At 34.6% G+C, this 72,089-nt stretch overlaps 4 protein-coding genes and 1 long non-coding RNA gene across 19 annotated transcripts; 2 read left to right on the forward strand and 3 right to left on the reverse strand.

Moving 5' to 3' along the window:
* The first annotated feature begins 10,740 nt into the window (after positions 1 to 10,740).
* On the forward strand, positions 10,741 to 21,093 carry CALS7 (glucan synthase-like 7). The gene is made up of 41 exons (XM_078989566.1): positions 10,741 to 11,191; positions 11,283 to 11,383; positions 11,466 to 11,578; positions 11,661 to 11,751; positions 11,852 to 11,962; positions 12,048 to 12,170; positions 12,254 to 12,343; positions 12,442 to 12,533; positions 12,615 to 12,738; positions 12,859 to 12,993; positions 13,077 to 13,153; positions 13,243 to 13,330; positions 13,415 to 13,537; positions 13,625 to 13,742; positions 13,981 to 14,312; positions 14,519 to 14,571; positions 14,652 to 14,712; positions 14,806 to 14,887; positions 14,965 to 15,014; positions 15,102 to 15,188; positions 15,277 to 15,381; positions 15,465 to 15,562; positions 15,632 to 15,713; positions 15,817 to 15,980; positions 16,087 to 16,210; positions 16,299 to 16,402; positions 16,488 to 16,590; positions 16,988 to 17,139; positions 17,256 to 17,365; positions 17,463 to 17,582; positions 17,668 to 17,736; positions 17,809 to 17,998; positions 18,088 to 18,199; positions 18,287 to 18,409; positions 18,486 to 18,604; positions 18,800 to 18,883; positions 18,983 to 19,325; positions 19,422 to 20,219; positions 20,302 to 20,352; positions 20,465 to 20,650; positions 20,728 to 21,093. Exons 1-41 carry the CDS (start codon positions 10,993 to 10,995, stop codon positions 20,965 to 20,967), a joined length of 5,727 nt encoding a protein of 1,908 aa, XP_078845692.1. The 5' UTR covers positions 10,741 to 10,992; the 3' UTR covers positions 20,968 to 21,093.
* An 8,749-nt stretch (positions 21,094 to 29,842) lies between these two features.
* LOC145041473 (transcription factor SRM1-like) lies at positions 29,843 to 31,893 on the reverse strand. 4 transcript variants are annotated; one of them, XM_078989570.1, is made up of 4 exons: positions 31,662 to 31,893; positions 31,294 to 31,347; positions 30,719 to 31,151; positions 29,843 to 30,421 (listed from the first exon to the last, which is right to left on the reverse strand). In XM_078989570.1, exons 3-4 carry the CDS (start codon positions 31,114 to 31,116, stop codon positions 30,040 to 30,042), a joined length of 780 nt encoding a protein of 259 aa, XP_078845696.1. In that variant the 5' UTR covers positions 31,117 to 31,151; positions 31,294 to 31,347; positions 31,662 to 31,893; the 3' UTR covers positions 29,843 to 30,039. The 4 variants fall into 4 exon arrangements, with proteins under 4 accessions (XP_078845696.1, XP_078845695.1, XP_078845693.1 ...); XM_078989569.1 differs by having other exon boundaries at positions 30,719 to 31,154; XM_078989567.1 differs by lacking the exon at positions 31,294 to 31,347.
* A 2,471-nt stretch (positions 31,894 to 34,364) lies between these two features.
* LOC145041474 (forkhead-associated domain protein) lies at positions 34,365 to 35,747 on the reverse strand. Of its 2 annotated transcripts, none has more exons than XM_078989572.1 (4): positions 35,553 to 35,747; positions 35,154 to 35,353; positions 34,632 to 35,044; positions 34,365 to 34,566 (listed from the first exon to the last, which is right to left on the reverse strand). In XM_078989572.1, the coding sequence occupies exons 1-4, from the start codon at positions 35,707 to 35,709 to the stop codon at positions 34,527 to 34,529; spliced, it is 810 nt and encodes a 269-aa protein (XP_078845698.1). In that variant the 5' UTR covers positions 35,710 to 35,747; the 3' UTR covers positions 34,365 to 34,526. The 2 variants fall into 2 exon arrangements, with proteins under 2 accessions (XP_078845698.1, XP_078845699.1); XM_078989573.1 differs by having other exon boundaries at positions 35,154 to 35,403; positions 35,547 to 35,747.
* A 1,313-nt stretch (positions 35,748 to 37,060) lies between these two features.
* LOC145038396 (uncharacterized) lies at positions 37,061 to 40,167 on the forward strand. 11 transcript variants are annotated; one of them, XR_013679350.1, is made up of 8 exons: positions 37,061 to 37,476; positions 37,570 to 37,688; positions 37,815 to 37,912; positions 38,053 to 38,310; positions 38,710 to 38,783; positions 38,896 to 39,148; positions 39,409 to 39,468; positions 39,794 to 40,167. It is a non-coding gene; the product is annotated as an uncharacterized LOC145038396 (long non-coding RNA). The 11 variants fall into 11 exon arrangements; XR_013679355.1 differs by lacking the exon at positions 39,409 to 39,468 and having other exon boundaries at positions 38,896 to 38,978; positions 39,057 to 39,148; XR_013679348.1 differs by lacking the exon at positions 39,794 to 40,167 and having other exon boundaries at positions 38,896 to 38,978; positions 39,057 to 39,148; positions 39,409 to 39,759.
* A 14,822-nt stretch (positions 40,168 to 54,989) lies between these two features.
* On the reverse strand, positions 54,990 to 59,448 carry LOC145041475 (polyamine oxidase 2-like). The gene is made up of 10 exons (XM_078989574.1): positions 58,852 to 59,448; positions 57,805 to 57,920; positions 57,570 to 57,658; positions 57,344 to 57,457; positions 56,871 to 56,958; positions 56,644 to 56,729; positions 56,410 to 56,512; positions 56,209 to 56,306; positions 55,664 to 56,093; positions 54,990 to 55,533 (listed from the first exon to the last, which is right to left on the reverse strand). The coding sequence occupies exons 1-10, from the start codon at positions 58,892 to 58,894 to the stop codon at positions 55,225 to 55,227; spliced, it is 1,476 nt and encodes a 491-aa protein (XP_078845700.1). The 5' UTR covers positions 58,895 to 59,448; the 3' UTR covers positions 54,990 to 55,224.
* Positions 59,449 to 72,089: the final 12,641 nt, after the last annotated feature.

The raw sequence follows: 72,089 nt of genomic DNA on the forward strand, positions 1-72,089 counted from the left end.
GTAGCACAGCTGTCCACCACGTCTTCCAAGTGGTTAAGCATCTCACCTTTTCCTATCAATGTACCTTTCATTGATCAAGGTGCCCTGCCTTTTATGCGTTCAAAATGAAAACTCATAGAACTCACATGCATAATTAACTCAATTGAAATAGCACAGAAACACGATAGGTTGTAAACCTCAACTCGTGTACTAGTGATGATCGATAAGGTTTATTTGATTTGTTCTTGAAACTTTTCAAGATTATAAAGACTCCCACTGACTCCTTGACATATAAGATTCTCTTGTCATTAACCATTTATTGACAAACAAATATTCAAGAGTTAGTGTAGCTTTTATCAAAACACTTCATAAATTGGTCCTAGTTGGTCTTTGTCTTATCCAAGACATCACAACTCTCCACATTTGATGAATGTTATAAACCTTTAATACTTTTTACTCATTGTCACAATCTTAACTTTAAGACTTGTTATTGGAACGAAGTATGATAGACTTCTTGATTTAACCATTTCTTAAATTTTTGATTCCTCCTCTCAAACATACAATTGTACTAAGACTTACTTAGAGGATCAATTGAAATATGGTTCTTAATCATTAAGACCTATCATAAAGCATAAAAGGTACTCTCCCTTCTTCTTAGAATGGAGAAACTTTTATCTTTCTGCCTACTTGATTCTTCTTATTCATTCTACTATTGATCTAAACCCTTTAATCAATTCAGAATTACACTTAATCTTGTAAGTATAATGATATTTACTAAACCTTTAGTAAATCATGACGAATATCTTTGTTACTCTTATTGTGAACTTGATCAACACACAACTTTGTGTACTTGATCTCCTAGTCCCTCACTTGACACTTTGTCAATGAATTAGTCTAATTTCCAAATACGAGATTTCTCATTCATCGTGCATCCACGTTGCATGATTCCAAGTTTCTGTCCAATTGAAACTTGGGCGATGAGAAACTCTCCCTATTTGGTAAATTCTTGACTTTCCATAACACAATAAGAACCAAATCCATTATTGCTACTAATAGAAACATTTTAACATCAATTTTTCATACACGCCATTTTAAGGATAAATAAATAAAATTTAAAATCAAAATTTATTTTATTGCGGAAAAATTTGTCCTTACAATGCAACTCATTGAAAAAATTATGCTAATACATCTTTCTTAGAAATCTAATTCTAACTCTAAGTAGTAGCTCAAGAATCTAATCTTCGAGAAAAGTGATCGAAATCCATTCCTTCACGGTTAGATTCTGCTCACTTCTTCCCTTAAGCTTCCTTTCTTTTCTTCGATCCTTCAAAACATCAATTGTAATCTTATCACATTATGTATTCAGAATCTAGAATGAAGCTTAAAAGTGTTAGTCAATGTATTTTACCTAAATTAGAGCCATACGTTTCGACTCTCCCATCTCTTAGATCTCTTAGGTAAATGGGGCAGCTTTGTCTCCAATGCCCTTTCTCTTGGCAATAAAAGCAAATTGACTATTTTGGAACAGGACATGGAACTACTTCAGACATCGCCTTTCTCTTATGATCAAAATTTTCGATCATAGCATGTCTTTCATTGCCATTATCTATATCCATAGAGGTCTCGAAGGCAGATTCACCAATCAACTTTGCTTTTCTATTGCGCCAAATCATTGCTGATTCAGCAACAATAAGCATATAGGTGAGATCTATAAGGGTCACGTCGTAGTTCATCATATAGTACTCTCTTACGAACTCACTATATGAGTTGGGAAGTGACTGATGAACCCAATCAACAGCCATTTCCTCACAGATAACGAATCCCAACATTCTTAACTTATCAATGTGTGACTTCATCCCTAGGACGTGTGCACACACGGACTTTCCTTCTTTATGTTTACTTGCCAAAAGGGCTTGAGTGAGCTTGAACTTTTCAAGCCTTCGAACTTGTGGGTTAGGGAGAATAATAGGAGGAGGAGGAGGAAGTGAAGCATGATTTCTTGTTCCTCGATCGAATCGTGGAATATCATCTTCATGTGGAATACTTGTTCCACGGGATTTGGGAAGATCATAGTTGTCGAACTTTGACATCTACAAAACGGTAGAAAACGAATTCAAGTTAGTTGATTGATTGAGTGCTTAGTAAATCACCCAAATGAGATACTAAGGCTAGGACCCAACACAATATTCTACAACTCGGGAGAGGGATGCCGTAACCCTAATTGCAGAATATTTGAAGGTAAGTGAATGACGATTCACTAATTTCCACCACGAAAAACGAAAAAGAAATTTAAGTTTTAAATCTATGAAAACTCCTAGATCCTTTGAGATTCATTGAACTTTCAATGGCATGTTTAAATCTCGATATGCCCCTCTTGTTTGTGACTGGGATGCCGAGGATCACAAAGCGGGTGTGAATAACCATGCAAACTTACATGGTGCCCTCACATGTTACAGTCACCTATTCGATGTGCCGGTAAACCACACACGCTCCACCGAACTATGACAAACATTGAGTCACCCTTTGCTACCTTTGCTTATAACCATTTAGTGTGCCGGTAAACCACACACGCTCCACTAACGTCTTCGCAAGGGCACAAAGTGTAATTTCATGGAATTGCATCAATTCACTTTTTCCTAAGTAACTAAGATTGGGAATTTGAAAAACATTTAGTTACTTTGTATTTCATTATACTTATAATGGAAGGTTTTGTCCTATCCTACCCGTTTGGCTAACGACCCTCCACTAGTCAAGAGTGCGGTGGGGAAGAGTGGATACCCATTCAATCGCCATTTTATAGGCAATTTCCTTAAACACCCCTTATAGACCAGCTTCGTGAATGAGGCCTACTAACGGTACGACTGACTTTTAGTTATACATATATAATGTTAGACTTTTAATGTTATATATAGTATAGGGTGTATTTTATAACTTTTAAAATACTATGTGGTTAACTTTAACTATTACACTTTTAATTCAATTAATTGATTAACCTACACGTTTATGAATTTATTAAATCTCTTTTAACTATACACCTTAATTAATTAATAAAACCATAAGGGTGTATTTGAACTTTTAGAAACTAGGGTTTTAGAATTTAACATTACATCAAAATTAAACTATTTAATCAAAATTTAAATCCCAAAACTTGAAGGCAAGTTTTGAAACCTTTTTTCAAAACATTAGGGTTTTAACTATTTAAATTTCAAAACAACAAAACTTTTAGAGTCAAATTTAAACTATAAAACCTAAAGGGGAAAATATGAAACTTTTCATAACAACAAGGATCAAATAACAAATAATTTTAAATTAATATTTAATCACATAATTATCCATATTTGATTTATTTAATGATTTCTTGCAAAACAATTTCTCAATTTACGCAAAATAATTAATCAATTATCTTATAAGGAAACAATTATCTTATTAATTGATAAATATCTTCATTTAGATCAAAAATATAGTCAAATATATCATATAATCGGATTAATATTGATCTAACATGATAAGGTAACTATCCATATGGAAAAACAGCAAGAAATCCCGAGATAAGCATTATCCGACGAGTTGACTCGTCGAGTCAAGCCTGGACTCGTCGAGTCACCCTGGACTCGGCGAGGTCAGCTATGGACTCGGCGAGTCCAACCTCTAAAACATCAAAAATCGAATTTTTTAGGTATACAATGCATCAATACAATTGAAACCATCCTAAGCTCTGATACCACTGATGGGTTTTAGTCATAAGACATCCTATGTGCTCATACAAACCCTAATGCTTGGATCTAGGTTTCTTTATTGTACATGCTTTGAATCCAAGACTTCAAACCCTAATTCTAGTATATGAAATCGATATTAACATATGAATGGGTTTAAGAACATACCTTGATTGTTATAGAGTAATAACAATCCTAATTCCTCCTTGAATTGACTTTGGAATGCTTAGAGTCACAAGTGTCACTCCTCTAATGGTTCACAAACACCATAAGCAAATGGAGAAGGTATAAAGAGAGAGGAGAGGTATGAGAATTCATCTCTAGGACCTCTTGGGAAGGGATACACGAATTCACGAGCCTTAGGGTCTTTATATAGGTGTAGAGATAGGGTTTCAGTCATTATCCTTATCTAGTTGCTTATCCACAAAGCAACCCATAAGATAATCCTTGAATCCTTATCATAGTCGAATTCTAAGGCCTTATCACCTTAAATTCGTCCAACCTAATAATAAGATAATCCTTACCTTATTTTGTAACTATCACATAATTACAAATCAGTTATCAGCCCCTCTAGTTTAATTAATTACACTTGATCACAAAATTAATTCCTAATTAATTATTGACCAATATTAATTAAACAAATATGATTTCTCCTTTAATATATTATTCTTATAACATATTAATAAATCATAATAACCTCTCTCTCTTTATTTATTTCTCCAATCAAGTTGCTTTGGTGAAGGCAACCCAAAAGGACCATGCACCATCGGGTCAAGTACATACCAAAATAGTTATGGACTTAGACACTAATCCAACAGAAAGGTCACGATATGATTTGGGTAATCATAAATCAATTAACAAAGAGTGGACATTTCATAGCAGCCAATGAGAAGTGGCCTATGTATAAGCTTGCAAATGTTTATGTGAAGGATAAAGTAAGACTTCATGGTGTCCCTTTAACAATTGTGTTAAATCGTAACGGTTATTTTACTTCTAGGTTTTAGAAAAACCTACAAAAAGGAATGGGTACGAAGTTTTGTTTGAGTACAACCTACCATTCACAAATTGATGGTCAGAGTGAAAGGACGATTCAAACACTAGAAGATATGCTAAGAGCATGTGCCTTAGCATAATATCTAACCCTAGCAGAGTTTTCTTATAACAATAGTTACCATTCAAGCATTAAGATGGAACCTTATAAAACCTTTTACATACAGAAGTATGGTACGCCGTCTTGTTGGCTAAAAGCTAGAGAAAAATAGTTTATGGGACCAGAGATAGTCCATCAGACTGCTGAGAAGCAAAAGGTGATTAGAGAAAGGATGTTAGAAACTCAAGATCGTCAGAAGATCTATACTGATAAGAAGCAAAAACCAATAAAAATCGGCGTTGGATATTTGGTGTTGCTTAAAGTCTCGCCGTGGAAGGGAGTTATAAGATTTGGTAAGAGAGGAAAACTAAGTCCAAGGTTTATCAGACCATTTAAAGTGTTTCAGAGAGTTGGAAATCAAGCTTACAAGTTGGAATTTCCAGCAGCACTTGATGGAATCCATAACACCTTCCATGTGTGTTATTTGAGGAAGTTATCAGGAGAAGTTCCCGATATAATTCTACTCTTGGAGTTAAGGATTGATGAGAGTAAGAGGTTTATTGAAGAGCCCAAGGAGATTGTTGACCATAAGATAAAGAAGTTATGACGGAAGATGGTCAAATTAGTGATAGTGCAATGGAAACATTCGGATGGGCCGAATCTCACCTGGGAGACAAATGAAGACATGAAGAGTCGTTATCCTCATATGTTTGAAGATTCCGGGACGAAATCATTCTAAGGGTAAGAGAATTGTAATGCCCGCGTTTCCCACTAGACATTAATAAAGATAATGAAGTGGTTAGGGTCAATAATTTTAATATTTTGAGGTTAATAAAAAAGGGTTATTTGATTATTACGTGGTATTTGTATGTATATATGTGTATACAATGTGTGATTATAGCTATATAATAAATTATGGATATAATTCGCATCTAAATAGATTTAAGATTAGGATGAATAGCCTATGAGTGAGACGAAGTAGTCGAAATAAGGCTTTCGGAGGTATAAGGAGCGCTCAAAACGAACATGTAACGAATAAGTTATGACCCGTTGAAGTTTCACTTTCAAACTAGCGCAACTAGGATATCGTAAATAGCAAATCGGAGTTAGGACAATCATTAGCTTTAGTAATATAAATGAAAGTCGCAGTAGTAGTTAAACCAGGAGTGTATATATATAGAAAACGCCCATATATGACTTCGTAAGAGGAAGTTAAGATTTTTAGAAGTTTCAACATAGTAGTATACGACTTAGAAACCGAAGTAGAAATCAATTGATTGTTAGGAAAAGCAATCTAAACAAGGGTTGAAATCTCTACCATATGGTTTTGTCGATATAGAAAGTCGATAACGAATATCATATGAGGAAGTTATAAATTTTTAACGAACTTTAACAGTCTAAACCTGTTAAAAATATAACTTTAAAAATAAAGTCAAAATTAGCCGACGAAGTCTAACGAAAGTTGATGATCTCTTTGAGAGCTTTCTGGAAATATAAAAACTTCGAAAACGGAGCTTGTAAGAAAAAAATATGATTTTTTGATGTTTTCCGAGAAGCGCCACGCGCAGGTGGGTTGCACGGTGCGCACCTTCCAATAGGTGGGTAGTATACCTTTCTGTGTATATAAAGAATGCCGAAAATGTAGTTGAAACGAAAAAGTTATGGTTGTTTGAAGTTGAATTGGAAATTATGATTTTTTCCCTACGCTGGGTGTAGGAAAGCCCATACATTGAGCGTAGGTGCTGAATTCTGGACATGAGTTTAATAACCTATGCTAAGCGTAAATTATGCTATGTTGAGCATAGCCGCTGCAGACCAAAACCCTAACCCTAAGGTTTTGAGCTATATTTATGGGCTCTACCTTCTTGAGCTCATTCCCATGACTAACCTCCATCACCTCGTATCGTTCCTTCAAAACTGGAGCCTCAAATTGTGACTTTTGGAGCTTTTAAAGAGTTTTATGTGCTATTTGAAGGAAGAAAATGTTTATAGAACCAAGTGGGGATCTTCAAGGTGTGTAGATTTGGTATTTCGAAGCTAACGTATATCTTTGGAAGGTGTAAAGCTTTCATCTTGATGCTTGTATATGTTAGGTCTAGTATGGTTGTGAGTTTTATGGTTGTGTCCCTATAATCTTGGTCCTTGTGAGTACGTGTTACTCCAGACCATTTAATGCTTCTTTTTGATGTTTTTGAGGTTTTAGAGTCATAAAAAGGAGAGTTTGGTCCCTCTTATCCATTTATGCATGAGTTCTTGAGAAAAAGGTGACAATATATACTTAGAGTTTGGGTTTGTGCTCTTCTTGGCCATGTAAAGGGATAAAATCAGACACTTACCGTTAAGACATTCATGTAGATCAGATTTAGAAGTTTGAGGTTTTGGCTTGCAGTATTAAGAGCTTAATAGAAGTTTTTGGGAAACAGCGGCTCTACACTGAGTGTAGCCTTCTGTATGCTCAGCGGTTGACCGTTGACTTTTTGGTCGATTTGACTTTTGGTCAACCATGTTAGACTTAGTATGGGAAGGGAAAAATAGTACTTTTCCTAAAGGAGGTTTAATTGTGATCCTAAACCTTTTGTGAGTTAGTTATTACCTTAATTGTTTAGGGTTTTATTATGGATATGTTTAGCAAGAGAAGACTTGATATCGTTAGCTCGAGTGTGTGGTTTATCTTGTCTTTAGGATTGATGTGAGTCTTCTCACTATATTGCGTAGGATGCTAGTTGTCTTTGTGACTTTTGCATTGGTATGACGGGCTGGGCCCATTGTATGTTGGGCTGGGCCCGTTGTATGTTGTGTTTTCCTTGTTTGTATGTTGAGTTGGGCCCGATATGAGGAGGGGACCCAATGTATGGTATATGGTATTTTGGGAAACTTACTAAGCTTTGTGCTTATGGTTTGTGGTTTAAACATTTTAGGCACTTCCGGTTTCAAAAAGAAGGGCCCGACTTGACTGTAGAACATCCCCTAATGACTTTTTCCGTACTGATTATTATTGTTTTACTTTGATGTTTGAAAGATATATTTTACTCTAATTGGTTTTAGAACAAATGGTTGTATGGTTTTGATGGTTTTAAATGAAAAATTTTATTTGTATTCTGAGGCGTTACATTTAATACTTAAATACCTTTGGAACATTAGTATGTACACAAGGTATTTACATAAATGCTAAAGTAAGGTTCAGTCTTGGGATTTCGGTTTTTGTTGTTTGGTATTTGTACATTTGAATGCTATGTACAAAATATGGTTTTAGACTTGTATTGATTTTGTCTTATGATACAACATTTTGTTCTTCTCTAGCTTGTATCATTACTAAACTTGGTTTAACATGTTTTATGTTTTATCTATTGAATCACTATTTGTTCCTTATTTTATCAACATTTTTTTGCCATCTACCATCATTTTTTTTTCCTGGCACAACACCTTGAGAAAAAGTATTATAAGCATCATTTGTTACCTTGAGAATATACATTGATCACATCTTTTTAATCATGTGAATGAAGACTTCTAGTTGGTCTAAAGACAAGATCTTGGTTGCTTTTATGGTTAATCTAAGGTGTATGATGAATTTACACCAGAAAATTAAAATGATAAAGTGATTGATTATCTTGTTAATAAGATGAGGTTGAGGCATCTATTATTTCAAAGAATTATGTTCTTATTTTATCGGGTATGGAAAATAGGATTGTTCCAAGAAGTTTGATTTACCAATATTGTTTGAACAATGAATCGATGAACGATCAAAATTACCGTGTTTGACCTTATGAATGCATTTTAATTGTTCTTGGGTGTTGGAATTTATAATTGGGAGAATTTCATATATATCCTTGCAAACTTTAAATATTACGTTAATATCCTTATAAAATTTAATATTACATATACGTCCCCTTAAAACTATAGAATTCACGTCTATATCCAAATTCATTTATTAATTAGGATTAAACCTATTTAATATTTAAAAACTTATCTAAAACTCAATATCTCATATAATATTACTAAAATATCCCTCCAAATTAAATATTAGAATGAAAACCAATTTATTAACGATTAAACGAATTAAATTAGGATTATCTTCCGTATCGTTTCTTCTTCTTTTAGGTTCCTAAATTTAAAGTATAATAATACAAGACAAGCTTGTATGGACACATATAGAACATATGGGTTCGAATGATTGTGAAAATATGAAGTATATTACTATATTATGTAGCAGTTTTACCTTTAACGCATCCATTTCCATTCTAGTTTTTGGAAAACTCATTTTGGAATTTGAGCCAATTGTTGAAGAAGAACACATAATTATCGATTTGAAGCACAAGACTTTAGATGTATGTAAAAAATTAAAGAATCCATACAGCAAAATTAATCGATCCATACAATCTTTTTGGAAAACTCATTTCTAATCAAGTGATCTATCATATTTTCTATTGTTTCCTATTCTATTTATCTCAACCAAAGCTTTTCATTTATTATCATATTTAGAATTCGAAAACCTAAACCTAAAAGGAGAAAAGCAACGCATGAGATTCTAATTAAATTGGTTCAACGTTAAATTTTATTTAGGAAGGACAGTTTAGTATTATCATATAATATTTTCTATTTTAGATCAATTTTTAAGTATTAAATTTGTTTAATCCTAATTAAAATATAAATTTGGATATAAACGTGAATTCTATAGTTTTAGAGGACATATATGTAATATCAAATTTTATAAGGATACTTACGTAATATTTAAAGTTTGTAAGGATATATATGAAATTCTCCCTTTATAATTTATGTTGTGTCATATATCATATGATGATATCTATGTATGCTAAAGACATTAACAGATAAGTATGAAAACATTTGAATTTTCTTGCTTGTGGTTGTTAATTTTGCAAAATGTTATAGTATGAATTGTTAAATTTATTTCTTTCGTATTGGTTTGTATAAATGATTTTAATTTATTTTTTTAAGTTTAGTTTAGTCTAGAAATAGCTATTTCAAGACGATGTAGTAAAATGAGAATATGTCGATCACCTCCAAGCTCTCGTTTGGTTTTGGTAAATAGAAGAGAAGAGTAAAATTATAATTTCCAGTATTCAACACAACCAATCAAATTCGTAATCAAACAATATGGTTTGGTTAGAAGCAAGTTCCATCAAAACTTCATACCCAGTCAAATACTCAATCAGATCTTTCGTAGCTATCAAAAACCCTCAATTTCCCCTTGAAAAAACCTATACATCTAAGGCTAATCATGTGGGATTAAGGCGCATTTTAGTGGAGCTTGCGAAATTGGTATTTATTTAGGAAAAAACCTTTCATCTACGCCTAAATCATGAAAAAATCGTACTACCTTTACTTCAATTTTCATTTCCTTTTTTAATTTATTTTTATCTTACTGTAGTTAAATGCTTCAAGCTCAAAGTTAGAAGATCCAAGATCCGCTTGTGCTTGCTGGACGAAGAGTTCCATTCCAAAAAATTATTGTTTAATAACAAAAAGACGAAAATAGTGTTTATAAAAAAATTGATAAATATCAACAGGAAAACAATTAAAAAAAAGTCAAATAATGATATTGAAAAAACATTAAAAATAAAATAAAAACTGAAATTATTAAAAAAAATTATATTTTTAAAACTATATTTAATTTATAAATAAAATTTCAAATTTGGTCAAAAACTTCTTAAACTTTGAGGTGTCGTTCTAAAATAAATAATTAAAAATTAAAAAGTTAATAAATAGAAAATAATGAAGAAAGGAATGCTCAATGCTGTGGTTTTTTGGTCTATCCGGTGTGGTCATGGATGTGTGAGTTCCAAAATAATATAGCCGTGAGCTTCAGAAAGGCGGGAAATGGCGGAAAGCGCGTTCATATCTTCTTGCCTTTTCCCCCAAAAGTCACCAGAGGTTCCTTAATCTCCTAAGCTACCTCTTCTTCGTGGGAGTCACTTTTCCCCCAATCGTATCGATCATTTATCTAATTTACAAAAAGTGCAGCCAAAAAGCAAAAGCAAAAGCAACATCACTACAAAACACAACAGCGATCAATCTCTCAAAAAGTTGAAATGCAAATTCAAAAGATCCCCATATATACCGACTTCATACGTCCGTACAAGAATGAATCTCGATTATACTTTTTCAGCAGAACATATGTTTCCGTTGCAAGAACATCCGTGTACAACAACAGATTCAGTTGGATATTAGTGCTGTTGCTGGAGCTGATTGGAGATGGCGAGCACGAGCGGGACGAAAGATGTTGGGCCACCGAGGTCGCTGTCAAGGAGGAGTTCCGCCATGATTGATCCATATGCGGACGACAACTCTATCGTTGACAGTGAGCTCGTGCCATCGTCACTTGCTTCTGTTGCTCCAATCCTTCGTGTTGCCAATGAAATCGAGAAGGCTAACCCCAGAGTTGCTTACTTGTGTATGTTTCAAATCCGACAATTAACCCTCTCCGCCTTTTTCTTTCATGTGTATTGTGATCATTGATGTTCATCGTCTCTTTGTGGAATTAGGCCGGTTTCATGCATTTGAGAAGGCACACAGGATGGACTCTAAATCTACAGGACGTGGTGTTCGCCAATTCAAGACCTACCTGCTACATAGACTTCAGAAGGTACACCTGACAAGTTTTATGTAGAGGTATCTTGCTTTACAGAAACTCATGGAAATTTGAAATACTCCCTTGTTTACTACAGGAAGAAAACGAGACAAAACCCCGATTAGCAAACAGTGATCCTAAGGAAATACAGAAATACTACCAAAACTTCTATGAGAAAAACATAAGAGATGGTCAAGATACAAAGAAACCGTGAGTTTTGTTGTTTAATTAACTATCTTCCAGAATCTTCTGTAAATGATTCCTTAGCTCATTACAATTTCAATCTTCAAAGTGAGGAGATGGCTAAGATTATTCAGATTGCAACCGTCTTGTATGATGTATTGAGGACAGTGGTTCTACCTTCTACAAAAATTGAAGATGAGGTAAACTGGTCTATGCTCTATCATGCAGATAATAGGTATTTTAATTACTGTGGACACCGACACACTGGATTATTCATGCCCTTATTTCTGTAACATGCAGACTCAAAGATATGCAAAAGATGTAGAAGAGAAAAAGGAACAATATGAACACTACAACATTCTTCCTTTATATGCTGTTGGGGTTAAACCTGCAATTATGGAGCTTCCTGAGGTTGTCCCACTGCTTAAATACATGCACATATAGCTCTGTATCTCTCTGCTTCTGTTTATTTATTTGTTCATTTTAATATTTTTAGATTAAAGCGGCTCTTCGAGCTCTTCGTAATGTGGATAATCTTCCACTTCTTAGAAAGCCTGGGGATAGGGACAAATCTGTTATTGATATACTCGAATGGCTATCTTTAATTTTTGGGTTTCAGGTAAATTGTGTCCCTATTTTGCTTCATATAAGTCATGGTTTCTTAATTACAGCTTTCTCTTGTTTATTTTTCTTGCAATGAAGAAAGGAAATGTTGCGAATCAGAGGGAACACTTAATCTTGCTGCTTGCAAATATCGATACAAGATCAAAGAATGTTGAAGATTATGATCAGGTACTTCTTTTCACATCTTCATTCATCTCAATTTTCTTATTTCAAGCATAGATTGTAGTTTTATATCAGATTTGTTACATTGTGTTTGAATTTGGCAGTTGGATGGCTACACTGTACAACAATTAATGGATAAAACATTCAAGAACTATAGTTCATGGTGTGATTATTTGCACTGCAAATCAAACCTCAAGTAAGTTATCATCAGTGAAAAGATATTAAGTGGCATTCTTGTTTGTTTAAAATCTAATTTTTATTTCATATATTTGCATAGGTTTGAACCTGATGCTGATAGGCAGCAATTAGAGCTTCTTTACATTGGACTCTATCTACTTATTTGGGGTGAAGCTTCAAATATCCGCTTCATGCCTGAATGTCTTTGCTATATTTTCCATAATGTATGTTGTGTTAGACATATGTATGAGTTGTTATTAAAAGCATTGTTCTTTCATCTTCATGATGTGGTTCTATTGACTTATGAGATGGTATTTACATGTTTTTTTTTTGGAATGATTAAGATGGCGAATGAAATTCATGGAATTTTATTTGGTAATGTTGAATCTGTAAGTGGGGCCAAATATCAACCAGAAGCAGTTGGAGAAGAATCGTTTCTGCAAGATGTTGTGTCTCCTATTTATGAAGTTATGCGTAAGGTAACAACATCTATCTCCACTTTCTACAGTGTTCCAATTTTAGTGTTTAGGGTATTGAAAATATTGTTATTAAATGGTGACAGGAAGCCAGGAGAAATCGAGGTGGAAAAGCAAGCCATTCTTCTTGGAGAAACTATGATGATCTCAATGAATACTTTTGGTAATGCACATGAGCCTGGACTTTTTCTTTTTCTTTTAACATATTTTAGTTTTTTTTTCTAGTGGAAACTTGAACTTTTCTCCTTTCAGGTCTGACAAATGCTTCAAATTAGGATGGCCAATGGACCCCACATCTGACTTTTTTGTCAACTCTAACGATGAATGGCTACAAAATGATGTATCCATTTCAACCCGAACACTTTCCAGTTTCTACTAATTAGATATTGTTAATTGGCATTAAGATTTCAACATGTCATTACAGGAACACTTTAAAGTCATATCTGGAAAGAAGAAGCCTAAAACAAATTTTGTTGAAGTGCGAACATTTTTGCACCTTTACAGGAGTTTTGATCGGATGTGGATGTTTCTTATATTATGTTTTCAGGTATATAATTAATAACATTCTAGAGTTTTCCATTCATAGTCTGCTTTTGGAATTAGTTTCATTAAACTTTTTATTTTTATTTTTCAGGCTATGGTAATTGTTGCATGGCATGGAGACGGATCAATATTTGGCATATTTGATGATGGTGTTTTTGAGAGTATTTTGAGCATGTTCATTACATCTGCTGTCCTCAACTTTTTCCAAGGTACTTTTATGCACTTGTATTTCCTTTCCATTAAGTCCATGTTTCTTTTTTTCCCCATAAAGTCACATATGTATAAAGTGGCTGAGTTTGTGATGATGTATACATAAAGTCTCTTTCTTTTTTGAACTGTCTGAATAAAGATCGTTTCTTTCTTTGGACTGAATGAACTGTATGAATCGAAGTAAATGACGATTTTACCCTAACATTTGTGTGTGTGTGTGTGTGTGTGTTTTGACAGCTGGTTTAGATATAATTCTTAGCTTCAATGCTTGGAGGAGTTTAAAACGTAGTCAGATACTTCGCTACCTTCTTAAATTTACAATTGCTGCCTTTTGGGTGGTGATATTACCCATTGGTTATTCAAGATCTGTTTCGAATCCAACTGGAGTTGTTAAGTTTTTCAGTACCCTTGGAGGAAATGGGAGGGATGAGTCACTTTATAACTATCTTGTTGCAATATATTTGGCACCCACCATTTTGTCTGCATTGCTATTTATGTTCCCACCCTTGCGGAGATCCATGGAGCGCTCCAACTGGCGTGTAGCTGTCCTTCTAATGTGGTGGGCCCAGGTTAGCTAATCTTCCCCATTGATTTGCTTCTTATAGCATCCTACTTTCATTTCCTAGCATTATACATTGAAAAATCTACCCAATTTTAGCAATGTCATCCAAATACAAAGAAAACAAGGTAGATCTTTTAAAGTGTAATAATGTCTTAATAAGAAATAAAAATGCTATTTCTTCCTATTGACTTCAAAGTTGTTGAATCTTCTCAGCCAAAGCTGTATGTTGGTAGAGGGATGCACGAGGGCATGTTTTCCCTTTTGAAGTAAGGGTGCACACTTTAATTGATTTTCAAATATTCTTTTTCTCATTTCTATTTCTATGTCTACAACACTTGGTCTTTAGGTATACACTATTTTGGATTCTTCTGCTACTAAGCAAGTTTGCATTCAGCTACTATGTGGAGGTTGTCTAATTTCTTATCATTCAGTTACAAAAAGTTCCAATTTTTATAAACCACATGTAGTTTTAAAGGTCATTTTTCGAATTTTCATGATAGATATTGCCTCTGGTTGCACCAACAAAAACAATCATGAACATGTCAGTTAGCAAATATGAATGGCATGAATTCTTTCCTAATGGTAAAGTAACTATTTTAATCTCCCTTCTTGTGCTTACATTTTAAATTAGAATCAAATTCCTTTTGAATAATTTGCAGTGACTCACAATATTGGTGTGGTTATTTCCATTTGGGGACCAATTGTCATGGTAAGTGTGGGTGTTTGTTTGTGTGTATATGTATATTCTGCTTTCATGCAACTCACTAAAAGTAGATATGTTAATAATGTTCTTTAGATTTATTTCATGGATGCACAAATTTGGTATGCAATATTTGCTACTATTATTGGTGGAATCTATGGAGCCTTTAGTCACTTGGGTGAGGTTAGTACTTAGTACACATATCTTCTTTAATCAAGATCTTTTATTTTGTAAATTATTTTATGATTATTTTCTACTATTTAATTTCAAGATTCGGACACTTGGAATGCTGCGTTCCCGATTTGATTCAGTTCCATCAGCTTTCTATGAACGCCTTGTACCAATGCAAAAAGAAGAACATAAAAGAGACCCTTTGGTAAGAAAAAAAATACTATATATATTTTTCTTTTTTATTCTAATTAAGTCTTATATTTTCTTTTAATGACAAATGGTCTGTAGGAGAATGATTCATTGGTGAGAAAAAACATAGCAAAATTTTCACAAGTGTGGAATGAGTTCATATTTTCGTTGCGGATGGAGGACTTGATCAGCAACAGGTTGAAACCACCTCATATCTTAAATATTGTATTTTGGGTGATTTTACTGATATACCCTTCATTATATAGGGAGAGAGATCTACTGCTTGTACCATATACAACAAGTGTTGTCCCAGTTATCCAATGGCCACCTTTCCTGCTTGCTAGCAAGGTTCAACTCCTTATACCTTGTTTGATCATAAATATTAATATTTTACATTGAATGTGGATCATGTATTGAGTTATGAGTATTGACCACTTTTTATTAATTTAAGATCCCAATTGCATTAGACATGGCCAAAGATTTTAAAGGAAAGGAAGATGCAGACCTCTTTAGAAAGATCAGTAATGATGACTATATGCATTCAGCAGTTATCGAGTGCTACCAAACATTAAAGGGAATATTATATGGTATTCTTGATGATGATGGGGATAAAATGTAAGTTCCATGCTTTTAACTTTTATGGAATTATTTCCTTTCATTTCATGAATATAATGACAATTTGTTTTTTTTCTTTTTTCTTTTTCCCTACTTAATATAATAGGATCATACGGCATATATGCAATGAAATTGATACTAGCATCCAAACAAGATTGTTCTTAAGTAAATTTCGGATGAGTGGATTGCCATCACTCAATGATAAGTTGGAGAAATTCTTAAGCCATCTGGTAAAACTATATACAGTATATATTATCATTGTTGTTATGCTTGTTATAAAAACTATTTTTTTTTAGTATTGTATTGGGTGTTTTTCAGCTAACAGAGTATGATAATGCTGAGAAATATACATCCCAAATTATTAACGTCCTTCAAGATCTTATGGAGGTTATTACACAAGATGTTATGATTAATGGACATGAGTAAGTTTTGACAAAAAATTATACTGTATTTACAGGATTTTTTTTTCTACAATTTTATAACATGAAATCTCTTGGATTACTGTAGAATACTTGAAAGTGTTCATTCTCATCTTCAGGACAATGACAAAAAGGAGAGATTTGTACGGATTAATCTCAGGCTCACTCGAGTTAAATCTTGGAAGGAGAAGGTATGCAGGAAATGCAATAATTACAGTTTTGGTCCCTGTAGTTTTGATTTATATTTTTGGTCCCTGTAAAATTTATGCATTAATTACAGTTTTGTCCCTGTAGTTTTTAATTTGTATTCATTACAGTTTTGGTCCATGTAGTTTTTAATTTAGGAAATGACTGAATTACACTTTTGGTCCCTGTAGTTTTTAATTTGCATTAGTTACAGTTTTGGTCCCTGCATTGTAAAATTTAGGAAAGAGTAACTTACAGTTTTGGTTCCTATGGTTTACACCCTTCTGCAGTTTTAGTCCAACTTTTCAATTTTTGGTATGGCTTGTTTTTCTTAATTTGTCCACTTCTTGTTAAATGCTATTTTACTAATTGTTTTATTTGTGCTTATTTGTTTATTTATAGGTAGTGAGACTCCATTTGCTTATGACTGTTAAGGAATCTGCAATTAACGTGCCTATGAATTTGGAGGCTCGTAGACGTATCACTTTCTTTACAAACTCCTTGTATATGAAGATGCCAAACGCCCCAAAAGTTCACAATATGCTGTCATTTAGGTCAGTGAATTTTAACACCATATTGTTTCACTTGCTTAAAAATACATACATGTCCTAAATGCAATTAAATTACATAAACATGCTTGTTAATGAAAACAAATATTGTTTAAAAACAGTGTGTTGACTCCTTACTATAAAGAAGATGTTCTGTATTCCGAGGAGGAGCTTCATTTGGAAAACGAAGATGGAATTTCAATCTTATTTTATCTTCAAAAGATATATCCAGGTGACTCTTAGTCTTTACCTCAATTATAATAAAATCCTTTTTTTATCTTCAATGACCCTAGCCTCATACTTATTGATTTCACATGTATATAAATCAGATGAATGGAAGAACTTTGAAGAGCGAATTAGAAATCCAAAACTAAATGCCACTGAAAAAGACAGAACAGAAGCAACACGTCAATGGGTTTCTTACAGGGGGCAAACACTTTCAAGGACAGGTGTTATTTCCTTTAATTTACTATTCATATTTATAAAAAAAAAACCCTATAATAACCAAACATTTTTTTGTTTTTTTTTTTTCAGTGAGAGGGATGATGTACTACAAAGAAGCTCTTGAACTTCAATGCTTCCTAGACTCTGCTGATGACAGTGGTTAGTGTAATCTTTTGCAGATTCTTATATATAAAATAATTTTGTTAGTTATTAAAGTAAATTTTTTTGCAGAGATTTTTAGTGGCTACAGAACAGTTGATATGAATAAAGACCACAGGGTTCTTCTCAAAGAACGTGCACAAGCATTGGCAGATCTGAAGTTCACCTATGTTGTTTCTTGCCAGATTTATGGTGCTCAAAAGAAATCAAGTGATAATAGAGATCAAAGTTGCTATGCTAACATACTCAATCTAATGCTTATGTAACTACTTTTACTTTCTGTTATTATTATTGTTATTGTTATTATTATTGCGGTTGTAACTTGTATTTAAATTCTTAATTGTCTCTCAGATATCCATCTTTACGTGTCGCTTACATAGACGAGAGAGAAGATACCATCAATGGGAAATCTCAAAAGGTTTACTACTCTGTTCTTGTCAAGGGTGGGGATAAACTAGATGAGGTAGCTAAAATTATTATTATATATAAATATAACAATACCTTTTTTTGACGAAATGAAATTTCTAAAAGGGTTACATTGGTAATTTAGGAAATATATCGGATCAAGCTTCCGGGCCCGCCTACAGAAATTGGTGAAGGAAAACCCGAAAACCAAAATCACGCGATTATTTTCACCCGTGGGGAAGCCCTTCAAACCATTGACATGAATCAGGTAATTCCAGAATTACCCCTTGGTTTTTTATCTTCAATGCGTGCTACTAAGCATCTTTTGTACCTTTTTTTTTTAGGACAATTACTTTGAGGAAGCTTTCAAAATGCGAAATATTTTGGAGGAGTTCCATAGAGTTCATCATGGTGATCGTAGACCAACAATACTAGGATTGAGGGAACACATTTTCACTGGAAGGTTGGTATACCCTTCATGTTAACACAATTTTGTTGAGTAAATTCCATTTTTAATCCCTAACTAGAGCTGGTTTTTCAATTTTAGTCCTAAAAAGTTCTCTTTTGATTTTGATTCTTATTTGAGTTTCTTGTATATAATTTTTTTTTGAAAAGCCTCCAAAATTTGGTTGACAGTATATTACTTTTTAATTTACAGTGTGTCATCTCTTGCTTGGTTCATGTCCAATCAAGAGACAAGTTTTGTGACAATTGGTCAAAGGGTTTTGGCAGACCCTCTGAGGTATGTATGAATGCATATTATTAGTGATTTTTATGATATTATTATAGTGAAAATGGTAATTTTTTTAAGAATTGAATGTTTATGTTTGACAATTGACAGGGTGAGGTTCCATTATGGTCACCCTGACATATTTGACAGAATATTCCACATAACAAGGGGTGGTATAAGTAAAGCTTCAAAAATCATCAACTTGAGTGAGGACATATTTTCAGGTTACAACTCAACATTACGTGGGGGATACGTGACACATCATGAATACATCCAAGTAGGCAAAGGTAGAGATGTTGGTATGAATCAAATATCTCAATTTGAGGCAAAAGTTGCAAATGGAAATGGTGAACAGACACTTAGCCGTGATGTTTATCGCCTTGGTCGCCGCTTTGACTTTTTTAGAATGCTGTCATTCTACTACACCACAATCGGTTTCTACTTTAGCAGCATGGTATACTCATAGAATCATTCATGTTCATTGTTACATAACAATAACAATTTTCTACTTCCATCAATATGTTTATTGTGATTTTTGTGTTGTGTCCAGGTAACTGTACTTGTTGTTTACGTGTTCCTATACGGAAGAATGTACATGGTTTTAAGTGGACTAGAAAAGAAAATTCTAGAAAATGCAACTGTTAACAACAATAGAGCACTGGAAGAGGCATTAGCAACCCAATCTGTGTTTCAACTAGGGTTACTTTTGGTACTTCCCATGGCAATGGAAGTAGGTCTGGAAAGTGGATTCCGAAGAGCCCTAGGCGATTTCATCATCATGCAACTTCAATTAGCCTCCGTATTTTTCACTTTCCAACTCGGAACAAAAGTTCACTACTACGGGAAAACAATTCTACACGGAGGTTCGAAATATCGCGCCACAGGTCGTGGATTTGTCATCTTCCACGCGAAATTCGGTGAAAATTACAGATTATATTCGCGTAGTCACTTCGTGAAAGGATTGGAATTGGCTATGTTATTGGTTATCTATCAAGTTTATGGGGATACATACCGAAGTTCGAATTTGTATCTGTTTATAACCTTTTCGATGTGGTTCTTGGTGGCATCCTGGTTGTTTGCTCCTTTTGTTTTCAATCCTTCCGGATTTGACTGGCAGAAGACGGTGGAAGATTGGACGGATTGGAAACGGTGGATGGGGGATCGCGGCGGAATCGGAATCCCACCGGATAAAAGTTGGGAATCGTGGTGGGTTTCGGAACAGGAACATTTAAGGCATACAAATATGCGAGGGAGAATTTTGGAAATTGTACTTGCAATTCGGTTCTTTATTTACCAATATGGACTTGTGTATCACCTTAACATAGCTCGTGGCAGCCAAAGTATACTGGTACTGTTATTTCCAATTATACCCCTACTCATGTGCTTCCATCTATCATGCTCATGATTTTTCATTGAATTATTGTTTATAGGTTTATGGGCTTTCTTGGTTGGTCATGATAACTGCTCTTCTAGGGTTAAAGGTATGTAAAGTTATAAAACAAACACATGTTGAATGTTTTTAAATTGTTGGCCTTTGATTCACATACATACATGATCTAACTGTTTGTTTGGTTGTGTTTTTTTCTTAATAAGCTGGTTTCAATGGGAAGACGGAGATTTGGGACAGATTTTCAACTCATGTTCAGAATCTTGAAGGCGCTTCTTTTCCTGGGATTCTTATCAATTATGACTGTTCTATTTGTTGTATGCAGCCTCACTTTAAGCGACATATTTGCTGCTTTTCTTGCTTTCCTCCCAACAGGCTGGGCATTTCTCCTGGTATCTTTATCAACTAAAAATCTTTTTTGGTTGGTTTTGTTATGTTGTAGTAATTTAGGTTGGTTTGGTTGTTTCAGATTGGTCAAGCATGCAGGCCTTGTGTAAAGGGGATTGGGTTTTGGGGTTCAATAATGGAGTTGGGACGAGCGTATGAATGTGTGATGGGATTGGTGATATTTATGCCGATTGTTATATTATCGTGGTTTCCATTTGTGTCTGAGTTCCAGACACGCCTTTTGTTTAATCAAGCATTCAGCCGAGGTCTGCAAATCTCGATGATTCTTGCCGGGAAGAAAGACAAGACTCAATCTGCTTGAGCCCTGATCATGCTTTTTGTAAATTGTAATTATTAGAACAACATGAATATCTTTTTTACTTAGTATGAAACTAGCTATTTTGTATTTTTATTCAAGAGGTATAAGTAAAGAGTTAATTACATAAAAGGTCATATATATATATATATATACTAGCCGTCTACCCGCGCAAAGCGGCGGGGCACGTGAGTTCTTTCGGTGATATGTTTCCATTACAAAATTGTTATGTTAAAAAAAAGTACATGTTGAAGACAATATAATCAAACTATGGTGTTATTTGTTACATCATGCATCAAATAACCAATAAAAAGCAACCAGTCAAGACGACACAAAATATTAATCGTGCAATACTTCTTTATACACCACATTTGCTGTATAAACCCCATCACCTTTTGAATTTTCGTTAGGCTTTACTAATACTTTTGTATTGCAACGTGAAACCCCTCTGGACAATGCAACATAAAGTTGTCCATGCGAGAATACTGGTTCTGGAAGATAGATACCTACATATGGAATTGTTTGTCCCTGAGCTTTATTGATTGTCATTGCAAAGCACAATCGAATAGGAAACTGTTTCCTCATTAGAGGATCGATGGTTGCTACTAATTGGTTGTAACTGGTATTGGTTTCATATCGATGGATGTGGATTCGCATATGAAATCAATTGTGTTCGCATCTATGAAATCAGTTCGCATATGACATCAATTGAGTTCGCATTTGGTTTTGTGGGTCAAAACAGTTCGCATAAGAAGTTCACGATTTGTTTGAGGTTAATTGATTTTGATTTCGCAAGCTTGGAGTCGGAGATCTGGATTGTGTTCGCATCTATAGAATGCGAGGAGAATTTAATGGTGATATTCAGTTCGCATTTGGTGACACAAGTACGTGGTTGATGATTTTTGGTTGGTTCGCATTTGAAATCAGTGGGTTTCGCATTTGGGTTCGTATCTGGGTTTCTCAAACAACTGAAATGCGAATATGAGACAACTGATTAATTTCTCAGTTAATGCGATGAAATGCGAATGAACTCAAAGACGGATGGATGCAAGATGCGAAGAATTTGAATGAAAATGCGAAGTTTTTAATGTATAAATGCGAATTGGGGAAGAAAGCTTAGAGTTTCGCATTTGGCACCTGATCTTTTCAAGAAATAATATAAGTGGTCCAACTTCGCAAAATGGGGTCATTTAATCAGAAAATCGATCATTCTTCAAATATGACATTTAATCAGAAAATCGATCTAAAAATGAGACATTTGGTGTTTATCGATTTTTCAGGGTCGACGGGTTGTATGAAAAGCGAAGGCTGAGTAATTGAAAATTAGAGGATCGATGGTTGCTACTAATTGCTTGTAACTGGTATTGGTTTCATATCGATGGATGTGGATTCGCATATGAAATCAATTGTGTTCGCATCTATGAAATCAGTTCGCATATGACATCAATTGAGTTCGCATTTGGTTTTGTGGGTCAAAACAGTTCGCATAAGAAGTTCACGATTTGTTTGAGGTTAATTGATTTTGATTTCGCAAGCTTGGAGTCGGAGATCTGGATTGTGTTCGCATCTATAGAATGCGAGGAGAATTTAATGGTGATATTCAGTTCGCATTTGGTGACACAAGTACGTGGTTGATGATTTTTGGTTGGTTCGCATTTGAAATCAGTGGGTTTCGCATTTGGGTTCGTATCTGGGTTTCTCAAACAACTGAAATGCGAATATGAGACAACTGATTAATTTCTCAGTTAATGCGATGAAATGCGAATGAACTCAAAGACGGATGGATGCAAGATGCGAAGAATTTGAATGAAAATGCGAAGTTTTTAATGTATAAATGCGAATTGGGGAAGAAAGCTTAGAGTTTCGCATTTGGCACCTGATCTTTTCAAGAAATAATATAAGTGGTCCAACTTCACAAAATGGGGTCATAAAAAGACAAAAGTGCAGAATTTTCATTTCGCATCCCTGTAGTCTTCGCAAAATGGAAAATTTTACCCAGTTTCGCATTTGGGGTAAATTTTTTTGAGAAATTGGAATATTTTCAAACTTTTTTTCTTAAAAAAAACACATTGTTTTCGTCTAAGAGAGGGAGAAAAACGATTAGGGTTTATAAGGGAAATACTTCATGGCAGTGGGATTTATAGCAGGGTTTATAAGGTGGAGAGAACAAACACACGTCTGCTATGAGATATTTTAATCAGTTGCAAATGCAACATTTAAAGGATATTTGTTGAAGCGTATTAGGATGAAAAGGTTTTAAATTTTGAATGACCATGAAATTAGGATTTTGCTGAGAAATATAAGGAATCAAAACAAATTTAAAATTTAATATTATTTTATTAATGGTTGTTTGTAATATTAGCTTAATCGTTTGTACGTCTTAAAAAAATAATATTATTATATTCAATCTATTTATAGAAATAGTTAGATTTCTTTTATAAGTAGTAAAGATATATATATATATATATATATATATATATATATATATATATATATATATATATATATATATATTTCAGGTTAAACATAAGTTTTATTTTATTATTATTTTTATTTCTAAAAAAGCCCTTATGTTTTTTCATATTTTTGATTTGACCGTTTTAGCAGGTTTATCAGAAATTTTCTGGTTTACTCAAATGTTAAAAAAAAATCTAATCTTTTTTTTTTTCTCTAAAAAACCTCTAAACCTTTTTTTTTTTTTGGGGAAACAATCCTTGCATTTTGCAAATTTTTTTGCTTGGATCAACTTTTTTGTTTTGGTTCACAATTCTTTTGTTTTCATGTTGTTTATAATGTTCTTGATAATTTTCAAAAACAAAAAGAAATGATGTAGTGATTCTTGTTGGCCAAAATAAATATTAAAATCTATTACATGGTACCTAGAGATTGGAGACCGTAGAAGGTTAGGAACAATCGTCTAAGTTGGCTTGGCTGATATCTTTGACCAATTGGAGTTAAAAATTTGTCTTCCTGATTCTTAAAACAAGCTAAAGGGTTTTTGGCACCGTAGCACAACAAAAGTTTGAAGAATTTACACATTTAATCATCCATGTATTTTTTTTTGCGCAGTTAGTCCTTAAAGTTGGTTTTTACCTATTAAATAGGGTCTTGACCCCAAACTAACGGGTTTCCAGTTAACTCCACTTATCTGGAGTCCTACATGGCAAAATAGGTTTATATTAATGCCACATGTTGCATATGTGGTGTCCATATAGATTACCATTTACTTAAATAAACATTTAACTCGTTCTCTTTCTTTTACTCCCTCCAGTGAATCGAAGCTAGCATCCTCTTTTTCTTCTCTTCAATCAATCGCATGTCACATTTCTCCCTTCCTATCTTCAATCGATTGCATGAAATAAATCACACCCATTCTCTTTCTTTTACTCCCCCCACTAAATCTTCGAGTCTCACTCCTCCTTCGTGTTTTTTAATTTCACTCAAAGCAAAAGATGAACAGGTGGTATTTGGTGGTTTGATTTGTGGTGAACAGGGGCTGATTTCCTTGGATGTTGCAGATGGGTATGGATTTTCCCTCTTCTCCCTCTTGATGTGTTCTTTTTGAATTATAGGTGTTGTATGGTTGATGCGATGATGGAGGGTGAAGATGGTCATGATAAATATCATCTGTGGCATTGAATGAAGGATTGTTGATGAACAAAGCAAGGAGTGTAAATATCGATGTTGGTCAAGGCGATGGGGGATGAAGGCGATGGCGATGACGCTCCTCCAATTTCATGAGAAATGCTTTAAGATAGTTTCCGGGATTTCCCCAATCAGTTCATTCTTGTATATGTTCAACAATTTCTGATGGGATTTCACAAAATAATGAATTTTAGGATGTCAACAACTTGAAGATGTATCAACGGAGAAAGTAAGAGCACCATAGATGCTTCCAGTCAGCTTATTCCCTCAAAATAGAATACTTCGTAGCCCTAACTGAAATACTCAGGTAGGAAGAAACCTTGTGAATGAGTTCCGACTTACATCCAAGCTCTGAAGATTCTGGCATGAGATATCAACGATCGGGACTTGCAGATTTAGAATCCATGTCTGTAGATCTATGTTTTCTGGTTTACCTAATGCAAACGAATTTCTAGGGTTTTCGGATTCAAATGGTTTTTGGAATCGAAATTTTCAGGTTTGTAATCGATATTTGCATATCCCATGTTCGATATTGTAAAAGTCAGTCTTCTTGAAAATCTCCATTGATGCCGAAAATGTACCTTGTCTCCAAATTTTGTTGTGGATGGAGACGGTGGATAGTGGTGGTGGTGGGAGATTATTTTTGTTCTTATTTTTAGTTTATGATATGTGCCAAAAGAAGTATTTCATACGTGGATTAGTGAGAAAGTGTTGTTTTGTTATTTTTTAATTTCCAGGTCAGCAAATATAACAAATATACTGGTTCATCAGGTTGCCTAGCTAAAAATGGTATAATTGAAACATTTTTTTTAAAAGTTTAATGACTAATTGTGCAACAAAAAAACTTGAGTGACTAAATGTGTAAATTTGTCAAACATTATTGTGCTACAGTGCCAAAAACCCCAAGCTAAAATGTCAAACCAGTTTAGACTGCAAGATTAAATCACTTCCAAAATGAAAGCTGAATTAGATTCCAAGCACATTGGGAAATGACATCTTAGATTGTTTCCAGAATCAAGCAAAATGATAGTTTCCAGACTCCAATCTAAGGGTTGCATTTAATTATCAACTATCATCCTTGTAAATTTCCAAATAATAATTTACCATGTCAATAAACCACAATCCAAATCAAAACATGACATAATATGTCATTACATAGCAAACCATAACTTAGTATAATAAGAGTAACATAGACCAACAAAAGACAATTTTGGGTTGACACAAGACCATTACATAACAAAATAACCTTTTCCAAACCGGTTATGATCATGATTTCTACCTTGGAACTCCATTAGATGAGCCAACACCTTCACAGCTCCTTGGTTTGTAATCTTTTTGATTACTTGTTATTTTTTCTTTACCATGTGTTAACTTGCAATCTCATCTTGTGTTTTATTTCTTTTCTTTTTAGCTCTTCCAACCAGCATGTGAAAATAAGATTGGAAAATCACTTCTAGGCCACATTCTTTTACCTCTAATTTGTTCTATCTTGAATGCATACGTATTTACCATGTTTTTAGCTAGCAACACTTAACCAACTCTCTACATTCCTACATGCTCGTGACTTTCTGTCATATCCTAATCGAATGCAACATCATGCGCTTACAACCCACTTCCTACATGAGAAACTTATAATACTAACATATACTACACATTGCTCATCAAAGGACCACTAAGCCAATACTTGGAATTCACATAGTATACTACACTGTATTAATTGACTTGGGTTTGAATACCATATAAAATGTAAGTTGTTGTTGTCAAGGGTCTATTGGCCTTATAAATAGCCTTTTGCATATTTGCCATTTTTTCCATCATGTATTCCAAACAAGTTATTATTGGTTTGTCTCTTCCATCAATCAATTTGCTATTAAACACCTCATAAATGTTGTTCAATAACACATCAATATAAGCTCTTTCTATAAAATGTGACTTGACCAAGTGTTTTTGATGGAATTCATTTTAACCATTCAAACCCTTATTGATTATGCATCCTTAGCTCCTCTAGTTTTTTTTTTTCAAAATGTGGGACAATACAAGAAATTGCACAATTCCATAACAAGCCCCTATAAAGTCCCCTTCCAAATAAGTTTCATATTCTCATGTATGAGCCTTAAGCAATACTTATGATAGGGTCCCTTTATGATAAGCACATGGAAACAACTTTTGTATTTACTGTACCCAATCATAAAGGAAAATAAATACAAACATTAAATTACAAGAATTAAAATGAGTTTATACTTATGTTTGAGAGTGAGGTATGTATCTTTTGTGTATCTGTGACAAATGTGAATTAGAGTTAGGTTAAAGATCCATATCATCACCCAAGACATATATTATTTTTCAGATCTTACTTTTTCATTAGGGTGGAGGGAGTCATTCCCTCCCAATCCACTCAACTCATTGTCACATTAGTTCCATATAAGCTTTTCTTTCTTTTTCTCTCTCTCTCTCTCTCTCTCTCTCTCTCTCTCTCTCTCTCTAAATCTTTCCTTACCCGCAACATATAGAAATTCTATCTTTTCCAACCCCCTTAACCCGTTTGTCAAATTATCAAATCATTTTTTATTTAATTAAATTGAAAATATAAAATAAAATAAAACATAATATTTTTTCTTTAAAATAAACTTTTGCTAACTCAAAACAATTTTTTTTGTTCCAAAATAACATTTATATAGAAAAGAAAAAAAATAACATTGAGTGGGAGAATGAATTGTAATGTACTTTTGATATATATGTATACAAACTTATGTAGAAAAAAAAACAAATAAATAAAATATCACGGTTGCATATATGCATGCTATGCCTCTTGTTTTTATTTTCTTTGAAAATTAAATAAAAAGGAGGTGCATGACCCACAAAACAAATAGATAAAGTTTCTTTCGGTTTCTAAAAGCCACTCAAACTAATTTTCCATAGCCCACTTAAACCACTTGCATTGAAGGAATGACAAATCGACGACACCACCTAAAAAACTTACAACCCGCGTCAACAAATCCACATCTATACATTCTTCCTAGAGCTTTAGAGAAGCGTACCTGATGGCACATCTTTGCTGTGAACATGCTTGGATTACCTTTTGTATATCATACAAACAAATTAGAAAAATCAAACTCAAAGAAAACCACAAATATCAATAAATATTTCCATATAAGCTCAGTCATTATCATTCCCCCATGGCCCTATGATCAATAACATAACTAACTTGCATATTTAAATCGCATCCATGAGCTCGAATGTTCCACATTGACAAGAACTTTGTAAAAAAACACAACTTCTGAAGTTTATAACAAGTTTATGATCACATAAATTGTTTTGTTTTTCAAGATTATCTTTGCTTCTTCTTGCCAAACATTCAGGATCAATGTTGAAACTCTTTTCTTTGGGTAGATAAGGTAAATGTCGGTAAGAGTATGTAAGCGAGTGTCGTAAAAAGAGTAAATGCCCTTATGAGCAAGACACATGAGACTTGAGAGAGGTTAACGGAAAGAAGGAGACAATGTCAAGTGTCCGGACCAACCTTATTAGTTTAGTTTGGACTCAACTTGCAAAATCAGTTTACTGAACCTTGGACCAAAGATAATCTTTTATTACAAAGTTTATTTATTTATTTTTTAAATTTCTTTTTGTCTAGCTCCAATCACGTATCGGAAGCAGTGTTGTAAAACTCATCGAGTTGACCGATTATTTGGCCCCTTACCGATGTGAGTCACAGAATCCGAGTACTCCCTGATCGGCTCCTTGCTAAAGCGAACAATATTATAAAACTTGATCAACCCAGTGATTAATATGTATAATATATTTAATGATTTATTATCACGAAGTGAAACCATTATGCGTTTTACAGTTTGTGTATTCACATGTATCTAATTTTGTTATATATTTCAATCAATTTATGATTTTAATTTATGATTTTGACATATATAATTTTCCGAAAAATATTTTACATGAATTACCGAATCCGAATGGAAAATGATGCTTCTACTTAATAATTTGATTCGTCCACATTAGGTACACCACCTAAGTAATTATCGTATAAGTTAGTAAAACATACATTTCAAGTGGATGAATCAATTTATTAAATGGAAATATTACCTCTTAATCCGAATACTCTTCGAGTACTCGTTACTTGGCCGAACAGGTACCGAGTAACGAGTTCTACAACCTTGATTGGAATCATAAAATCGTAACACATTGCTATTACATCATTCTATTAAAACATAACAATTATAATACATACTTAATTATTTCTTTATATATTAACAATATTTTACATAAAAAAAATTATTAAGATAAAAGTGATAATGTATATATTTACGGTTGGAAAATGAAATTTAATATTTAATTCATTTTAAAGATCTCAAATTAATGTATATATATTAAAAAAAGTTTAAAGTTAGGAGTAGTGAACATGTATGCTTTTTGTCAAATTTGTCCTTATTTTTTAGTCATTTTGACATCTTTGATTATTGCAATCAAAATTTTTATATTTTTTAGAAACTTTTTATATTCAAAGTTTGGCCACAAAACTTTAAGGAATTGACAACATTGGTTACCTTTCTAAAAACTTGCTAATTTCCTCTTTAATTCTTTAGCCATTTTGACAATTTTGGTCCTTAGGGTCTAAACTTTTATATTTTTTCATAAAAAACACAAAAAACGGTCCAGAGCAAAGTCCGGGTTTATCATCATATTTAATTTTTTTGTTTTTTCCCGTCCATTGCACTTTCTGCCATCTGTCATTTTCTTCTTTTAGTATATATTTGTTATATATTTGTCCACATATTTACTTTTTTTGTTTTTTTCCTGTTTCTATCTATCCGTCTCCGTCTGTGAAAATTAGGGATTGAATTATCTCACTTGCATCTTTTAACAAAAACAACACTTACAAAAACAACACTTAAGTCAGATGCACACGGCTCATGTAGAGCATGAGCAACATATCTACTTAGATCATTATGATTATATATTTTTATAATACAATTTCCTATTTTCCTATTAAATATTGAACAAAATTTGATGATTTTAGTAAAAAATAAATAGCATAACACTAAATTAGCATGCTCACCAACATTGTTGTTGTAATGTAAACAACATTTTGATTTTATTTCGTCCACCCGAATAAAACAATTATTTAATCACAACGTCAATTTCCCTAAGCAAATTGTTGCATATCAACAACAAGCAACTTCTTTAACAAATAATACACATATCTGTCACTTAACCACGCACACAATTAATATAATAAGCAAAATCTTCACCTATATGTCTTATTAGAATATTAATATAATCAAAGACTAATCTCATAAAAACAAACTAAATTCAGAATCATTTCTACTCACGTAAGTCAAACCACAACATATGATGTTGATCCATTCCTAGCTACTACTCTTGTTTGTACAATTTTAAAAAAACTTTCCTTCTTCCCCTTCATCATCTGTGACGCGATGCCCTAGGATCCATATTGGGTGGTGCAGGTGCACCGTAAGCCATGTGTGGTGGCGGTGGTGCAAGACTAACCGGTGTTCCTACCGCTGGTCCTACCGGTTGTCCGATTGTTGTTCCGCCATACATACTGACACCTGGCGCTTGTTTGGCGTTTGTTGGCGGCTGTGGGACCGACACGTCACCATTGTTGACACTAGTGATGTCATGGATGCTTGATCGCCTCCTGTCTTTGTTCATGGAGTTTAATCGAATGAAATATTTTTGTGCGTGACTTGCTACTTGTGTTGGTGTCCGTGTCACCACATAATTTCTTGATATACTCCGCCAATCTCCTTTCCCATATTTCTCCAAACCAAGAAGAAATAACCTGTAACAGAATTTAATATTCTGTTAATTATATATGAACCTATGTTACTAAATAGTAAATACTAATTATTTACTCAAGGAACGCTAGTCATATTCCAACATAACAACAATAAATGGAAAATAAAACTTCCTCCTACTTTAATTATCTTTCCTCGTCTTATTCTTTGATTTTGACACTTGTCATGATCCGGTGAGTAGAGGATAAGTAGGAATATTTAGTAGGAGGATATTAAATTATTGAATATTGAATATTGATTCTCTCACAATAAATTTAAGGAATATGTAATACATAACTAACCTGTGTTCATCTTCAGTCCAAGCAATCCCTTTGCGTCGTTCTTGATCTGACTTTGAGGCTTTACCTCCATGATTATGATTGGATTCACTTGTGTTCTGAGCTTTCTTACTGGTCCCACTTCCACCATCATTGCCCGCGTGGCTTTCTGAGTCATCATCCAGAGAGGAACTATAACAAGGCAAAGGAACAAGTCCAGATTCAATTCGATCCAAATCCTCCATTAACATCTCGTAATGACGCTTAATCTCTTCCACTGATTTCCCTGGAACATCGCCAGCGATTTTCTCCCATCGATTCTCATCATCTTCATCAGGGTAATCAACCAAAGCGTTTTCAAAAGCTTTATCCTGCTCTCTACTCCATACGGAATTGGAATCTTTCACAGGTTCATCAGCCATTGTGTGTAATTTGTTAAATCTAGTAAAATTGACCCCTGCTGATGACAAACAAAGTGAAACCACAAATTTGAGAAATATTTGAATGTCATTATGTCAAAGATGTAACATAGCAACATATAGGCGCAAATAGATCATGGTCGGTATAGTTCAATGGAAATTTAGGGTTTTTGAGTGTACCCAAATGTAAAAGAGCCGTTTTTTGTAATCAAACAAAGAAGATGCGCTCAGAAACTGTAGATTGGATAAATGAAAGAAAGAGGAAATGTAATTTAAAAAAAAAAAACAAAAAAATCTATTTACGATGTCAGCAGGAATACGAAAAAAGAAAACGATCTACTGCCATTACTTAACAACAGTTTTCACCGAAACAACAGAAAATCTCACCAATCTTTATGTTCTTATTTTTTTGTGCGCTTTAGAAATGTACCTAGTAGAGAAGGATTTTATCACCCATTGTAGAATAAAAATCAAGAGTCAAGACGCTCATAAATCAACTGGAACTAAATCAAGAAATTAAGTATGTAGTATGGATTACGAAGAAATACCCCTTGAATTGATATGTGATCGGCATCAGCAGAAAACTCGACTGAACAGCAGTCCCTTGGTTTTCTTCGATTAAACCCTAAAACTGATTGAAGTGCCCAAATTAGGAGAAGTGAGGTGGAGGCGGTGGATCGGTTTTGATATAAATGTAAAATTGCAGTAAAAAGGAAGAGTGATGACGACAGAATGACCCCGAAGAGAACTGAAGTTGCGAATTGGAGATGTCAGATATTTTTATCTGGAATCTTGTATATATAGTATATACTTCCTCGCTTCAAATTCGGCACAAATCGTTGACAGTGGTAACAAAATTTTCGTAATTGGCAAAAACGAGGTGGAAAAAAAAAACTCGGTAATTTGAAATATTAACTTTGGCAACAAAATCTTAGTATGATAATATGAGCATTTGTATTAAAAATGGACCGACTATTTTTATTTTTTATTTTTTTTAATAACCAGCAAATAGATAAAGAGTAATCCGAGCCGATGGATCAAGAATACCTGACGGGCCACCAAGATGGGCACCACTCACCACCAAAGGGAACGAAGAATCGAACCCACGCCAATCCAAAGAAAATCCTCCAAATGTGCTCAACCAAAAATTGAACTCTTGATCTCACTCACTGAAACCTATAACCCATAATGCATCACAACCAGCTAGGCTGGTGATCACATGCTTACTTATCATCTTATCAATATCTGTTTTGAATTGTTATTAATTTTATCAAAATATAATAATATGTGTCTTGAATTGTTATTAAGTAGGTGTAAGATTCATATATTACATAGGTTAATTAAAAAAATTAAATATAAATGTAAATATTTTTGAATTTATACGAAAATAAGAAAAATAATGAATTATTAAAATTGATTTTTTTATCTTTTAAATTAAATAAATAAACAAAATAAATTAATAAACTAATAAACTTTAATTTGAGAATTTTGAAATAAAAAGGTAAGTCCATTAATGAAATTGATATTCATTTATTACTACATTTATTATAATTATTACATTAAAGAATTATGTTGAATTTATTTAAATAAAAAAAATTCATAAAATAACATGTGGAAAATAAATTAATTCAAAATAACCAAACATGACATTTTGCAAATTGAATGCAAATGTGACATGTGACAAAAAAAACCCCTTCATTTATTAGAATAAATTTTATCAAAATATAACATTTGTCATTATTTCATATTAGTAGGAGGACAAGTAGACAAAAAATATATATTTAATTTCTTAGTTTAAATCAAATGTAATAATTATAACTACATACATTTTATTGATATAAAACAAACATGATTTTTTTAGATTTAAGAATAAATTGTCCTTGCATTATATCTTTTTAATTTTCACTTAGACTATGTCTATGGTTCGGTTTTATGCTTTTATAGTGATTTTCATTCATATTAGACTTAAAATAACTACGTGACCCTCAAATATTTATTTATTTTTTAAATTTATTGGGGCTTGTGGTTCCCATTGGTTATATGATACACAGTCGTAGCGGTTGTACCTTTCAACTGTATCAAAGACGGTAGTCCATAGGGAAGTTTGACTAGTTCATTCTTATCTAGTCGAGTTGGGTGATGAGAATCAAACAAGGTATATATATATATATATATATATATATATATATATATATATATATATATATATATATATATATATATATATATATATCATGCATTGCACTTGTTTATATTTTGAAGATACATTACAATAACATCCGGTGACAGATTCAGAACCGAACTTAACAGAGATCCAGCAGATATATAAAAAAAAATAATAGATAAATAAAAATTTGATTTTTTAAGGATTTTTTTTTTTGGATTTGTTTAGCAAAGTGGGTGCCATATATGAACTTTTTCAACAAAATATTGATTTATTAGGGTTATTTTTTAAAATATACAGGGTGTACCTACTTCCAAATGGGGTCATACTCCCCACTAGGCATAGCCTGCATCTGCCGCTGATAACATACATCTATAAGTATTTGTACTACAATCTTGGATTTTGTGTGTTTTATGGAGTTACCAACATGTGCATTACTCAGGCTTTCTTTTAGAATGACACAGACACACTTTCCACCTCACTTTTAAACTTTTTATTTTGTTTCCAATGAAAGTTTGTAATCACTCAAGCTTTATGACAGGATTTTGTTTCAATGTTGGGCCTTATGTATGCAGTGACGGGATATGGTGACATTCAAAGTAGAGAGGAGAGACAAATGAGATGATTTGATTACGTGAATGAGGATGTAACTTGATGCTTGGACTTGGTTTCTTTTCGTATCAAACTGATGTAACAAAATAACGCCTTGAGAATTGTCTACATTCTTGTTATTTATGCTTCGGATACTTTATGAAAATTTGGTTGTGATTTTAAAGTTCAGTAAACTATCCTCACCTTTCCAAGGGTGTGACAAGATTTGGAGTTGAAGAACATCTATTAGTCGATAATTCTACAACTTTTCTTCAAATCTCTGGGTTTGTCAATTCCTTCATATGCACTTGAGGGATTAAAACGTCACAAAATATAAGAATGGACGAAACTTGTAATTTTCAGCATATCACTAGGACGAAAACTATAACTTTACCATGGGAATAAATCATAACCAAAACCAAAGTCAAACCTAAAACAAAATTACACCCAAATCAAAATCAAAGAAAAAAACCCTAAATCAAATTTGTAATCATAATTGGTGTTGTAACTCATAAATTTTTTATTTCTCCAGAAGTAATCACACAGAAAAGTTTTTGGAAGAAGAATATGCCTAAAAATGCTTATTTCATCTATGAGATAATGGCTTTACAAATCACATGCTAACCTTCTGCAACAAAATCATAACGATTATACATATTCATTTCATCTCTGCTTCTTTCTGCATAATGTTAGCAATTCTGCAAGCAGAAAAAAGTCAAATATTCAGCAGGAGTAATCATCTTGAATAAAGTGTAGATTATACCTTTTTCTAAGGTCCCGAACAGCATCACGAATTCCCACCAGTTGTTTCACCTTCACATTTTCATGGCTTTTCTCACTTTCAAGAATCAAGCTTGAGAACTTCACAACTGTCATAAGGTCAGCTTCAATTTTGTTCAGATGCCGATCAATACGATCCAACAAGTCTCTATAAGAAGTCAACTCGGTCAAGCTACTGATCAGGTCACTATCACTATCAAGAACTTCCAAAGAATCTTGAAGTTCGGTGGGAATGTTATAGATTTTATCTTGCAGTTCTTGATCATCAGTAGAATTCAGCAAATCCTTTTCAGAAGGTGGAGATACAACCCTAACTGGAGATGTATCATCTTCTGTTTCAATTTCAACATCTTGACCAACTGTCCCAACAAGCTGCTGTTCTCGCAGAGATATTGCCTAACACCAGATGGAAGGAATATCAAATGAATACTCAAAAGTGATGTACATGGAATGTAGCTTCTAAATCTCGAAATTGGTGATAGAAAAGGTTAATGGATGAACAGACCTCAATAAGCTTAGTTGAGAGTTCATCAAGCAACTCGATTCGACTTTTTGTCTTCTCTAAAGCTTGCATAGTCTTCTTCTTTTGGAATAGCAGATCTCTAGCCTCGTTTTCTTTTCCAGTTTGAACGCTAATGGCTGCCTGTCTTTGAAGTTTCTCTGCTGCTTCAGACAACCGCAACAGCCTCTGCCTTGCTTTATTAGCTGAGATAACCATATTCATCACTTCTTTAATGAAGGCTTGTTGCCAAGGGGTTTACCTAAAAGGATCATATGTTTTTGAAGCTAAATGTGATATGATTTACATTTAAAGCCATATGAAACTCTTTGATTTGCAATGAAGATTGTATGTGGCATCCAATTGTAAAACCTAAGATTGTAGGTGGGATTCAATAAGGTTTACCTTTAGCTCTGGTGTTTGAAGCCTCATAGTGAAGCTGATCGAGTTGATCTCGTAATTGATCGGTGTCGGTTCGAGAAGCCAAGCAAACTGTCCTCGCCGGAGAACACCGGTGAAGAAAGGTTGCAGCGCCGGTTAGCATCATCGCTCCCGGAAACATTATCCTTGTGCCCTCGTTCCGTATATAATTTTCAATTTATCTCGACTTTTGGTTAATATTCTTCCCTTTCATATTTATTTATTATTTTTTTACTTTTAAATATTTTATTTTTCAATTTTAATCTTAAATATTTTTATTTGTATTATAAATTAATTGATGAAACTTATAACAATAAAAATATATTTTTAAAAACAATCTATTTATATATTTTGCATCAAATATTATACATATAAAAAAATAATTTAAAATCAAAGTTGAAGAATAAAGACTTTAAAAATCATAAGTAAACAATAAATATGAGATAAAGAGAATATTAAATACTTAAATTTCATGCAATTAGTCTCGATAAATTAGATTATAATTTGATGATTTTTAAAACTTTAATACGAAATATGATAAAAATGAATGAACTAAATTTTAAAAATTAAGACCGTAAAAAATGAGATCTTGATCATATATCTATGAAAGCTTAGTCGCACTGTAATAGGATTGTTTTGTAGATCGCAGATAAGATCGTATGATCAGATCTAATCCGATCCTAACAAAATTTCCAAATTTTAATTTGATTTTATAATCTTACCTATTTACTAGTTGATTCTCTTCTTATCCGAAGGTTATTCCAAAATAGCAACATTCATGTATTGTTTTTTTGAATCGTAAATGACCAACAACCTTAGAATTTTTTTTCTTTTTTTATGTTTAACCCTCTTTGATGGTAGCATTTGAGATTTAACTTGGATTGTTATTAATTTCTTCATTCTAACAACTCAAGCACAAACACACATACATACATATATACATACATACACACATACACATTTATTTACTCATGTGTTAAACGTAGTTTTTCTGCTTATTTGTGTGTTAAACATAGTTTTTTTTTGTAAGTGTTGAATACATTTTCGGAGATCGAGCATCTTATTAAAATCAACGGTACCGACGAAATATCGCTAACTCAAAAAAATTTTAAAAATGTTATGATCGAAGTTCAAACACGGACCAACGTTGTATGGGTAGAGGATGCAACAACTACTTCAACCTCATCCAAACACCATTCCATATAAAAGGATTATATAGAATTAAATGCAGTTTTTTATATTATTATTATTATTACCATTTATTATTATATATATATATATATATATATATATATATATATATATATATATATATATATATATATATATATATATATATATATATATATATATATATATATATATATATATATATATATATATTAAGGAAATGAAAGTTAGGAACAGTACCTGACCAGGGTACTGTTCCTCGGGTTACTCTCCTCTACCATGGTTACCGCTTCCCGATCCTTCCCATCGCATCTCTTACCAGGTTCACCTCCATCGACTCTTTCGTTCAACCTTTCTCTGCAATTGATTTGGTTTTCGCCCCTCCACCGTCTCATATTTTCTTTTTGTCTTTCTCTGTTAATCACTTCGGTCGTCTCACCCCTGCTACTCCAAACCACAATCGATTCATCCACTGTAGTTCAACAGGGAAGCAGCAACGTGGTGCGAGGCGTGGGTTGCCGATGGCAGTGACCGAAGGCATTGTGGTCAATGGAGCTTTTGTTTTCCTCCAAATATCTATATAAATGGGTATGCAACTTCTTAAAATAGCACAACCATCAAACTATTACTGTTTCTCTCAAAGTTTCCACCACTGTCCCTCAATTTCCCAAAGAGGATTCATCAAAAAACCCTCAATCTTCCATTAGAGATTATCGCATGCTGCTACCGGGCCTTACAGGTACTTCTATAATTTTATTTGTTTGTCTTCCTCCACTCAATCGATGATTATTGCTGACCATGACAAACTACTGTCTCTTCTGCATTTGAGAAGTAATGTTTGAGGATTCATTTGTGGAGAATAGGAACAATGAAGGCAAGTAGTTGCTTGGAAAGGATAAACAATAACAAGAAGAGAACGAAGCTTAATTCCTGCTTGTCTTCATTTTGAAGGTATGTATGGATGGTTTTCAAGTTCTGAACACAGGATTTTGAGCTTTCTGTGATCATTTTTATAAGTTTCCACACATGATTTATAGGTTTCTGATATCGATTATTTTATGTGATCATTTTTAACAGGTATTCTCCCCATTAAGTCATGTATTTTATTAATTTGCAGATGATTTCAATATGATTCCCCCCTCTTAAGACCAGAAATCTAAAAACTACTTGCACAGGTATTGCAATTTCATCCCGATATATTTTTAGGTCAATTTGGCATGCCATATGTTCGATGAAATGTTTAAGAGAATCAATTTTATAAGTTTCTACACATGATTTGTATGTTTCTGATATTAATTATCGTATGTGTCAATAGTGGTTCGGGAATGGAGAATCAACGTATCAATGGTTAGATATCAATCCACTTTGTATCTAAAGACGAGGGTTATTGTAAGTCTATTCAGGGCATCACTTGCTACTGATTGAAGGTCTGCTAAGAAGAAAAAGAACATTATGAATCGACTGAGGAGCGAAACATGATTTGGGAGTAATGTTGAAGCTCACATACCTTACGCTATCTGGTGGTAGTGGAAAGATATACAAAGACCGAACTTCCTTAGATGGAGAAGAAGAAGTAAGTATTTAGTTTACAAGTTTCTAACGATTAGTTTTGACAAACCTTATTTTATTTTTTTAATTCAACTGGCCTAAAATCATAGATATGTGAAAACTAAAATTTTTAATTTTATTTATTTATTTATTTATTATTATTATGCATTTCAACAGATGTGAAAGTGGTTCTGATATTAAAATAGAACATTTGAAACAATTAAATTGAAAAGGTCAATTATTGTTAAAGGTTAATCTTTTCTCAATTTTATGTTTTAGTTGATTCCGGATGTGTACTCATACAATTATTTTTGGATTCTTTATTATACACATCCTTTTAATTGGAGTTTTTGTACATATAAACCCATGGAACAAATTTAATATAAAGGAGTGTTGTACATCTAAATTCAGTGGTTTGCATCAGATTTATGGAAGCTACAAAGTACCTGTATGTTGTTTTGGAAAACATCTTCAATCTCCTCTTAAGCACTAAATAAGGTACCACTATCTGCTTTCTACATATTCATTTTTGTTTTAATTAGTTATAGGGGTTTATAATGTGAAAAGGTTTTATTGACTTCTATTTTTAATGTAATTTTGATGTTTGTAGACATTATTTTATGGTAATGTTTTTTTTGGCATTTATACACCGATTCATGACGATAAAAAAAATTGACAACTTTAAAGAAATCAGTAAGTTCCACCTACAACTTCTCCACCCCCGTCCTCTATTTTGTGTGTTCTGATGATTTGTGTTGTGTTTTTTTATAGAGCTTCAATATTGTTCCGAGATGCTTCTTCCCTTTTTGGAACATCTTCAAGCGACCGGAGTTCGGAACCACCCACCTCAAACAAAATCAAATGTAATATTGATACATCTCCATCTGAATTTGTTCGTATGAATCTTGATCTTCATTTCCACACTTCCTGGTTTCTGTTAGATTTGGGTTACATCCAATAAAGGTTTTGTAATAAAATAAAAAATAACATCTCATTGTATGCAAATTATCTAATCTGGACGATTTTGCACCTAATGATGTTTTTCCGATGACATAAAATTGTTGTCTGCGTTTGTACCGTTGCTTACCGGCTTTAATAAAATTTTTTAGAATTGTGTATATAGGTTGGCTTTGGACAAAATTTTTCGGGAGGAGTCCATGAGTTGATCCGGTGAAAATTAAACGTCAGCACAAGCTTATGTTTTGGATCAATGTTTATAGCGTTTTTCTGGCAAATTACACAGAATAACAACATACTTTAATGTGGATACTAATTTATGCAATGTACTTCATTATTTATCTCACAAAATGACACGTTCGTCCGCGCAACGCGCGGGAAACCCCTCTAGTTATTATTATTATTATTATTATCATTAACATTAACATTATTATTATTATTATTATTATTATTATTATTATTATTATTATTATTATTATTATTATTATTATTACCATTTCTATTATTATCATCATCATTATTTGTTGATACATAAAAGTGACATTCGGCAGCTAAGAAGATCTTTTGTTGTTGCAAAGACTTTGGTGATGAAGATGCGAAGAGTTGTCTCTTTTGATATGGCGAAGAAGTTATGATGACCGAAGTTGAAGGAGACTTACTGAAGACCTGATGTTGATTTTTCTTTTTGTGTATCCGAGGAGATAGTACAATGATCAGCTTTTGCTAACATTGAGTGTTTGGTTGTATGTGTTAGTTTAGATGTGGTAAGTATGTCCGCCTATCCTTATCTCACTTTTTGTATTGACTAGTTCAAAACATGTACTTTTTGCTTCTATAAATAGATGGTCATGTTGATCAATAGAATGTGTGTCTGATCTTATCTTCCTTGTAATTTTCATGATATTGAAATTCAAGTGTCCTTATCTCCATTATCTTATTATACTTTGTTGTTCAACATTTACTAACTTGTGTTTGCATGCAAACCATGTTATGATTCAACAAGTATATTTAAACTTGCTTACATTTAATGTTGTATTTTGTTGTTATGTTTCTTTTTTAATTCTGCAATCTTATTATTGTAAAACTATCTAAAGATCCATGAGTTTAAATATTCCACACCATAATCTTTTAATCATAAGTTCTTATCTCAACATCATCATCATCATCATCATCATCATCATCATCATCATCGTCATCGTTGTCATTTTTTATTTTTCAAGTATTAAACGTAGTGTTTTTTGGTTCGTTTTGTTTACATATTTATCATACATATACACATATTAAATTTCTCGTGCCAACCCTATTATGAAATCATGCTTCCGTCCCTCCTTGATACACATACATTATTGTGTTACATATACACAGATAAAACATGAAGCAGAAAAAACAAATGTAACACACGAATAATGGAAAATGATGATGATGATAATAACAACAATAACAATAATAAACAACAACAACAACAATAATGATGATGATGATAGCAGCAACAGTAGTAGTAGTAATAATAATTGTAATAATAATAATAATAATAATAACAATGAATGTGTTTAACACACAAAAAAATAGAAAAAACTACGTTTAACACATGAATAAATGAATGTGTATGTGTATGTTAATTTAAATGTGTATTTGAATGTGTATATGTGTATGTATGTGTATATGTGTATGTGTATGTATATGTATGTGAATGTGTATGTATCTATTTTCTTTCTCGTATCATCCTTTACCTTTGTTTTCCCATATTCATAGCACTCCTTGTGTTTTCTTATTTTCTCTCTTTTCCATTCTTCAAAACTTGCGATACTTAATCAACTCTTGGAGGTTAATCATTGCTCGAATAACTTCCTATATCCTTGTTATGATAGCAAGAAAAGAATTTCATGTTTTTCTATGTATCTTCTTCTTTGATCCCACTTTGAGATATATATGGATCTTTACACCTTTTTCCTTTGGACACTCTTTTGCTTTTGGAATTTTGCATTGTTGTCCAACTTCGGTTTCTTTCTTTAACACTCATTTAATTTTGGAAAATACATTGAAATTGTCAGCAATCACATCGCTAATAATAGGTAGTTCGCATCCTAAAAATCATGATAAAAATTTTGGAAAATACATTGAAATAGGTAATTTTGGAAAATACATTGAAATAGGTAATTTTGGACATGGAATCATATTTTGATCGTGATTTTTGTTCATTACACAGTGCGTTCATGGAATATCCGCATGTAACATCCCAAAAATCATGATAAAAATTTCCATTTTTCAAAAACTATTTTCATAATCCATAATTCATATAAAACACCGTTTCCAAAACATAGTCATAAAATTAAAGAATCCAATAACATCTCTCAACATAAATCCCAAGGATGATGTGTACAATCACGCATTCGCCTTGCCCCGATCATATGGTATACCTAAAACTACGAACACAACTGTAAGCCAAAGCTTAGTGAGTTCCCCTAAAATACCTCACACAAAAAACATATACAAGCATGCATACTGGGTCCACACTCATCAGACTGGATTACCTTCGGGTCCATAGTCATCAGACTAGAATGTTGTGGCCCACATTCATGAAACTTGGTTGCCCTGGGTTTGTTGACTTACAACACAGAGTAGTAAATCCTCAACCCAACCACACTATGTCGACATATGTAACACCTAGTTTGAGTTGGAAAGGATCTATGCATGGACTCAGCGAGTTGGGAGGTCAACTCGTCGAGTAGGGGCGTGAGATCAAGAAACGTAGAATGGGACTGACTCGGCGAGTCCGAGCTGTTTAAAGAAAACCCTAAATTTTGGGTTTGCCCCATTTATAAACGTCATTATCCGCCCCAGTAGCCTCCCTTAGCACCATAAAAGAACGTTTACGTCCGCACACCCTCTTGTGAGTGAAGTAAGATCAATTGGGAGCTTATCCTTGAGATTTTGGGGAGGATTCCAAGCTTGAAGAAGAAGTATCAAGTGAAAAACACTAGATATAGCATCTAGTTTGTCTTGGACATTGATTTGAGGTATGAATCTGTTAACGTAAGCATAAATTCTATTTGAGAGTTGCGACCAACTTTTAGGAAATGGAAGCAAGCATAGATCTGGACCTATCACAAGGATATGGTTACAGATCTGGATCTTCTTAGGCCCCAAATATCATAAAGTTGCATCTTTTATTGAGCTCATTCCCTCTTCATGCATAAGAACCTTGTTTGAATGTTAGTTTTGGTGTTATGGCCATGTGAGGCTATACATGCACGTAAAGTTTTCAACTTTACGTGACATTTTCACTAGGAGAGTATGGATCTAAAGTTGCATCTTTTATTGAGCCCATTCCCTCTTCATGCATAAAAACCTTGTTTGAATGTTAGTTTTGGTGTTATGGCCATGTGAGGCTATGCATGCACGTAAAGTTTGCAACTTTACGTGACGTCTTCACTAGGAGAGTATGGATCTAAAGTTTTGCAACCTTAAATCCCTCTGGAAAGAACCGATTATGTGAGAACTCGTCGAGTCGAGAAGATTCACAGCCAAGGGTTCACGGTTAGGGGTGTACGATTGGTGGTTTACGGCCATGAACATCAAGAAACTCGACAAGTCCCTCGGATGACGCGACGAGTCGGTGAGTGAAGCAGTGGATCTGACGAGTGACTAATTGTACTCGTTGAGTCAAGGTCAATATGGACTGTTGACCTTGACTATAGATCTTGACTTTGACCAGGGTTGACCCTGGGGATATTTATGGGATTATGCTGAGTCATGCACGCATTGATTATAAGCAGTTTGGGAGGAGCAGCGTGGGATATATCTAACTACAATTTACCGGTTCAGCCTGTGAGAGGTGAGTATTCTCACCATATCAATGGGTCTAAGGCACCAAGGCCGGACCATTTTATGAGATACGGTTATTGATTGGATGTGTGATATGATAGTATGGTATTTGCATGGAAGACCACGTATGGGTTCCCGTGGCTTTTGGTATAGGATCTTGGAGGGTTTCCATTGCATCCTAAAATATTTGCTTGTATAGTTTGCATTATGTTTGTTTGGTAGGAAGACCTTGTGGGGGTTCCCAAGGCAAGAAGACCATGTGGGGGTTCCCATGGCACACAAAGACCACGTGGGGGTTCCCGTAGCATTTGGTATAAGATCCGGGAGGGTTTACAGGGCTTCCTTATTTGTCGAATGCATGACTTATGTGATATATGTAGCGTATGTCTAATTCGATATGTGTTATGTGGTTGGGTGTGGGATACGCTCTGGGGGACTCACTAAGCATTCGCTTATAGTTTGTGGATTTGTTTCAGGTTCATCTGAGTCCAAGGGCAAGGACAAAGCTTGATGGCGCGACGTGCACTCTTTCTCAGATGACTTTATGGGACATTCTGATATTTGAAAATAAAGTTGTCATGAATATGGATTTGAAACAGTTGTTTTGGAAATTGTGGATTTCTGGAAATGTGGTTGGTTAATTAAAAATTAAAATTTTCTTTGAAAATTTTGGGTTGTTACAACATATGCATCAGATAAATAATAACCAACAAGTATATGTAATCATAGAGATCTACCAATTTAACATATCACTACAACATAACAACATCCTATATACTAGGATACACAACACAACCTGGTGGACCGACATTGGTGCCTTCGACCCAGAGTACAGTGAGGAAACTCACCTCAAAATCTAGCAGATAATCCAATAACTCCCTCCCGGGATAAAGGTTGATATCACGAGTTACCTATAATACAATAGGGAAACTCATTTCCCAACCTAAAGTCCAACCCATAAGTTGACCAAAAGTATACTAAGTCAAAAAATCAACCCTCGCCCCCACAGTCAGCGGTCAAGTTAACATCCCAAAAGTCCAAATTAGCGAGTCGCCACATTATATACTTGTATCCATCCATTTGCCACGTCGTGGCAACATAATGACAAAATACGCAGGTCCTTACCCAGTCACTATGTTGTGGTAACCTAAGGTCACACTGTGGGGACTGGTCTGGACAGCTTAACATATTAATCCATTTTCCAACAATTCCAAGAGCTCTAAAGCTCATATATGGTCCTCCCCACGGTCTTGATGAATAAAGTTTCCAAATTTATCCATTAAGACATCTCAATAAATCAAGATCCCAAACCCTAAATCCTTAAAGGCAACTAAAGGCATGAAAACACCCATTAAACACCTAATCACTAGAATTATTCTTCGTTAGTTTCCAAAATGGTTTTCTACACTTAATGGAACATAGAAACCGTAGCTTTATAGACATGCATGAACAATGCATGCCCCTTCCATTTTAGGTAAAAGACATGCCAATTAGGAACTCAAAGCTTGTGCATGAGACCAAAACCACAAGGATCCTCATATTTGGAACGTATGTCACTAAGATGACCATAAAGATCCATAAAGTTGCCAACTTTATGGGATCCAACCTTCCAAACTCCCACACCATGAATATTAAGGGACAAAAGGGCTCGATGTAGAGACAAGTAACATAAAAATTAGATCTTGAGGACTTACAAAAGTCCAGAAAAAATGCACAAGGAGGATGGGGAGAGGTGCTTGCTGAAAAAAAGATCAAAGAAACATTCTTCTTCTGTAAAACACAACCAAACACCACAAAAACTTAAGAGTTAGCAATGGAGGCTAGGGTCTTTTTTTGGAGGCTGAGGGTAGGCAACCTAAGCCATTACATCCATTAAATAGGGGCACAAACCCCACAATTAGGGTTTTTCATTAAACAGCGGTCACGTCGTGGCGAATAGATTGCCACGCCCTGACACTTACTTGGCTTCCATGAATCCACTGATCATGGCCATGTCGTGGGACTCAATGACCACGTCATGGCCACCAGAAATTCAAAATTTAAAATATTAATATTTTTTAAGAGAGATATACCCGAAACTTGGTGTTACACAACATATCGTATCCTCCCCCGCCTCCAATATTTCACACCCTTCTTCTATTAACTTATCGTATTTGTGCATTTCTTCTTCAAACCCTTATTCCTTTTTCAACTCAACATCTATCATCCCTTTTACGATGTCATTTGTTTATTCTTCAAATGAATTGACATAAAATACTTCATCATCACTTTCCCTTGAATATTTTTTTGATTGATCAACCCCAAATGTGATTTCTTCTGAATCCACTCTTAAAGTCACATCTGAATCGTGAATGTCAACTAAAGCCTACGTGTGCGTTGCTAACGAATGGCCGGCCAAGAATGATTGGAATGTCATAATCTTCCTCCATTTCAATTACCACAAAATCAATTGGAAATACAAATTTCCCTATTTTTACAAGTAGACTATTCACAATTTCCTTCGGATAAGTTGTCATCTTCGTGGTCATATGGATTGCCATTCTTGTAGTTTTGTCTAATTATTATTTGAAAGTATATGTTTGTACTTAGTATCAAATCTTTAACGACTTTTACTTGTATAATATTGTATGAAATTATGTATAACTAATCATGTTGAAGTAAAGCCATTAAACATGAATATAGTACACAAAAGATCAAACATGGTTATGTACAAAAAAATCAAGAATTATCAAGTTTATATCAAAATAAAAATTAAAAAATAACAAGGACATATACAAAACATGTAACCTCGATTTTTTTGAGTTGTTTTTTGATTCTTTTCTCAAGTTCTTCATGATTCTTTGTTTGATTTATGAGGACGTGAAAAGTTTCTTGAGTGGCTAAAGGGAAATTTTATTTTACGCCTTTTACTTTACCCTTTTAATCGTTTACTGTTCAAAAAATAAAACAATAAAAAATAAGGGGAAATATGTACAAACCTATTTGGGTAATGTCTAAATTCATATTTTGATTGAATGGTAAGATCAAATGGGATCTCGACCTTACAATTCTAATCTTAATCCCATAATCCCAAATACAATCTTATGCCAAATTTGTGACAACCTGAATTTTTTTTTTTTTTGCTTTGAAAGCTCAGTCAGTTAACTTAACTCAATGTCAGGCTCACTCCTACTATCATTTAGCACAATTTAGAGTCTGTTTGAGTGTTCTGAGGCTAGTACACTTAAGGAATAAGTGTTGGGATTTATCTGCTAAAGCCACAGTATAAGATTCAAGCCCTAAACTCCAACATGTGAAGTTTACAACCGGAAACATGGAGTTTACGGCCGTAAACTCAACCCTGGCCGAAAACTCCTCTATATAGTCTCATATCCTTCCACTTTTCTTCATTCTTTCACTTTCAAGCTCAAGAACTTGCAAATCCTCTCAACTATCATCCCGACCTTCATTCTAGATCTTCAAAAGTTGTAAGTATTCTTCCTTGATTTGTTGATACATCTCATTATCTATTATCAATCCATGATTCCATCCATAAAATCATTCCATTTACTAGATCTTCAAGTTTCACCAAGAACACCAAGAACACACACTAGTGTTATTGACCGTAAACCCCTATAAGGGTGCCATTTTGGCCCTAAACCCATAGTTGATGCAAAGTTGGTGACCAAGAACCATTCATTGATGAGTATAGGACCTTCAACTACACCCATTTTATAATGCCCATGAGTTTACGGCCGTAAGCTCCTTAATTGGCCGTAAACTCATCAAAAGCCTTCCTTATGATGGTCTTTATCATCCTTGTGTAGAGCAATGGTCCCTCAAGCTTCCGGAACCTTCAAACACCCTCTTATGCATGTTTGACCATGAGTTTATGGCTGTAAACTCCCTTGGCCATAAACTCATGATAGTGCCATTCCACACTCCTTAGTCCAATCACATGTGATTCAACACTTCATTCCAAGTGTTTCCTAGTCCCACGAGGTGTTTCCTTGCCTTTGGTAACCTCTAAACCCTATATTTATGTCAATATATGTCATTTAGTACATGTTAAGTCTTGGGACTTCATTCGTGGATCTTCTCATCCTTACTCGCGTATTTATTTGATTCACCCACATCAGTTGAGTTCATACCCCGTAATCCATCTTTTAAACTGTTTTAATGCTTTTAAAAGGGGGGGGGGATACAAGTTGAACATAATGGTTAATTGTGTAATTTTTTGTTAAAACATCTTTCAAATGTCGCTTATGTCTTTAATAAGTGGCTAAAAACATTTCAAAAACTCTTTTAAAGTTATGTTACTTTTTAGTTTAACAAAACTCCATTTTTAAAGTACCATCATAACTTAGTAGTAAAATGAGTCTTTTCAGTAATAGCTCAAGTAAAACATTAGTAAACTATAAGGGGTATAGTTTAGAGGTTCAGTTCATACTAGATACAATACACGATAACATAAGAGAACACACAATAAAGAGAAACAGGGAGGAAGATACAATACACGATAACAGAAAGAACATACTAAGATACTATAACAGAACAAACATAATAAGGTGTTATAGCATGGGACAACTACAGGATCTAATTATACCAATGAATCATTAACGCATTGTTCTAAACAAAAGGTGATAGTTATATTGGGTATACATGATCACATAACCTTAGTGTGAAGTTACACGGCCTAGCACCTCGTTTGCTGAAGTCGCGTTGGTTCCCAGAATCTTTTGATAGGAAGAGCATATAGTATGGGAACTAGCCTTCACATTATGACCTTAATAAAACAAATATGTTTTAAGGTAATTAGTACGATCAATATGTCAATTTATAAGACAACTGAGTACTTATATTTTCCCATTACTTTCATAAAGTGACAGTTCCACTTGAAAGTTAATGCAAACTATTTTCGAGTCAAGATAGTTATAAACTAGGAAAAAACTTACATCTTTTCAAAATGACAAACAGAACAGTCATGTCTAGTACATTTAGTAGAAAGGGACCATATTGCTAACCTTATGATTCCTTAATGTATACATCAAAGGATATATATATATATATATATATATATATATATATATATATATATATATATATATATATATATATATCAATAGGATCCAACAAGTAATAGGATGTGTGATCTCCGCTTCATTTCCTGTTCCTTGTTTGGTTGTGGGCTTGGAACGGATTCACCAAGTCACCCTTTGCCACCTTTTCTTAGAGCTCATTTAGTGTGCCAGTTAACCACACACGCTCCACTAACGTCTTCACAAGGGTACAGAGTGTAATTTCATGGAATTGCATCAAATTTACTTTTGCCTAAAGTAACTAGGATTGGGAATTTTTGTAAAAATATTTAGTTACTTTATTATTCATTATACTTTTAATGGAAAAAGTTTTCCCTATCCTACCCATTCGGCTAACGACCCTCCACCAATCAAGGAAGTAGTGAGTGAGAGTAGACACCTTAAACGACAATTTTATAGGCCATAACCTTATACCCCCCCCCCCCCTCTTATAGATCGGCTTCGTGAATGAGGCCTACTAACGGTAAGACTAACATTTTTAATCATACATATATATAATATTAGACTTTTAACTTTACATATAGTATAAGGGTGTATTTTACACTTTTAAAATACTAGGTGGTCTAATTTAATAAAATTATACTTTATTAAATGTGAAGCATATTACTGTGGATTTATTAACTTTCTTTTAATCATACACTTAATTAATTTAATAAAATCATAAGGGTGTAATTTGAACTTTTCAAAACTTAGGGTTTTAGAATTTAATATTTCAAAAATTAAAATTTTCATCAAAATTTTAAATTTCAAAACTTGAGGGCAAGTTTTAAACCTTTTCAAAATATTAGGGTTTAGAATTTAAATATTTCAAAATTAAACTTTTAATCAAAAATTTAAATTCCAAAACTTGAGGGCAAGTTTTGAAACTTTTTAAAACTATCTAGATCAAATTACAAATAATTAAATTAATCAAATAATTGGTAATTATCTAAATTTGACCTAATTCAATTTCTTACAAGATAATTCAAAACAAAATTACAAATAATCAATATTTATCTTATAAAACAAGTAATTATCTTAATTTTGACAATTATCTTCTCTTTTGGTAAGAATAATCACCAAAACCCGAAAAATCTGGCATCTGATACTCTGATTTGTCGAGCCAACCTTGGACTCGTCGAGTGGCCAGTGAACTCGGCGAGTCCACATATGGACTCGGCGAGTCCAGCCTCCAAATCCGAGATTTTTCGATTTCCAGGTTTGAATAATCATGTAAAACATCAAATACATCAAACAAACAGCCTAGTGTTTGATACCACTGATGGGTTTTGAGCAACACATCAATCTTATGGTGTACATGCAAACCCTAAAGCTTTTGGATCTAGTTTGTCTAATGAACATGCAATAATCATCCAAAGCTCATAAACCCTAAATCTAGCATACAATAAACGATTTAAAATATGAATTAGGGTTTAGATCTTACCTAACAATGGTTACAAGAGTTCTTTGATCTTCAAGAAGCTTAGTGTCACAAGTGTCACACCTCTAATGGCTCACAAACACCAAGAGCAAGAGAATGATTTATGAGAAGGAAGAGGACGCACCAAAAACATCCAAGATCTGCAAGGGAACTCTTATCCAAGGTTTTGGGAGCCCTAGGGGTCTATTTATACTTGTGTGGGCTGCTAGGGTTTCAGGAGATACCCTAATTCTCTGCTTAGGCCTTAAGCAACCCATGAAACCTTTCTAGAAGGCCCTTGGACGAAAATCATATGGGCTTCCCATAGATTTCGTCCAATCCCCTTCCCAAATGGAATCCATAGCCCACAATGCAATTATCTTATAATTATAATATCAGTCCCCCAAGTTTAATTAATCTCTTTTAGCCATAGAATTAATTTCTTAAATAATTCTTGTCTAATATTAATTAAACTATATGATTTTTCTTTTAATATATTATTCTCATAATATTTTAATAAATCATAATAACCTCTTACTTCATAAATCATCCTATCTAGTTGCTTTGGTGAAGGCAACCCAAACGGATCATGCACAACCAGGTCAAGTACATACCAAATATAGTTACGGGCTTAGACACCAATCCAACAATAACTTTCTTTGTTATAACTCGAATTTCAGTGTTCTTTATATGCACGAAACCCTTGTGACATATACTACAACTTAGTTAAGATTATTTATTCTAAATAATATTCTATCAAAAATTCTTTCTTGACACTTATTGTCTTTAAATTGACTAGCCCAAATCTGCGGGCGTTACAACTAACACTGTTCACATTTATGATTTATGTAATCAATAAGATTAACTCTAAGGAATGGAATGAGGGCATTATGTTAGTTCTCAATTGCATGGATATTGACCTTGTATTTCAGACAATGTAACATTTTTTGAGGATGTGAGTTTGGGGGAGAAACAATTTTAAAAAACATTATCCTTAAGGAGGAATCAATCTTGATTCCTGTTATTGACTTTGATAGTATGCATATTATAAATCAGGGATCAACAATGTTATCAGTATCCTATTCAGAATGAACAAACTCAACAACCTTAACTTTGGATATCCCATATATGGTACCACAAGTTTCATCAATTTATTTTCTTGTTTGGTTTTGAGGTAAATACAATAGATGATTGTGTGTATCAAAAATTCAGTGGGAGTAAATATATCTCTCTGGTTTGTATGTTGATGACATATTGCTTTCCATCAATAAATTAAAGTATTTTGAAATGAAGGATGTTAGGGAAGCCTATTTTGTATTAGGAATCCATATTCAACAAGACAAATCTTGTGGAATTATAGGATTATTACAAAAGAGCTACATCGATAAGATCCTTACTAGATTTTGCACGCAAAATGCAAATCAGGTGACACCCTTGTTGCTAAAAGAGACAAATTTAGTGTCGATCAATGCCCTAATTTTATCCTTAAAGTTAGAGAGAGATATAGAGGATTTGTTACATTTTTCTTTGTTTAGAATCTAATCTATGCTGAAGTATGTATACGTTCCTATATTATAGGGGATAAGCCAAGCTTAGTCTGAATACCTTTAAGGGAAGAGAGATCATATAGGTTCTTGGTGGTTTGTACGAGTTAGGAATGAGTTTCTTGGATTTGTTTAATAGTTTTAGGGTTACGTTCTGGGTGGAGTATAGGGTTGAATGGGGTTGGTTAAGGTGTTCCTCAGCTACTTCAATTCCTCTATATGATTTCTAATCAAATAGGGTATACTGTACAGAAGATCGCAATTGAGTAACTGTATTTTTAATAAAGATTGAAATTGGTTTGGTCGGGGTTTCTCTAAAACTGTTTCATGTCTTCTTCATGGGAATTTAGTGAAGACATGAGTTTTGGAATAAGCTTATGATGGGTCGATTAAGGATGGTTGGAGTAGGTTGAGGTGGAGGAGTTAGTGTAGAGGTTGAAGCTTTTTCTCTTTTAAGAGTTTAACCTCCTTGGTTAGGTAGGACAAGGTGGTTTGTTGGGAAGAAAGAGTTTCATGAATAGACTACAGGATGAGGTTCATATCCTTTTTATTGGTTTTATAAAAAAGAGAATGTGTAAGTGCATGGCTTGGTGATATCTTCCTCATAAAATATTGATAAAACTAGGGGTGAGCAAACCCAAACCAAGAAACCGAAAAACCGACTAAAACCGACAAAACCGAAACCGAAAAAACTGAAACCTAAGCAAAACCGACGATTAGGGTTTGAATTTTCTAGAAACCGAAAAGTCGGGTTCGATTTCGGTTTTTACCTAGAAACCGACCCATCCAACCCAAGAAACCGACCCATACTTGATTGTGTTTTTGTTGTAATAGACTATTTGGAGCTTTGGTTGTAACTTGTAATAGATTATTTGATTATAAGACTTATGTTTTTTAAAGTATTTAACTTCAAGTTGGTGTTTTTTGAAGTATTTAACTTCTTGATTTATTTTTGGAAAATGGGTTTGAACCCAAAACCCATGGGTTTAAACCCATAAACCGTCAGTCTATGGGTTGAACCCAAGAAACTGAAAAACCACCCAAACCGACCTCAGAACCCAAGAAACCGAACCAATCAGAAACCGATCCTATTGGGTTCTGAAAATTAGAAACTGACCATTTATGGGTTGGGTTGGGTTTAGGTCCAAAACCGACCCAAACCGACCCATACACAGCCCTAGATAAAACACACTTCCTAGTCTTTGTTCTAAGATAGACAGTTGGAATATTCAAGTTAATGACTGTTGGGAATACACTGGACTTGGGCTGAGAGGGTGTGTATGATTATAATAGGGGAAGAAGATGGGTTCATCAACTTGCATATCCCTAGTTGTGTGTTGCGGGGGAGATAAGGGAGAAAGAGGAGAAGAGTTACCAAATTGTTGAGAATTTGTGGCACTAGGAGGAAAAAAAGATTTGGCAATGAAAGAATTATCAACTGCAAGCCACTAATCATCAACTCTATCATCACTACCATAACTACGTACCATCATTAATAACATCATAGTTGTGACACCATAAACATCACCATTTCTATCATCACTATCTCTACAATTAGAGTGCTTTTTTAATTTGTTTTTTATGAGTTGTTTATATAAGTTGTCAATTTATAATTGGTTGAAAACATAAATCCCCCTGCACACCCACTCTAACTTACCTACCCACACACCTACTTAACATATACCCTCCCATACCTACCCATATACACACCCACCCTACTTACCCATGTGCCACCCCGACAGACCTTACCTACTCTGCACCCTACCTACCTCCATCTATCCACCCATAACCCACCCTACACTCATCCACCAAACCCGTATAGACCTTAACCACCCTACATACTCTACCTTAGCTAAGGATGAGAATTTGGCCCAAAAACCCGAACGGAACCGAACCGAATTAGGCCCGAATAAGCAATTCGATTCGGGTTTCGGGTATCAATATTATGTTTATTCAGTTCTCGGATTATTCGGTTTGGGTTACCCAAATAAGAGCTTATTCGGTTCTAAATACCTTACCCGAATAAGCATTCCTCGCCCCCTTTCTCTTATCGACAGAAATCAAAATCACGAATTAGGCCTGAATAAGCAATTCGATTCGGGTTTCGGGTATCAATATTATGCTTATTCAGTTATCGGATTATTCGGTTTGGATTACCCAAATAAGAGCTTATTCGGTTTTAAATACCTTACCCAAATAAGCATTCCTCGCCCCCTTTCTCTTATCGACAGAAATCAAAATCACGATTTACACTTCTATCATCATCGTTCATAACAGGAAAAAAAACCTATGTTTGTTGTTGTCGTTTCAAAATCGACCAATCTTCTCAATTCTTTCCAAACTTGAAATCAATTCTGTATCTTTCCTCTTGTTTCAGACTTTCAAAAATCGACCCTTCCTACTTTCTCTAAGGATTCACGAATTCCTACTTTGTCTAAATTAGGCTCCAACTCAAGAAACTTAAGTAAAAAATTAATTGTCATTATGTTAATCCACTATGTAAATGTTATTCTTTCAATGTGTTATTGTATTATATTAGTCTTTGAATGTTTTACACATGATTGTCAAAATCGCGATCTTGATCGTAGAATCGTGCGATCCTAGGTATGAAAAACAATCTGGATCGTAAACGTATCGTATTTGGGGTAGGATCGCATGTAGGATCGTAGGATCGAGATCCGATCTGATCCTACCTTCCATTGATTTTTTTTTTAAATTTTATTGATTTATTTATTTATTTGCAAATGAAAATTATTTTTACCATTTTGTCTTTTATCTTTTACCAATTTACCGTTTATCATTTTATGTTGTGACTTATGACTAATATTTTAAAGTTTTTTTTATAACTTTTGATTGAAAAATTAAATGTTCGAAATATTTTTCATGTTTAAACATTATAAATTAAAATCATGTTTTATTTTGTGGGATCTTAGGATCCCAATCTTACGATCTCGATCTTACATTGTTATTCTATTATTCGGGTTATAGAATCATGATACCGTTTATTTGGTTTTTTTCGGTTATATTAGCTCCGTAATCATCTTGTACATATTATTCGAATACCGATTAATATCCGAACTGAACCGAACCTGAATTGGCAAATCGTTTCGGTTTTCAGTTCATGCAATTACCCTTATTCGGTTTTCGGGTTATTTGGGTTCGAATCGGGTCAATCCTGTTCCGACCTGAATAACATCTCTAACCTTAACTACACAAGCCTATCAATCCACCGCCACTTATCGCTAAACCAGACACTACCCTAGGGATGGGCAGTTTGTACCTAATCCCGATCATGTACCAGCACCGGAACCAGTACTGAACCGTACCGAATTTAAAAATATGAGACAGTACTTGATACTTCAAATTCACAAAATTCAGGATCCGGTACCATCGTTATCGGTACTAGTACCGAAAACCGATACCAGTGATGTTAATTCAGTTCGATACTCAGAATTCACTTTTGATTAAATTCGGTTTTCAGGAAATAAAAAACGGTACAGATCAATATAGGTTTCATCCCATACTCATCCTTACACTACCCCATCCCTTATCCTATTTAAACTGACTTTAAAAAAATTTAATAGTTAGTTTTTTCCAAAAAGCAATTTAAATCCAATTTAAAATAACAAAAACTAGAAAATAAAAAATGATAGAAAATACATAACCAAATACAATTTCAAATTTTTTAAAATGGAAAATGAAAAATCAAAAGTTATAAAAACTCCACTCTTTTTTTTTTTAAATCGTTTCCAAGAAAATTGAAAAAAGTTTTCCACCACCAAATGTAACCTTATAAGTATGATTTACCTTATAAGTACATAATACATGCTATTCACTCGAATTGTTATCAAGATAACATGTTACTTCGATGTAAGGGTAAATACATGCCATACAATAAACATTACCATCAACCAATTTACATACTATTTTGTTAAACCAATCCATAATTTCATATTGTTCTCAAAGTTTCCATTCCATAAACACAGTGTCCTCAATAAGTTTTGGCTATATAGTCCACACACCTCATTATTTATATCGATAAAGCAATCTCAATATTAGGTTTCCTTTTAGACTGTGAGCGTTGTTAGGATGCTCACAATCACAAAAAAAAGGAACCAAAACCCGGTCCCACCTTGTTAAATACGTGATATCAACAAAGGAATAGAAGCTGGGGTATCCTCACCCATGACAGGCTGGAAAAGATCAAGCTCTCCATAACGTTCTAGAACACGCATCCTACAGTCCTCAGCCGCCATTAATCCGGTGTGGTAGGCACCATGTACTGACCCCGGGTAGTCGACACTTGTCGCCTCCCCAGCAAAAAATAAGTTATCCACAGGAATCCTTAGCCTTTCATACAGATCATGGGGTTTCCCTACTGCATCATAGCTATACGACCCGAGTGAATTTACATCACTACCCCAACGCGACACCAAATGCTGAATCTGTTGCATCAAAACAAATAAAATATATATATATCACATTACTGAGTTGCTATGGTTGCGGTGGTGTTTTTGTTACTTTTTTTTTTTTTTAAAGAAGCAAGCAAATAATGGTATTGGTAATTAGTATTACAGGGGGGGAGGCGTCAGGAAGAATCTTTTTGAGATGTAAAAAAGCAAAATTAGCGGCAGCATCATCTGATAATTTCTCGATGTCTTTTGCGAGGCGTCCAGCTGGCATATAAACCAAGACAGGATGACCAGTGGCTTTGTGGAGATTAAGAAAGTAGCTACATCCATAAGAGGTGTCTGAAACTACTCCTAGAAATTCAACATTTGGCCAAAACACTCTCTCAAAATGCAAAACTATCTTGTTTTCGATTCCGACTCCGAGGTCGGCGATGGCTTCCTCTTTCCATTCCGGTAATCTTGGTTCAAATTTAATGGTGTTTGACTTCAAAACGCCAAGTGGCACCGCCACAACCACTGCATCCGCAAATAATGTTTTCCCGTTTTCAACGCTTACTTTTACGCCGTTTTTACGTCTATTTATCTTCGTTACCCTTTGCGAATGAATATACACCAATAAGTATTAAACAAAAAAAAAAAAAAAAAAAAAAAAAAAGTGGGTGTAAGTTTTTTTCATCACTATTTTTTTTAACAGCTCAGGTAAACTACCTGTGATCTAATCGGATGTCGAGCCCTTTGGCAAGTGTGTTTATAACTGGAAGGTAACCACGGACCATAAGTCCATGTCCACCTGGAAGCAATTCTTCCTGTTCATCAAAAAGTAACTATCAGTGAATGCCCTCTGCAGTCTAAAATGTTTATATAGCCATATAGAGAGATAAATAAAAAGGAAAAAGAAAAAAGACATGCCTTATCCCAGCATTTAAGGGATATGGTTTCAGCATCTGCAGCAAACCAGCCTTCCATTCTACATAAGTACCACTGCAAGACCTTATGAGAAAGCCCCTCCAACCTGTAACAAATGGATGCTTTAATTATAGGATTTTATGACAAACAAACAGACTTAAAAACTGGAAAACTGATTTTAATATTTTTAACACTAAGTTAATGAAGTGTGCTATGACTTTAGGGAGATGGTTATACCTTAGTTTTGGGTTTCTTTCAAACACAATTGATATTGCCTGCTCTATAGACATGTCTTCAGGGAACTCCTCCCTTACTTTATTAGTCTGCAATACATAAAGTGGCATGTCAAGAGGCCAATAATGAAAGAAAAAAAAAAAGGTTGACTAGTTAATGAAAGAGAAAAAGGGTTGACTATTTAGCATAAATTCAAATAATGATAACAGTTGTGATATAGAAGAACTTGCCTCTTCCAATATGTTCTCAAATGTTTTTCCAACCTGTGAGACTAATTCTTGAGGAACTTGATTCCCATCCATATCAAACAGTGCATAGCTGAAGAGTGAGTACAAAAAGAAAATTTAAGGAGTACATCAGTAACAGGAAATTGTTTAAAAAAGTAATAATTTATTCGTTAAAAAAGTACATGAGCTTCTTATAGGTCTTCCAGATCTTCAAAATTGCTAAACAATTTGCACAATGAATTAAGTCATTAACAAAGTAAATGCAAATTGATCATTATCTTTTTTTTTTTTTTTTTTTTTTTTTTTTGTTTCTATGTCCAAGAATCTAAACTAATATAACTTGAGCTCATAACTTATTTCCAAGATATGAATATAACAAATACATAAACCATAATAATTAGGCAATAACAATACACTCTCCACATAGAAGTAGAGCTAACAATATAGATTAAATATGAAGATTTGAAATTCATTACCTCTCCAAATCATGATCATATAACACTGAATCATCACCACTAGTTCTGTATAAAGGTAATCCAAGTCTACTGATAACTGGTGCCAATGGATTCTCTTTGCAAACCCCATGCAACCTGAGAAGTTTAACATTAAGGTACAATTAGGGAAAGAATCTTAATATGGTAATTATTATATTTATCTATTATGTAAAGTCAAACAGTCAATGGATATGAAAGCCCTTCTCACCATGATGCACCCAAGTCCACTGGAAAACCAAATGAGTAATCAGTACGAACCCGACCACCAATTCTATTACGAGATTCAAGTACTATAACCTGAAAAAAAAAAAAAAAAAAAAAAAAATGAAATTCATGCTTATGTCTTGTATGTTTGTGTATTATTATCTTCAAGAAATAGTGTCACTGAAAAAGAATCATCATTTAACAATATCTGAAGAAAAAACAATGTTTATTTGAAGTACCTGAAATGAAGCATCATGAAGGGCACGAGCAGCAGCTATGCCAGCAAATCCACCACCAATCACAATAACAGATGGTGAGGTTGAACGCCTTGCTTCAACATTTGAATAGCAAATTGCTACATTTTAAGAGGGAAACAAGAATTAGATATGAAACTCTCATATAAATAATTAATATGTGACTATGAGTACTTGAAAGTCAACAATAAATTTACAGTTTTTTAGCTTAACCAAGAGAATAAGGCTTGATTCATTACAGCTATTCAGGATAGAGACTGACATACAATTTTCTCCATAAAGGGTTTACAATTTAGTAACTGAAAGTACAATACATACATATACATACACACACATACATATATACATACATACATACAACATGTTTGTGTATGAAAAGAAGTTACAAAAAGGGATCTGTAAAGGTTTGCTACTTTAGGTGACATGAATGCTTTTTTAGGGACCACATTGGAATATAACTAGAATGCATAAACAATAATACAGATTCTCAGAAGCGGACCCACCAGCAGTATTGATGTGCACATGTAGCAATGGTAGTATATTACTATTAGTATACACTCCATTCCAAAATAGTGTTACAGACAGATCAAAACACAACATGTAGAGCCCAAATATATGAAAACTATTTGTCATCGTATGTGGGATACCCCAAATAATACTTCCCCATTTACAACAATTCATGGTAGAGGCAACGACCCATGACACGCAGTTCCTTTAAAACCCTCTTTCATAACCACAAATAATATGATCGGTTATCTGTTCTTGACTTTTTGTAGTGAGAAATTATCTATTACCACTACAGTTTATTCTTCTAGACAAGTAAAATACCTAATTGTAACTTTGGTGTGTCTTTTAAGTTTTAATCTTCTCCTAAAATTCAAGTTGAGAATTGAAAGAAAACTAGCAAAAAGTGTAATATGCTGTTACGCATGAAGATCCCCCAAAATTGAAAAGTAATCGAATAATGAATTATTGCACAGGTAATACAGATACTAAAGTAAGAACAAAAAGAGAATAGATTTTACGAGATACCTTGTTTCAATTGGGGATTACTCTTGTCTCCTCCTGAACCCATGTTGCGATGATGATGTTGGACCAAATAAAGGGATTAATTCGTAACCAAAACAATAATAACGACAACTGTAAGAGGGAGAAACTATTAACAGGCCTTCTAGGATCCAAGGGTTTGTCGAACTGAAAAAGGGAAGTAGGTAACAATTGGGGTGAGTGATGAAGAACGAAAAGGAGAAGACAAGTGATGAAGTGATTTGAATTCGAAGAATTACAACCCAGATTTACCAACCAGCTCATGCGTATTACGAACTCTTGGTTTCAAATCTTTATAAATCTCTCGGAAACCCTGGTGCCTATATGATCTGGTAGGATTCGGGTAAAAGATCAAAATCCAGGTAACCAAATATGGTAACTCCACCGGAATGATTTGATGATTGCTAAATGCGTTTCAGAGTTTGATTCGACAGAGACTCAGAGAGAGAGAGAGAGAGAGAGAGAGAGAGAGAGAGAGATCCACGGGTGAGATATTTTGTGATTTTGGATTTGTATTTATTAGTGAGATGATGAAGAGATCAACCAACACACGTTGCTTTGTTCCCCTTCCTTTCAATAAATTGTGTGAGAATTGTTAGGTTTCATAAAGTACGTGCTTTTCCTCTTATATGCACTAGGCGAAAATATAGATAAATATACTTTATAAAAAACAAAATTATTTATGCAATAATAATTTTTATATTAACTTAGATATAAAGATATAATAATTATTTTTTATATTTTAGTTTTATCTTTATCATAAATTTCTTTTAAAAAACCATTAAATCATTTATCTTGAATCACATTCATTTATTTATCTTTAATTACATTCATTTAAAACTTCAAACTAACTTTTTATTAATTAACCATAACATTAATTTATTTTAATGCTATAATTATTGATATTTTAACTAACTAATTACTACAACTTAAAACATTTTAACATAAGATATTTAATTAGATTCCATGACAACTCAAATGATTTTTTAACTTATTATAATTAAAGATTAAAGTTAATTTTGTCATTTAACTTTATGTGTATTTATTTGGTCACTTAAGTCCCTTTAAGTTTTATAATGTTACTTAACTTTTTATTTTTTCCTGAAATGATCCATATGAATGGTATAGCATGTAACCTAGTGAATTTGCTTACTTAGTCCCACTTAGAAATATACATATATTGATCATTCCCATTTGGAATTATATGCGGCAGTTGGCCTTAAAACAGATTTAAAATACCATTAAACAAAGATTTAGCCTCTTCATCTTTCAAAAGCTTCAATGAGAAGTTTAAGGTTAGTGAATGACAAGAACTTCAAGGAGCGACTCTCCAAGTGAAAATCTAGGTGTCTAACTATCCTTAAACAAAGAGTAGGCTCAAATCACCTTAGATTTCACACTGACGTATTCACATTTCTTAGAGTCGCTATTAGAAGAACTTCAAGAAACCATTTTTACAAATCGGCCCTACAATTGATATTACAGGTACACATTTATCATAAAACAATCATGTTTAGATTTAATCTTGAAGTTCTAAGTTTTGATGTCTTGTTAATGGAGATCAAATGTTAACTTGTAACATTCTAATTTTTACCACAAAAAATTTCATTTTTAAATATAGAAAAAATCTCAAATATCATAACACCAAGTCAGTAAAAATCTTAGGTACATTAAATACAATCATTCCAATTAGATTATCAAAATGCAAAATCATAAAAATTTGCAAGCTGGAGTGTACAGTCAAGCCTTCGCCTTTTTCGTGATCATCCGTAGTACCTGAAACACAATAATCCACAACTCTAAACATGAAGCTTAGTGATTCATGATTCATTTCCAAAATATCCAAACAACACATCATAACAAACAATTATGGGTTATCAGCAATCCTGGGAATTAGCAGCAATCCCACTGAGCTAACAATACACCCAGTGGATTATCAACACGTTTCAGGGGTTATTAGTAACCTTGGGGGATTTTCAACAATCCCGAAGTTATTAGCAATTCAATTCGATTCACGTATAACAACAATCAGGAATTAAGACCCAATTGGTCATATACATAAATATAGTATAGGTAACTATAGTGAGAAGACTCACCTCGTGAATAACAGCTAAAAATGTCACGACTCTCATACAGGGTAGGCAGGAGCAACGAGACACCTAACATCAATAAAGAAGTACTCTCTCAGTCTACACTCTAAAACCCTAGTTTGACCCACAAGTCAACCATAGTCAAGAGTCAATGCTAAAGTCCACCTCAATTGATTGTCACGTTGTGATCACCCATGGGTCACGTCGTGATAGAGTTAGGACAAAACAGTCGCAGAAACATCATGTGTTATGACATGACACAAAACTCGTCACGTCGTGAGACCTAATCTGAACAGCTTAGAGCATTAAGCTCTTAATCCCTAAAGCCAAATCTTCAAACCTTCCAAAAGGTTTTCCTCAACCCAAAGGGCCATAAAAATTGTAGCTTTTTAGTCATGAATGTCCAATGCATGAATTGGACACTAACTAGGTCAATAAAGATAAAATGATGCCAAAACTCATGCTTGGAGTCCCAACCACCATCAATCCTCAAGTTTGATGTTTATGCTAAAAAAGGGGCTTAATGATACATAAAGTTGCTAAATTTATGGATCACATGCATCTACTCAACCCAATCATGAAGAAAAGTGAATAAAACTTAGATCTTACATGCTTAGATGAGAAAGTGTAACACCCGTTTTCCAGGATGGATCGCTTCAGGATTTCAAGGAGTCAAAATCTTGATTGTTGGGAGAAAATTGAGTGTCACGATGTGACCATTGGGTGGTCACGGTGTGACAAGGGTAAATATGAAAAACGTGTCCGGGACCAATCTTACAACGTGAGACATAAAGTCTCACTACGTGAGAACTGTTACACCCTAACTCATGATCTTTTAGGGTTTCCTTTGTATTTAATCCCCTTTAAGCTAATTTTAGGGTTCATTATCAGCCTCCAACACCCATTTTACCACAGAAAAACCCTAACCCTAATTCCTTGGTTGATTCATGGCCTTTTGGACCATTTCTTGGCTTGAAGAAAAAGAGAAGAATGAGAATAAGGTGTTCTATTGGTGGAACTTGCAAGGAAACATCATCATCATCATCTCATTTTGTTTCTAGACCTTTGTAACTGTCAAAGGCTCAAACTTTATTGTTGAAGGTGGTTAGATATAAGTTATTGTCCCATTTCTTTCATGTTTAAGCAAGTTTAAATGGAATGAATACATAAAGTTGGCAACTTTATGCATTTTAAGGGGCCTTAGAGTATGATTATTGTTCATATGTAAAATTTGGTTGATTATTGGATCCATGCTTGAGGATTTTGGTTTAATCTCTTAGTTTTGACCTAGAATAGATGGATGACATGCATATCCATCAAGTAATCATTTTTATGGACCTTTGGAGTCCCCTTTGGCTTCTGGAAAGTTAAAGTGAAAGACTTGATGGATTAAGGGCTTAAATCCGGATTTTGGATTCAGGCTATAGTCATGATGTGAGACATGAGGTCTCACAATGTGAGATTGAAAGAACCTATTGGCTGCTAAGCTTTTTGGGGATCACAATACGACAGAGGGATATTTAAAATGTAAGGCTTGACAGTGGGCTGAGTTGGGGCGAGTTGAGTTGGAATCAGATCGAATGGTTTCTTACGCCATGACCAAGGGTTGGTTAAAACATGAGGCTTGACAGTTGGCATTGTGGGTTGTTGAATTTGACTTTGACCATTGACTTGTTGGCATGGGTTGACTTTTGGTTAAATTTCTACTTTTAGAAGGTAAACTTAGGGTTTACCTTATGTGGATTATTAGGAGGTGTTTAGCACCCATCATTTGGCAGTAAGAGCTGCTAGCTATGGTCGACGCGACATTAATGTAACATCCCAAAAATCACAGTAAATTTAAACTTTTCAAAAACAACCCAAGATAATAATTGTTTACAAAACCATGGTTTTAAAAGTGTTAATCAAATATCAGAGTGTCCTAAAAATCCAAATATCATAAATCTAAAAGATGTGCACGATCATGCCTTCGCCTTGCCACGATCATCTGAAGTAACTGAAACAATAAACTAAAAATGTAAGCTAAAGCTTAGTGAGTTCCCCTAAAGTACCACCACACAAACATATAACCAAACAAATATCGGGTCCACAACCTCCTGAATGGATTACCCTCGACCCACAACCTTTTGGTTGGCTTGCCTAATACATAATGGGTCCACAACCTCCTGATTGGATTACCCCAACCCATAACCTCCTGGTTGGAATGCCCCGATCCATTGACTGACAGCACAAAGAAGTACAATCTCAACCCTACATACTATGTCGGCATATACATAACAAATAACATCTATCTAGCAACAAATAATCGTATAACCAGTCAACTGACTAACAAACATATCTACAGATCTCTACTGCATAGCAACATCCTATATACCAAGATACATAAACTAATGGGTCAGCACCGGTGCCTTTGATCCATAAAGAACAATGAGGAAAACTCACCTCTTAGTCTGAACAAATAGCTGAATCGGTCTTGGCTCCAAATATCAGCTCTACCCGTCACCTATTCATCAAATAGTGACCAATCTTAAATACAACTCAAAATACCCAAAATACCCTTAGATCAAACTTGGTCAAATCTTGGTCAAAGTCAAAAAGTCAAGAAGTTAACCGACAGCTGCGTACGCATAGTGTTTAGAATGGATGCATATCTATGACATCCCTAAAATCTCGGCCAAAAAAGACCGATTTTCATTTATGCTTTTAAAATAATTTCAGAGTAAATCCTTTTGATTTGAAAGAGTTGCGGAATTTGTTCCCAAAAACAAAGTATGATAAAATAATATTTACCAAAGCATTTCATAAAAGAAATGTATTTTCATTATATAATCAAAACTCGGGATGTCGTGTTCCGATACAGACCATAAAGCATAAACGATAACATTACAAGTCATTTAACAAATATATACATATACAGACTTGTAAACAAAACAACTTGATGATTCATCCATCTTATGCCCTTGCGCCACTTCCTGTAATACAAATAAAACTGAGTTGGTCAGGCTTGGGAGCCTGGTGAGCATATAGGGTTTTCAACCCATAATAAATAATTATATTTAATTCCACCAACCAACAATAAACCAATTACCCATTCCCGTTATTCTCACTTTACGTCCCTAAAACAACTAACACAAGGGACATAGTCTTAGAATACTTCATCAGGGTGACAACACATGCATTCGGGGGTTTCCCAACAATATATGTCAAATAAGGCAACCATGAGGGGGATGGAGTACAACGAATGAACAACCAAGTTCATTAACACCTACAGGTGGCGAACCTGCTAGCGTTCCACAGGACTGTCTAGACAAGTCTGTGGTCGTCATCTAAACTCCGCTAGATGATTGAATCAAAAACAACATCGAGGCCTCTCATCTGTTTATCACACGTCAACTATCTACCCATGTTCTACCCGACATATTAGTAGATAAAAATATATATTTTTATACATAGTTTAAAACCTGTATAGCATTCTCACTCAATACATATTCCAAAACAACAGATGAGACATATACACATAACACATATTTCATAGAGAATAAATCGTATCTATGAGATAGAAGAAAAAGAATATACATTCACGCATATAACAACAAAATATACACATAACACGTATTTTATATTAAATACTTAATAGTTATGCGTTAGAAGAAAGTAACCACACACTCACTTGATCAGAAGATGATCGGACAGCACTATGGCTTATAGAAGTAGTATTCTTCGGCAGATCTGGAAGATCTTCACAAAAATCGAACTCCTCGCGGGCAGAGCTTCAGCTCGGGAATCGCACTTCTCGGGATCTTCAGGGCTTCGGGACTTGCTTCGGGGCTCGGGATTAATACCGAGGCTTCGAGATACTTCTAGCATGCAAAACGATGCAAAAATGCGAGAGAAAGGGAAGAAATGAGCAAAGAAACTCGGCAGCCTCGACTTCCTTTTATAGGGGTTGGAACCCTCGATTATGCTGGGCGTAATACATGTACGCTGGGCGTACACAACGTCATTTCATGCGTATGTGCTCGAGTGACGTCGTTGCATGCGTAGCTGAGGCGGTTCACGAGTACGCTCGGCGTACCCCAAATTACGCTGGGCGTACTCGATTAAGCAAACTTCAAACTTGCGTAACTTTCGCATACGAGCTCTGTTTTCGACGTTCTTTATATCCACGCGTAGGTGAGACTACGCTCTACAACTTTCGTTTAGACTCTGTCGGCTAAATATCGCTCTAACATAAATTTCACTTTTTACGTCATTCAGCGTTGCCGGTTCTCTCGCGAAACTTCGACAGGTCATAACTTCTTCGTTATAACTCATATTTCGGCATTCTTTATATCTTCGGAATCCTTGTTTCGGCCACTACAACTTTATGCAATGATATCGGGCTTATCTCATACTTTAATTTTGACACTTATTTTATTCTTAATTCATTCAATTATAATAATTAAGAAAATAAACACATAATTCACATAATTCACAAATAATACATTCTTATTATTTCAAAACGGGTTACAAATGTTAACCTAGACTATTACATCAACGAAAATGCCTAGCCTGGAAACGCGGGCGTTACAATTCTCTCCCCCTTAGGATGATTCTATCCCCGGAATCACACATCAACAAACAAATGCGAATAGCTACTCAACATGTCACTCTCCGTTTCCCAAGTGAGATTTGGCCCATTCGTATGTTTCCAACAGACAAGCACTAATTCGACCATCTTGCGTCGAAGCTTCTTAGTCTTTCGGTCAACAATTGCCTCTGGTTCTTCAATTAACCTCTTGTTTTCATCAATTCTCAATTCAAAAATTGGAATTATATCCGGAACTTCTCCCGTGAACTTCCTCAAATAACACACATGAAAAGTGTTATGAACACCATTTAGTTCTTCTGGTAATTCGAGCTTGTAAGCTTGGTTCCCAACCCTCTGAAGAACTTTAAACGGTCCAATAAACCTTGGACTCAACTTTCCTCTTTTACAAAATCTTATAAGTCCCTTCCACGACGAGACTTTAAGCAAAACTGAATCTCCAACCTCAAAAGTCATCGGTCTTCGCTTCTTGTCAGCATAGCTCTTTTGACGATCCTAAGTTGTTAACATTCTTTCCCTGATCACTTTCAACTTCTCAGTAATTTGATGGACCATCTCGGGACCCATAAACTGCTTTTCCCCAGCCTCAAGCCAACACGGCGGCGTACGGCACTTTTGTCCGTACAAAGCTTGATAAGGTGCCATTTTTATGCTCGAGTGGAAACTATTATTATAGGAAAATTCTACCAAAGGTAAATGTTCATCCCAATTACCTAGGAATTCCTGGGTGCATGCTCTCAGCATATCTTCAAGTGTTTGTATTGTTCTTTCATTTTGACCATCAGTCTGCGGATGGTAAGCTGTACTTAAATACAACTTGGTACCTATTTCCTCTTGTAGACTTTTCCAAAACCTTGAGGTGAAACGGCTGTCACGATCTGACACAATCATTAACGGGACACCGTGAAGCCTCACAATTTCCTTCACATAAGAATTTGCAAGCTTATCTGTAGACCATTTCTCTTTGGCTGCTATGAAATGCACACTCTTAGTGAATCGATCAACGACCACCCAAATCATGTCGTGACCATTCTTTGTTCTGGGTAGTTTAGTGACAAAATCCATCGCAATGTCTTCCCATTTACCCATAGGCACAGGTAAAGGTTCTAAACTCCTGTATGGTTTCTGATGTTGTGTCTTGACTCTCGCACAAGTCACACACTCGGCCACATACTTTGCAACATCAAGCTTCATCGTCGACCACCAGTAGTAGGGTTTCAGGTCCCTATACATTTTAGTGCTACTAGGATGAATCGAGTACATGGTTTTGTGAGCTTCTTCCATCAGAAGATCTCTAATTCCTCCTGACTTAGGTACCCAAATCCGATCTTGGAATACCTTTAGTCCATGACCGTTTGTACCAAACACCAACGTTTTGCCCAAACGTTCCTCCTTTCGGTCATTCTTCTCAGAAGCTTCCTCTTGAGCTTTCTTTATACTCTCCACAATTGTTGAGACAACTTTAATTCTCAACGCTCTTGGCCCCCTTCTTTCAAGATTGACTTTCCGACTGAGAGCTCCGCAACAACATTAGCTTTACCGGGATGGTAAAGTATCTCACAGTTGTAGTCCTTGAGTAACTCCAGCCAACATCGTTGCCTCATATTCAGTTCTTTCTGATTAAAGAGATATGGGAGACTCTTATGATCAGTGAAAAGTTTTCACTTTGTGTCATAGAGGTAATGCCTCCATATTTTCAGAGCGAAAACTACCGTTGCCAACTCCAAATCATGAGTCAGGTAATTCTTTTGATGCTCCTTCAGCTATCGAGATGCATATGCTATCACCTTTTCTCTTTGGGTCAAAACACAACCCAATCCAACCCCAAATGCATCGCTATAAACAACGAAGTCTTCAACTCCATCGGTTAAAGAAAGTATCGGTGCCTCGCATAGCTTCTTCTTTAGCTTCTCGAATGCTTCTTTATGCTTATCGCTCCAAGCATAAGTAGCTCCTTTGTGGGCCAAAGCTGTTAATGGACTAGCAATCGAAGAAAAACCTTGGATAAACCTTCGGTAATATCCGGCTAATCCCAAAAAGCTTCGGATCTCCGTGGGACTTTTCGTTTGTTCCCACTTCATTACAGCATCAATCTTTGTTGGATCAACCATTATCCCTTCTTGGTTGACTACGTGATCCAAGAATTGAACTTCACGAATCCAAAAATCACATTTGGAGAACTTTGCATACAGCTTCTCCTTCTTCAAGACTTCCTAACATTTCTCGCAAGTGTCTGCGATGCTCCTCTTGGCTTTTCGAGTAAACCAAAATGTCGACTATGAATACTATCACGGATTTATCAAGGAACGGATTACAAACCATATTCATTAAATCCATGAATGCTGCAGGAGCATTGGTTAGTCCAAACGACATAACCAAGAACTCGTAGTGTCCATATCTAGTTCTGAATGCAATCTTCTGAATATCTTGTTCTATTACCTTCAGCTGATGATACCCTGACCTTAGATCGATCTTCGAGAAATAGCTCGAACCTTGCAATTGATCAAACAAGTCATCAATCCTCGGCAACGGATATCTATTCTTTATTGTTGCCTTGTTCAGCTCTCTGTAATCGATGCACATTCTCATACTTCCATCTTTCTTCTTTACAAATAACACTGGAGCTCCCCAGGGTGATGAACTAGGTCTAATGAAATCTTTGTCCAATAACTCCTGAAGTTGCATCATTTGCTTCTTCATCTCCGTCGGTTCTAATCGATAAGGTGCTTTTGCTATTGGCGTGGTTCCTGGTAATAAGTCTATTCTGAACTCTACTTGTCTATCATGTGGTAATCCAGGAAGATCTTCGGGAAATACTTTCAGATAATCACACACCACTGGAGTGCTTTGCATCACCTTCTTTTCCTTCTTAGCATCAATCACGAATGCTAAGTATGATGTACATCCCTTGGTCAAACACTTTCTGGCTTTCATTAGAGAAATGATTCCAAAATTTACTCTGCGTTTGTCCCCATACACCATAAATGAATCTTTCGCAGGAGGGTTTACTTTAACTATCTTCTTCTTGTACAATATCTCGATGTCATTGGCGCTAAGCCAATCCATTCCCAGAGCGACGTCGAAACCATTAAGTTCGATAGGGAATAATTCCTCGTGAAACTTATTCCCATTAAGTTCGATTAAGATGTTTTCCATACGATGGCTAACAGGTACAAACTTGCCACTAGCAACTTCGACTAATAAAGCATTATCTAATTTATAAATAGGCAAAGCTAGTTTTCTACCAAACTCATGCGAAATAAAGGAGTAGTTGGCTCTAGAATCTAACAAAATTTGAGCAGGCAATTCGTTTACGAGAAAGGTACCTGAAGCTACATCAGTTTCATCTTTAGCAGCCTCAAGTGTCATCTGGAAGGCTCTCGCCTTCGGCTTTGGTGGAATGTTGGGCTTAGCTGCCTCCTTCTTCTTCGGACAGTCTCTCAAAATGTGCCCCTCTTCATTGCAACCAAAACACATCCTTTTGTTGGAAGGACACTCATTGGCAAAATTCCCAATTTTTCCACACTTGTAGCAGGTTACATCCTCACTACACTTCCCAAAGTGCTTTTTCTTACACTTATCACACCATTTCGCTTCGCCTCCTTTTCCTCCAAACTTTTTCGAATTAGATTTCGAAAATTTGCTTCTCTTACCGGAACCAGATGTTCCCTCAAACTTTCTCTTCTCACCAACTTCAACCTTGTCGGTGGTTCTCCCCTTAATCATGTTCTCAACAGACTTGGCAGCCCAAATAGCTGCCTTTAGAGTAGGTGTCTGACAAACTGGCACTACGTACTCCCATGAGAGTCCCTTTGTGTACCGGTCAACCTTTTTCAACTCATCTGGAACGATGCGCAAAGCAAACTCCATCTTATCGGTAAAGTTATTAGTGTATTCATCAACTGACATGCTGCCTTTCGTTAATGTCAGAAACTTGTTCTCCAATTCCAACAGATTTTGAGCCGAGCTGAACTTGCACTTGAACTGCACAAAGAATTCTGCCCATGTCAATTGCAGTGGCTCATTAGGGCTTAAAGTCTTCCCTAGAGTGTTCCACCAACGAACAGCTCCACCTTATAACTAACGCACTGCATAGGTAGTCTGCAACTTGCCTCTCCAGCCACAAGTCATGAAGGCTAACTCCATTTCAGAGATCCAATCCATCACTCCGGTCGGGTCCTCCTTTCCAGTGAAGGTCGATGGTTTGTAAGTTAGAAATTCCTTGTACTTGCATCCCATTCCATCATTCCTTCCATCATGGTTGTTTTGCCTAACTATCGGTGGGTTGGCTTGACCAACATACCCACTAAAGTTTCCACCTTCCGAGTGCCCTTCATTTAATCCAGTCTCTTCCACATGAATTGACAGTTCTTCACGATTCTGTTGAAGCAACCGCCTAGTCTCCTCCATTTGACGATCCAACATTGTTTGAATCATCATTTGTACACAAGCAATTGTTATTGGCTCCGTTGCTGCAACAACAATAGGTAATTGTTCAATCACTGGTGGTTGATTCCTGTTTTCATCAGCATTTCCAACTCCACTCCTCGTTCTCACCATTTTTGATCTACACACCAAATAAGGTGAAATTAGATCCTCATTCACGATAGATATTCAAATCATCCTTATCACTCCGAAATGTTTACATGCTAGTTCTAAATTCGTAGACGTACGCTTAGAATCCTACACACATAAGGTTTCTAGATCCGGTCGGCAACAGACCATAGATCCGAACAAATAATATCATATATGGCAACATATAACATTTAGCACATAAAATCATTTCAGACAATTTTCCTAAAATAAACTAGTGCTCGTGTCTAAAACATAACAGACACACATCTCAAAATTTCACTTAGCATTTTAAGTTTAAGTCTATAAATCCTACAAATTCCTAGTTCGCTTAAACTTGCGCTCTGATACCAACTGTGACATCTCCAAAATCTCGTCCAGAAAAGACCGATTTTCATTTATGCTTTTAAAATACTTTTAGAGTAAATCCTTTTGATTTGAAAGAGTTGCGGAATTTGTTCCCAAAAACAAAGTATGATAAAATAATATTTACCAAAGCATTTCATAAAAGAAATGTATTTTCATTATATAATCAAAACTCGGGATGTCATGTTCCGATACAGACCATAAAGCATAAACGATAACATTACAAGTCATTCAACAAATATATACATATACAGACTTGTAAACCAAACAACTTGATGATTCATCCATCTTATGCCCTTGCCCCACTTCCTGTAATACAAATAAAACTGAGTGGGTCACGCTTGGGAGCCTGGTGAGCATATAGGATTTTCAACCCATAATAAATAATTATATTTAATTCCACCAACCAACAATAACCCAATTACCCATTCCCGTTATTCTCACTTTAAGTCCCTAAAACAACTAACACAAGGGACCTAGTCTTAGAATATTTCATCGGGGCGACAACACATGCATTCGGGGGTTTCCCGACAATATATGTCAAATAAGGCAACCATGAGGGGGATGGAGTACAACGAATGAACACCCAAGTTCATTAACACCTACAGGTGGCGAACCTGCTAGCATTCCACAGGACTGTCTTGAAAAGTCTGTGGTCGTCATCTAAACCCCGCTAGATGACTGAATCAAAAACAACATCGAGGCCTTTCATCTGTTTATCACACGTCAACTATCTACCCATGTTCTACCCGACATATTAGTAGATAAAAATATATATTTTTATACATAGTTTAAAACCTATATAGCATTCTCATTCAATACATATTCCAAAACAACAGATGAGAGATATACACATAACACGTATTACATAGAGAGTATATCGTATCTATGAGATAGAAGAAAGTGAATATACATTCACGCATATAACAACAAAATATACACATAACACGTATTTTATATTAAATACTTAATAATTATGTGTTAGAAGAAAGTAACCACACACTCACTTGATCAGAAGATGATCGGACAGCACTAAGGCTTATGGAAGTAGTATTCTTCGGCAGATCTGGAAGATCTTTACAAAAATCGAACTCCTCGCGGGCAGAGCTTCAGCTCGGGAATCACACTTCTCGGGATCTTCAGGGCTTCGGGACTTGCTTCGAGGCTCGGGATTAATACCGGGGCTTCAGGATACTTCTAGCACGCAAAACGATGCAAAAACGCGAGAGAAAGGGAAGAAATGAGCAAAGAAACTCGGCAGCCTCGACTTCTTTTTATAGGGGTTGGAACCCTCGATTATGCTGGGCGTAATACATGTACGTTGGGCGTACGCAACATCATTACATGTGTATGTGCTCGAGTGACGTCATTGCATGCGTAGCTGAGGCGGTTCACGAGTACGCTGGGCGTACCCCAAATTACGCTAGGCGTACTCGATTAAGCAAACTTCAAACTTGCATAACTTTCGCATACGAGCTCTGTTTTCGACGTTCTTTATATCCACGCGTAGGTGAGACCACGCTCTACAACTTTCGTTTAGACTCCATCAGCTAAATATCGTTCTAACATAAATTTCACTTTTTACGTCATTCAGCGTTGCCGGTTCT

This window comes from Lactuca saligna, chromosome 4, assembly GCF_052625555.1.
Source record: "Lactuca saligna cultivar CGN05327 chromosome 4, ASM5262555v1, whole genome shotgun sequence".
Taxonomy (NCBI): domain Eukaryota; kingdom Viridiplantae; phylum Streptophyta; class Magnoliopsida; order Asterales; family Asteraceae; genus Lactuca; species Lactuca saligna.

Coding starts and splice junctions, on each gene's coding strand:
- LOC145041475 (XM_078989574.1), bottom strand. CDS start 58,894: ATGGGTTCAGGAGGAGACAAGAGTAATCCCCAATTGAAACAAG. Junction 56,307..56,409: donor CCCTTAAATGCTGGGATAAG/GCATGTCTTTTT, acceptor TTTGATGAACAG/GAAGAATTGCTTCCAGGTGG. Junction 56,094..56,208: donor GACATCCGATTAGATCACAG/GTAGTTTACCTG, acceptor TCATTCGCAAAG/GGTAACGAAGATAAATAGAC.
- CALS7 (XM_078989566.1), top strand. CDS start 10,993: ATGGCGAGCACGAGCGGGACGAAAGATGTTGGGCCACCGAGGTCGCTG. Junction 14,572..14,651: donor GGCATGTTTTCCCTTTTGAA/GTAAGGGTGCAC, acceptor CTTGGTCTTTAG/GTATACACTATTTTGGATTC. Junction 20,353..20,464: donor CTGCTCTTCTAGGGTTAAAG/GTATGTAAAGTT, acceptor TTTCTTAATAAG/CTGGTTTCAATGGGAAGACG.
- LOC145041473 (XM_078989567.1), bottom strand. CDS start 31,116: ATGGCTGATGAACCTGTGAAAGATTCCAATTCCGTATGGAGTAGAGAG. Junction 30,422..30,718: donor TGGACTGAAGATGAACACAG/GTTAGTTATGTA, acceptor ATTCTGTTACAG/GTTATTTCTTCTTGGTTTGG.
- LOC145041474 (XM_078989572.1), bottom strand. CDS start 35,709: ATGTTTCCGGGAGCGATGATGCTAACCGGCGCTGCAACCTTTCTTCAC. Junction 35,045..35,153: donor TCTCAACTAAGCTTATTGAG/GTCTGTTCATCC, acceptor ATCTGGTGTTAG/GCAATATCTCTGCGAGAACA. Junction 34,567..34,631: donor GTTCGGGACCTTAGAAAAAG/GTATAATCTACA, acceptor TTCTGCTTGCAG/AATTGCTAACATTATGCAGA.